At 34.9% G+C, this 72,089-nt stretch overlaps 4 protein-coding genes across 4 annotated transcripts; 1 reads left to right on the top strand and 3 right to left on the bottom strand.

Moving 5' to 3' along the window:
- Window positions 1-34,571: 34,571 nt before the first annotated feature.
- On the bottom strand, window positions 34,572-39,230 carry LOC129795351 (putative fatty acyl-CoA reductase CG8303). Its single transcript, XM_055836573.1, has 4 exons — window positions 38,428-39,230; window positions 36,720-37,167; window positions 36,392-36,649; window positions 34,572-34,862 (listed from the first exon to the last, which is right to left on the bottom strand). Exons 1-4 carry the CDS (start codon window positions 39,128-39,130, stop codon window positions 34,727-34,729), a joined length of 1,545 nt encoding a protein of 514 aa, XP_055692548.1. The 5' UTR covers window positions 39,131-39,230; the 3' UTR covers window positions 34,572-34,726.
- Window positions 39,231-41,609: 2,379 nt separating this feature from the next.
- LOC129795211 (putative fatty acyl-CoA reductase CG8303) lies at window positions 41,610-43,372 on the top strand. The gene is made up of 4 exons (XM_055836298.1): window positions 41,610-42,312; window positions 42,386-42,833; window positions 42,891-43,148; window positions 43,213-43,372. Exons 1-4 carry the CDS (start codon window positions 41,610-41,612, stop codon window positions 43,370-43,372), a joined length of 1,569 nt encoding a protein of 522 aa, XP_055692273.1.
- A 14,106-nt stretch (window positions 43,373-57,478) lies between these two features.
- On the bottom strand, window positions 57,479-58,884 carry LOC129795358 (aminoacylase-1-like). The gene has a single exon (XM_055836581.1). It carries the CDS (start codon window positions 58,822-58,824, stop codon window positions 57,616-57,618), a length of 1,209 nt encoding a protein of 402 aa, XP_055692556.1. The 5' UTR covers window positions 58,825-58,884; the 3' UTR covers window positions 57,479-57,615.
- Window positions 58,885-63,508: 4,624 nt separating this feature from the next.
- On the bottom strand, window positions 63,509-71,207 carry LOC129795357 (protein deadpan). The gene is made up of 3 exons (XM_055836580.1): window positions 70,837-71,207; window positions 69,561-69,656; window positions 63,509-64,736 (listed from the first exon to the last, which is right to left on the bottom strand). The coding sequence occupies exons 1-3, from the start codon at window positions 71,005-71,007 to the stop codon at window positions 63,780-63,782; spliced, it is 1,224 nt and encodes a 407-aa protein (XP_055692555.1). The 5' UTR covers window positions 71,008-71,207; the 3' UTR covers window positions 63,509-63,779.
- Window positions 71,208-72,089: the final 882 nt, after the last annotated feature.

Here is a 72,089-nt window from a genome sequence, read left to right as displayed (position 1 = left end):
TGGCATTTTCTTCTAATTACACGATATTTTCTCGCTAATTATATAGAAAGGTGTGCGATGGGGGTGGGGCTTTTTCGTAGAGAGAAGCAAAAGGTATTTTACCTGGCAAAATGAAATATTCAAAACTGAAAATTTAATTTTTCCATACAATTGAAGAGATATGGATTTTCATGGGATGTTTTCTTATATGAACGAGAAAAAGGAGTTTATTCATTTTCTAAGCTCTTTTTCCGAAATTGTACGGCAAACAATAGATATTGAAGAAAATTTATAAATAATTTTAATTTCTGCTCAGATAAGTTGAGGAAATTCTAGGAAGTTTTCATCGAAAATATAGAACTGATAGATTTACATTAAATGGCATAAAGCATATGCTTCAGTGCTCTATTAGAGGTGTATTTTAACTTGCATGATAAATTTATTCATGATTTATTTTTCAGTTTCACAAAGGTATAATTTCCATAATTAAATACATTTTTTAAAAATATTTATTCGTGAAGCATACGCATGAGTGATCGATTAATAGTAAATTGGAAGTTATACAAAAGACAATTTCGATGAAATTATTTTTTCATTTTTTTTTAAATTCTAAAAATTACTTAAATTATCAATTTTAACTTGAAATTGGTTTAAATTACTTTATGTTAATCACGTGCATCATATACTCTATCAGGTTTTTCTTAGGCATATTTATTAACTTCTTGTTAAGTTTAAAATTACTTTCTAACCAATAATTATTTAGTATTTTTTTTGTGCATGAAGCAAAAGCATTATTGCTTTATCAGTAATATATACTATATTTCAATGTTTCCTGAAAATATGAAAAACAATCGCAGTGCTACAATATTTGAGTATATTCATGGAAATGTTTTATACAGTATGATGCATATGATGCATTCGTTAAATTTAAGGAGAACTTCATCAGAACCTGATGTACCAATAGGGGCGTAACTAAACATTTTTATTAAGTAAGTTACTCAAGCTTCTAGTGATTTATTTTTCAATAATTTTATAACAGAATAAAAATGAATAAACTCCTCTTGAAAAAAAAGCAAATATCCGCATATTTGAATCTCTAAGTTTATCTACCTAAGTATTTAAAATTTAATTCTTATGAGGATAAAGCTGTCAACCAGAGCTCCTCTGGAAATTGTTAGATTATTCCGTAAAATAAGAAAGCTGATAAAATGCAATTTAAATCGGATTTATTACCCCATCTCATCTTATTTTTCACCCCCAACGTCCCCAACTTCTCAATGGTGTTGAAATCTCTTCCAACCCCTGAGAAAATCTTTCAGTGACGTCGTTCGGTGCAATGCGAAGGAAGGCGAAAAGACGTGAGATTGAGAAAAAACGAGCATCCAAGAAGTACGCGGGATGTGAGGGGGTGGTTGAAGCAACAGCTGGGTGCTCTATGGGGCGTGTGATGCCACGGAAGGGGGGTGGTATGTGGGGAATTCCCGTCTGCCAAGGAAAAAGTGAAACTGTGTCAGTGAAAGCTTGACGTCGACTTGGGTGGATTTTCTTTCATGGTTTGGGGGGTGAATGATTTTTTTTCTCCTGTTCACCCCAAAGCAAAGCCAAAAAGTGAGAGTTTGCACGTCCTCTGAGCATTTCTCACTTGCTCCTGGTTTTTCTTTTTTGTCAAATAAATCCCTGTGGGGGTTATTTACTGGAAATATTTCCCTGAGATTGGATCTTTAAGTCTTCTAAAGTGATTTACAAAGATTTCAATTTTTCCTCAACGGATTGTTTTCATTTAAAAATAAAAATCAAAGAAAAGGCGGGAAAATACAATTTTCAAAAGTTTGAAGGACAATTTTTCAACAAAAAAATGGCAATAAAATTTTATTTAATTTCTCTTCACACCAATTCAATGGCAATTTAATGCGAAATTGAATTCTCACTCGAAAGGTTCGAGTGTTTTGCCACCGAAATAACCCTTCTATTTACCCAAACAACCCTCCCACACACACACACACCCATTTCCACCCACACCCCATCTGTCTCATTTCGTCAATTAATGATTCATCGGCTGACGGAGGGAGTTCTTCCCTGAAAAAAAGGGTCCAAATGGAGAGAATTTCAGCTCATTTAGACCACCTACAATTTTTCCATTCCACCCACAAAAATCCAAAGAAAAATTTGTTTTGGAATTTTCATAGAGAAAGGGTTTTTTTCTCTCTGCCAAATGCGATGAGATATTAAACCAAAAGAAATGAAAGGAAAAAAAAGAACCCAAAAACACTTTAGGTGCCGAAGCCCATGTTCTCATGCTGGCGCACATAACAATAATTTGAATTTTAATTAATTTCAAATCGAACCACATCTCCCAACCCCTTTCGCTGCTCGAAATTCTGCTTAATAACTTCTCTGTCGTGCATAAATTTGAATTTTATATTAAATTATGTTATTTGTGTGGTGCCAGAGTCTCCCCATTTGGAGAAGGGAATGATGGCGGAGGTACTTTTGTATACACACAACAACCGTCCAACAAATACTCAGCAGTACAGAGTACAATTTACTTTACATTTTCCTTGTCGTCACCTTAAAATGCTCGGACTGAAGGCGATTGCAAGGTTGATAAGACGAAGAGAAGGTGCCCCAAAGGTACAGCAAGATATTTGCAAGAGCTCGAGTTCAGAGTTACAAGTATATTTGTGACGCGGTTGCTTAATTAATTACGCTTCGTGTATTTTGGCATGTAAAATAATCGAAAGATTGGAAGAATGTTTCTCGCTGGAGCAATTTAGTGGGCGAAATTGTGCTTAATCCTGCAAAAATTGTCGAAAAAAAAACTGCCTGAAAAATGGCACAGATACTACTAGGCCAGCTGAGATGTAAAATTACCTACAAATAAATCGGGACTAACCAAATTTTGCACTATTCGATTCAGAGAATTATAAGAAACCTTTTTATACTTACTGGAGTGCTCTAAATCTTATGCTCCTTTCAGAAAATACGTTTAAATATTCCCATACATTTTCCCATAGAAGCCACCAAAGCCATTGAACGAACAAGTGACGTCACTGGGGTGTTCCAAGAAATTGCTCACACAAACCACATAAAATACTATAGTTTTTAGAGTTTCCACTCTACAAATTATAACGAGGATTAAAAAAAGTACTTCCTACATGAGATAATGCAGAAATAATAAGTAAACACACATTATTTCACAAAAAAAAATCCCCACAAAAATGAAAATATTTACTCGAAAATTCTCAACTGTCAAATCAAACTTTTTCGGAACACGAAATTCAGCGACGTCGCATGTTCGTTCAATGGCTTCGATGGCTTCTATGGAAAAATGTATGAAAAATTTTTCAAACGCATTTTCTGAAATGAGCATAAGTTTTAGAGCATGCAGGTAAATATTAAAAAAATTCTTATATTTTTATGAATCAAATGGTGCAAAATTTGGCTAGGCCGAATTTATTTAAAAGTTTGGGGTCATTTTCCGCTAATTCTACTGGCCTATACGAAGAAAATGAGATGAAAACTGTTCACAAAACTGCATGAATATTGTTTAAAATTCGCTGAAAAACTTTTTGAAAAAAAAATCTTAAATTATGCATAAAAAAAACTCTAAGATTTGTCAAAGAAAACTTCATCGAATTGAAAGAAAACTGTAGTGATAGGGCATAAAAATCTGCAAGAATACTGCATGAAAATTTATTGCTACATGAGCAGGTCACTGCCTTAACACTTTGGGGGCCATTGAACACCTTAAAAAACGCCAAATTTGAAGTTCTTACATGTAATTTATACACCGAAAAAAAAATATGCTAGAGGTTTAGAGAATTGCTGTTCACTGGGGCTCGTCGCTAAACTAGTGACTTGATTCCCCAATATAGAGACACACGAGTTACTAGAACTGATTGTCAAAATGACAACAATTCTAGTAGTTTGTGTATTTGATTTTATAGCAGCTGTGACAAATTAGCAGTAAACAGATGGCGCTAGTGGTATTTTTTTTTAAATTTTTGTAAAGGGAAAATATTTTATTGGATTGATTTTAATAATATTTATGAAATAAAAAATTATGTTGGAAATAAAATGAAAAGAATGGGACCTGGAATTAATATTGCAGCGACAGACCCATATAGGGAGTCTCCTTATGCTTTTCCATAAGAAAAAACCTTTTAATTTTTTAATAAATTATTTAATTAAAAATTAATCTTTTTTTTTATTCTTTAATTTTCTTTTTTTTATCTTTAATTTTTTTTTTACATTTTCTGTCACAATCACAATGATTAGATTTTCGGATGATTAATGAAGTGCGTTACAAGAATAGGTCAAAGGAGTCTGATACAAGATCAGCTCCAATGCTCCAATAGTTCCCTTCCAGGCCACGAAAAGGCATCCACCCGTCTGTCCGTGGAGGGAGAGGATGGCTAGCCAATCAACTCAGTAGAACGAAGATTGAACCCCGGAAGCTGGCAAAACACTACAACATGACGAGACTCTCCTTGGGAGACCTCCCTTCGCTTAGAATGTGCAGGTAGTGCGAGGAGCTCCCCGTCTTACCCAAGCGGACTGCAACGAACAAAAAAACAAAATTCGAAGGTTCAGTGCGACTATGCAACAGCATGAGTTACTCACCCCAATAGGGAACAGGGGGCACGCAGGGGAGGCTCTCTAGGATGTGCCGGAGTGTCCTCTTCATACGAAAAACTGTCAAAGAACTGTGTAGTGACGGACTCCGCCGCGATGACCGTCAAATTGCGTCGTATACACGGAGATAAATTGCTCAATTTGTGTGCAACGTGATTGCTGGCTGAGAGAGACAACGCATTGTCCGGAATACGCGTAGGATACTTTTGAACAATTTCTTCTCTCTATGAGAGAAACGTAGCGCCCCCTCAATCCCCGCAGCTTCTTTTGTGTTGACCTTGAATATCTTGAGGAGGAATTAACGTAGAGGCGGCGTATACCTAAGAATTTTCCAAAGGATCCCACGAAGATGATGCAGAGGATGAGCATTAGCACGGAGGTCACCATGAGGCTGGACGTAACTCCGGCAATATCATGGAAAAATGCCTCGTACGCCTTTTGTTGAATTCACGAATTGTTCCTTGTGTGTTTGTATCCGAATCTTCAGCTTTTACAGCTTTCACGCCTTTTCACCTCAACCCACTCACGGCACCGCACAATTTTCTTCACTTTTCAGCGGACGAGAAAGAATAAAAAACCTGTCCCTTTAAGATTTTCAGGGAAACAGACACAATAAAAATAATTTATTTAATTTTTGACAAAATGTAAACATAACCAAAGCATTGAGATAAAATTATTGCAGTGATTGCAGTTATATTGCAGTTTATGATTTAGTACCGTGGTGACATCTTCACGGATATTTTTGTAACTAATTCATTGGTGACAAATTGTCTCTGATTCAGTGGCTCTATGTACCCATTCTGGAGACACACAGTCCACTGGGGCTACTCTCTGGGTGAGAGTAAAAATTTCTCTAGTTCTGGTGATTTTTTCTTTCGGTGTACTATTCTTTAAACTGCTAGAATTTTCAGGTCCTTAATGTGTTAAAAATGCCAAAAAAATTGAATAATATTTTTAAAGAAAAATAACAAAAACCATGAGAAGAATCCATTGAAATTAAAAGAAAACTACTACACGAAAACTGTTTTTTTTTAACTGCACGAAAACTATACCTGAAGACCTTAGGGTTTGGGTGGGAATAAAAAAAAAACGAAAACTATTTTTTTAACTGCACGAAATCTGCTTAAAAGAATACAAACACTGCATATAAACTTCACAAAAATCTTATAAGAAATGCAAGAAAACAAAATAAACTGCATAAAAAATACATGTAACATAAATTGAATATTACTGGAATACTACTAGAATTCAGTATATATATATGTGCTAGAAAACTGCTAGAAGACTAAAACTGTTCCTAAATAATAGAATGCTTCCAAAATTTTGAAAATTTTCGAATTCTAGCAGTTTTTCTTATAGGATTTTCCATAAGAGAACTGTCTGTTGGACCCCTTGAATCGTTTAGTGGCCTTTAAAGGGTTAAAATTAAGTATCCATATATCCTTCCAATAAAATAATTTTTTTTACACTTCCTCCCACAAAGAATTTTTTACGCGTAATTAAATCTCCTTTCTGATGCAAAAAGCTTTCCTCTTCGTTGTCGGAAGTAATCTTCGCTTGTGTTCTCGCTCCAAGTGTGTGGGCATAATCAAAAATATTATCTAAAAGAAAATTTGCACACTAAAACTTTCAATTAAAACGGCCACCAACAATTTTCTTCCATCCGCTTGCAGATTTTTGCGCTATATTTCAATATACAATTTGCGAATTAATTGAGAGGATCTAATGTACAAAAATATTCCTTTTTTCCCCTTCTTCTGGCCTTTTGAAATAAATCCTCTGTGCGAATATGAATTCCAATCAGCGTGGAAGAATTAATAACATTGAGGAGAAAAGTATTATAAATTGAAGGTGTGGGATGTAAATTTATTATTGTTTTAGGGATTGGTTGAGGGTGCTGGTCGAACAAAAAAAAACATCCTTCCAACGATGCCCTGGGATTTTTTTTCAACCCTTCCTTTAAAAAAAATTAGAATAAAATTCGCCCCCTCATTTCAACCCATTGTAGATCAATTTTGATATTTTTTTCTTTAATATTCAAAGGAGGGGATTATGCAGAGGAGAAGAACTAGACCCTCCGCGTCCAAGGAACGTCCATCAAGGACTTGAAGAAAATGGTACGTGCATGCATTGGGGTCTTGCGATGGTTATTAGAGAGAATTAATTGACTAATTGAGGCTCAAACTTCTGCCTGTGTTTTTTTTTCTCTCTCGAGAAAAAAGGGTTCTGTTTAGAAGATTTCAAATCTTAGGGGGAAAGGCCGGCATATTGCGAAAAGGATTTCGTTTAAATGCGAACAATGGGAGATGGAAAATTAAATTAATTCCCGATAGGATGAATTTTGCGATCGACTGATAAATTATAATAAATTATTTACGCTGATTTTTTCTGGTTGTTTATCAGCGTGTAATTAATTCACCAATTATTTTATTAATTGCACCATCATTACTACTTTGTCTCGCAACCCAATGTTACCGCATCAATGAGACTGATTGCAGACAATAGATTTAATTATTTTCAACCAGATAGGTTTTAAAATGTACCAAATTACACTAAAGCCAAAATTTTGTCCAATTTTAATCTACAACATTGTCGCAATCTTTTTGCCACAAAATTTTCACATCGCCATTGAGTTTTAAGGATTTATTTGGAGTGGCTTTGAGGTGATTTTCTTGGGATATTTTTTTAGAGTTCCTTTTGCTTATTTGTGAATAAAAAAAGGTTAAATGTATGAATGATAATGAAAATCCGTCTTCTTATTTTTTTTTTAATTCTATTTTTAAATTGATTTCTTTCCTTATTCTTTATTTCAGTAAAATTTCGTTAATTTAAAACGTTTTTGTTTGAGCTTCGTTTTAGTTTCAACTACAAATTAAGCTGTTGTTGGTTGTCGATGTTTTTTTTTTTTTGAGAAGAAGTGGGTGGCGTCTGGACAGCCATATGGGCACAAAATAAGCAACTACCCACGTTTTATTTTCTCATGCAAGAAAACGAACCAAAAATTGATTAGGAAGAGATCATAATGTTTGATTTACAGCGTCCATATTGTACCTACTGGCTGATCGAAATTAAATTTATTCATAGACAAAAACTTTTGCACACTGCCCATTTGCAAAAACCATCGCGTACCACCGATGAGAAACACCTCCATGTGGTTTTAAGAGGTGCAAAATGTAAAATTGGCAATCTGCAAGGAAATTGCTGCAACTTCTCTGCTGGGTGGTCATTGTTGGTTAAGAAAAATTCTTTCACACAAGAATATCTTCTTACTATACGTACAAATTCCAAAATATAAGGGATCTCCTCAGAAGGGCACTGTATGTATATAGTTAGGAATCAGTTGGGTCGTAAATGAAAATAATTTTCGCCATCATTTGTGCATATTTATAAGAAAATTATGCAAATAATGTAACTTTTGTGGAATTGCATTCCATTCCTCACGTATATGTATAAAGCTTTCAGTGAGTTTTGCCTTTTTGTGATTTTTGCCTTTTGGATTGGAATTTGCATAAATACAATAAACAGAGTTGAAAATGTATATTAAACTTCCATCCCAGATTTATTTCTCCATCTCTTTTCGTCGGCCAACAGCATAACACCCAACAACACGAATGATTTATGGGTGACTCATAAAAATTGCAATTCCTTCCCCCCGACCAAACACCACCACCACCATCTCACGAGCTAATTATACACGTTTTGCACAACCAGAAATTGTCTTGACTAATGTGCTATATATACCGACATAAGAAGAAGAAGAAGAAGGAGGAGGAGGGAAAAAAAGACAAAACGATACGAAGATGATGAAGGTGAAATGTGAGATTAGCGATTTTTTTTGTGAGTGTGTGCGGTTATGAGTGGAAGAAGCAAAAAGAGGGTAAATGAATCACAAAATTAAAAGAAAATTAAGTTCCTCTCAGGCTGTTGGGCTGCTGTGGGATGAAGTCAGGAGAAGGTATTTTATTGTGAAGATTTGAGTTGAACAACTTTTTTTTAAAGAACTGAAAAAAAAATTTTTTTTGAGGACCTGATGAACATGGAAAAAAGAAGCTCTGAAACGTCAATTTGGCAATTGAAGAAGAAATAGAAGATCACAAAAAGATTTTCTAGAGATGTTTATTAACTTTTTATTATTTGATGAAATATTTTTTGCATAGATCAAGGTGAAAATGTAATCCAATTATTGCGTCTTATTCAGCGAGCAAGAAACCCTTGAAACTTGAAATCCTTGAATATTGTAATGAAATTTCAAGATTTTAAGCGAATTTCAAGGGTTTTTTGGTTGCTGAATAAGGCCCGTTATTTAAAAAAAAAGTTAATTATTAATTAGTTATTTGTTTTTCTTAAAAATGATTTTAGTATTTTTCTTCCCTAAAAATAAATAGGTTGACTTTATTTTTTTAAATCAATATTAATTTTTATCTGCAGATTAGTTAATTTAAAACATTTTCTTAAATAATCTAATATTTCTCATTAATTTTAATGATAATACAATTTTTTTAATTGCATTTATTAAAATTATTTGATTTAATTAAGTTTTATTTAATGAGTTAAAAACTTTTTTCACTCGATCATATTTTTTATTAAAAATTGTAAAGAAAATCTCTCTGTTTTTCAATTGAAAGTTTTTAATAAAAAAATCTTAAAAAAATAAATAGGTTGGCTTTATTTTTTAAATCAATAGTAACTTTTATCTGTAGATTAATTAATTCATAGTTTTTTTTTAAATAATCTAATATTTCAAATTATTTTTAATGATAATACAATTTTTTTATTGCGTTCATTAAAATGAATTTAATGAATTAAAAACTTTTTTAACTCGATCATATTCTTCTATAAAAAATTGTAAAACTATTCTCTCTGTTTTTCAATTAAAAGTTTTTATTAACAAAATCATTTAAACCCTTTAAATCACTTTTAAAAAAATCAACCCTTAAATTTTGTCTATACATTGACTTAAACAGAGAGATTTAAAAATTAATTCCTTTTTTTTCTTAATGATCTCTCATCTAAATTCCCATCAACTCTGCGTAGAATCTTTTTTTTACCCAAAATTAGATATTAAATATTTCAAAGGGTTGGCACCGTCTACCTACTTTTTTCCCACTCTTCATTCGTTGGTAAAATAAAATTATTAAAGTTGTAACTTTATTATGAGGCTCCTTAATGAGTTTCACATCTCATCCATTGCAATATAATCCCTAAACTGGCCCCTTGAATGGTTTATTTAGTAGACACACGGAGGGATTTTTCGGGGGTTGATCCAAGCACATGCGGTGTTGTCCTTTAGAAATCCTTCGCATCAATGTGGGTGGAGAGGCGATGGCGAAGGGGAGAGGTGATGAGTCAAACGAGGGTAAAAGTGCCAGACACGTTCCAGACTCACTGGCACACTTTTTCCACTCATCTCACCCCACACACAACCTCCCCCAACCCGGGAAAAGCCAACCCTGACTTTCCACACCAGTCCGTATACTTTCTCCATGCGGGCGAGAAAGTAACGACGGGACCGAAAACCCATAAAACTACACGCCCCCATCTTCCATTCATTCTTTCATCCTTCTGTGTGTGAAAGATTTGACGCTCTCTGGTGCGAAAAGGGGATGAAATATCTGCCCCAAAGAAGGTTGATTCTTCTTCATTTTTATTTGGTTTATTTTGCAAATTCAATTGGGATGAATTTATTGAGAAAATTAATTTTTCTTGAGTTTGCTGTTAAGTTTAGGTGGGAATGACACGGCAGAGAATGAAAGAAAGTTTCCAAGAGTACCTAAAAGTAGGTTAATTTGTAGAACTACCTTTCTTTGCTTTCATTATCTTCGTAGCAGTTAAGTTTTCTTTTTAAAAGAATCTTCAATAAATTCAAGAATATTTTCATTCATTATTTTCTGGAAGGATTTTTTTATAATAAACTAAAAATATATATTTTTTTAAATTTTTTTTCTTTAAAAGCGCCTAAATGTAGACTTAAATGTAGATTTCAATGGGTGAAATTCAGTAGTCAGACACACTTAAGATTTCTTAAGTACCTATGTCTTAACTTTTCATAAAATTTCTTAAGTCTCTTTAAGAAAAAACTTAAGATTTTCTATGAAAAATTTAAGATTCTTAAGTTTTCTTAAGCGAAACTTGAGATTTCTTCAATCAGGCAGAATCAGGCCGTCAAAATAAGGATTTGCTTAAAGAAAAAACTTAAAAATCTAAAATTTTACTTAGAAATTCCCAAATTTTACCTTTAAATAATTTTAAAAAATCTTATGAAAACCTAAGACATTGGGCCTAATTCAGCGACCAAGAAACCCTTGAAATCTTTGAATTTTGTACTGAAATTTCAAGATTTCAAGCGAATTTCAAGGGTTTCTTGGTCGCTGAATAAGGCCCATTCTTAAGAAAACTTAAAGAATCTTCAGAAAATTTAAGTCTTTCTTAAGGAATCTTAAGTTTGTCGGACTATTTCACTCAATATAATTATCTATAAAAAATTTTTTTGACATCAAATCTTTTTTATCTAACACAAAAATATCCTTAAATATTTAAGAATTTTCTGTCTGTTTATTAACAAAGCATTCAAAGTATTCAAAATATTTTTTTAAAAATTAAAAAAAATATATTAGGAGAATGTGCTTAAGAAGAAGAATGTTTTTCTATTAAAATCAAATATTTTAATACAATTTCTCTTGCGATTTCTGCTTTTATAAGATGATTTTTCACTAATTCCACCCCTTTAGGCCCTTTAGGTATATGCCAAACCAACCACCCCCGTCTATTGAATTATTCTTCCGCCACTCCTTCGCTACCCCCGAAAAGACAGAATAGAAAATCTATATAGGGACGATGAGAGGATGGTGAAATAATTCAAATTGATCAAGTCCAGTCGGAAGTTCCACACACACACATATACATACGTACATTATATAGCTGTGAGGTAGCTTGGAAAATCTAACAATATATAAATTTAATTATGAAACCCATTTCAATATTCATACAATTTAGCAAACCAACCAAACCCCCCGTCTCGGGCACCTTCATCTTGTCTTTCGGCTCTTTAATAATGTTCTTTCACCCCCTCACTGCAGCCCCACCCTCTCTGTCTATTCCATCATCCATCTCTGGGTGCTTGTGATAAATATACAGAGAAGCTTTGAGCAGTAGCATAATCTCACTTCTCGAAGTTTGGTCCACACACATACACACACGGACCACCCCCACATTTGCCACCCTTCTTTACCAAGAGAGAGAGAGAGAGACCTCCTTTCGAATTTGAGAGCTGTGGTAGACGATGTTTTATACACATTTTATGTAACTTCCAGTCTTATGTAATGTGAAACACTCCCTCCCAACCCCCCTTGAGCACACAGAGAAATTCAGAGATAGGGAGAAGTGGGTGGTACTGACCACCGCCCACCTTCTTCAATTTCCTTCCTCCACCACCCATCGTATGAGTTTTGGCTGCGAGAGGACCAAGAGAGAAACTTATGGGGCATTATTAATCATACTTTGCAACTTATATAGCATACTCAATGGGGGGTTGCGGGGTGGGGGCGGGAAGGGGTTCTCTGGGTGAAAATTACGAATTTGTGTTGAGAATATTGCTGATTATATTGCATTATCCCGTATAGAGTTTTCATCGAGGGGGTGGCTTTTGGCATAGGTGGGTGGGGGGTGGGTATGCCATTAAATTAACAAAACTCCTTATGTATGTATTCCATGATAATGCAGAAGAGATAAATTAGATTACTAAATGGGGCTTCTAAGTAATAATAATTCACAATGCATTTTGGGAAATAGGAAATTGTGGAAATTTCCTAAATTATTCTGAAGCTCTCAATCAAATTATATAGATATCATTAATAGATGAAATAGAAAGAAACAGAGAAGTAGTTTTTCCCTTATTAGAAAAGCTCTTTAGTCTTTTCTGTAAAAGCGTTAAGTAGTCCGTAGGTGAAGTTAATTACTAAAACCGATTTCTTTAACCAGTTTTAAGTTTTATTAAGCTGGGCTTAGTATTTTAATTGAGTCTTAATTTGTTTAACCCATGACTACAAATAAGATATTTAAATCTGACCTAAGATTTCTCAGCTAGACCTTAAGATTTCTTAGCCAGGCCTGAGATTTAAGGACCATGCCTAGATTCTTTAAGCGATTTCTTAGTTTTCTAGCTACGCAAGTTTTTTTTCAAGCTGGTTGTATGTAGATTATTCAAGCTATTCCTAAATTGTTTAGGCTAGGCCTAATATTTTCAAGCCAGGCCTAGATTCTCTCGGTTACTTCAAGGTTTTTTAAGCTAGGCCCTAATTTTTTAGGCCTGGTCCAAGATTTTTAAGCCAGACCTAGATACTTTGGGATAGTACTAAGTTTTCTAATCTAGGCCTAAGATTTTAAAGCTAGGCTTAAGTGTTTTTTAGACTGGCCCAGATTCTTAAGGTTACATATAATATTTTTGAAGCTAGTTCTAAGTTCTGAACGCCATCATGTCATTCTTTCTTGTAAGAAATGTTAATCAAATAAAAATTTCTTCATGAACTATTTTTTTCATATTAATTCTGACCATCATCTTACTTAACTCTTTGGTAAATTTATGGTATGAGGCATTGTCTGCTAGAAGTTGTGTGAAGGAATGTTCTCTCTCTCTCTCTCTCCTGAGCTTTCTAAAACTGACTAGCATTAGTGCATGCTATATGGGTGGGTGGAGAACAGAAGGGACGGGTGGCAGAGGACGAATATGGGAGGACGTAATATAAAGAGAAAACGAGAAGAGAAACTATCCACCACCCCATGAAACATCCTCGAATAATACCCTCAACTGAGTTGGGCCTCATGCATATGAATGAGTTCATTACATTAAGGACTTGTTCCCATATTTGTTTGAATATCTACCCCGCAAAAGGAAGATATATAAGATAGATTTTGGGTGAATTTTCCACATTGTCTTGCTTATTTGCTTTATTATTTTATATTACAAATAAAATTGTTGTTTTGTTGATTCTTTATTTCTCTCATGTGAAGGAAAATTCAATGAAAACTCTTTCTGATTTCCGAGAAGTTTTAATCAAAATCTGATGGTCAGAAGTAGAAAAAAAATTAAGAAGATATTAAAAAGGAAATTCTGCAAAATAATTTCCTTAACGTCCTTTTTTTGGATGTGGAATTCGCAAAGGAGTTTTAGCAAATGAAAGAGGCATAAATCAGGGTTTCTTTTGTAATTAACATAAAGAGAGTTAGGTAGCATGCAGAATGAAGGTATTTTGGGGGCAAATCCACCTACAACCACTCACAATATGAACCCACCTGCCTCCCCTATTGGAAGGACTTACAGAGGAAGAGAACGACCGTGTCAACCCCAAGAGTGGCCGATGAATGAAAAATGTGAATTCATAATATTCCTTCTGCCCGCATCTCCTCCTTCCCACCCAGGTCTTCCCTTCGAACCTGAAGTTCCTCCATCCATTCACACACACACACACCCCATGGTGCCATGGAATCCAATGCACAAATGTAATTTAAATGTAAATCGCTTTTATGTTAATTTCAAATTCTCTCGCATATAACATTAATTTAAGTAGCATATAATTAAAGAGTCAAGCTTACCGGAATATAATGAAATGTATAGAAGAGCTTGTACCGAATATATATGTATATAGGTAGAGAGTACAGAAAGGGTTTTTCAGACACTTTACGCCCCTTTCTGCCTGCACCCTTGTGCCTCCGAGGCTTTGAAATAAAACCATCAGAGACTCGTAGAAATTCCACAGAAAATTTCCCATATACCACAGTGTGGAAAAGTTGCTAAAAAATCTCTGGAAAATCTCTTTTAATCAATAAAACTCAAGATTAAAATATTGAGGAAATAGAACAATTTGCGTTATGATCACTGAGAGAACCCACGAGGACAAGAAATCCCCCAGAGTAATTATGCACGAATGTGTTGTAGCATAAAAGACATCACATTACTATGACCACTTATTGGAGATTGCGAGGAATCTGTGATTTGTTGAAAAGAAGAAAAAAAAATCAGACGACCAGTAGTGGATTCGAACCCACATTGAAAGCATTGTGGGAGTTGTAATTAATTGCACCAAAAGTTATTCTTAAATTCTAAATATATATGTGTGTGTGTAAAGAAAAAGATTTCCATCAGATACAGTAATTCTGATACAAATTAATTTAAAGAATTATTCATGAAGTTCAATAGTGTTTGCTTCATTGTTCTTCAGCAACATCCAAGGGGTGTTTTTCTGAACGAAAGTCTTCGAATTATTCGCCAAGATTCGGTTTATTCGTTAAGATTCGGAATTTTTGTCAATAACTTTCGGATTATTTTTTAAGGAGATTCGGATTATTCGTTAAGATTCATACTATTCGTCAGATTCGTACTATTCGTCAAAGTTCGGATTATTCGACGGGATTAAAATTATTTGTCAAGATTCAGTTTTTTTTTGTTAAGAAGATTCGGATTATTCGTCAAGAAGATTCGAATATTCGTCAAGAAGATTCAAATATTCGTCAAGAAGTTTCAGACTATTCTTTAAAATTCTAATTTTTCTTCAAGAATATTGGAAGCATGTCAAGATTCGGATTATTTGTCAAAAGTCTGATTATTCGTCAAGATTCGAATTATTCGTCGAGATTGGGATTACTCGTCGAGATTCGGATTATTCGTCAAGTTTCGTACTATTGGTATTCGGCTTATACGTCGAGATCAAAATTCGTCAAAGTTCGGATTATTCGTCAGGAAGATTCGAATTATTCGTTAAGAAGTTTCAGATTATTCGTCAAAATTCTGATTTTTCTTCAAGAAGATTTGGCTTATTTGTCAAGAGTCTGATTATTCGTCAAGTTCATACGATTCGCTAAAATATTCCAAATATTCACCAGATAAATACCCCTTGGCGACCTCTTGGTAATTTTTTTTTAAATCCTTCATCAAAACCAATAAAAATGATTTTTTTTCGTTAAAATAGAATAATTTTTAATTAATTTAAAATTAAAATTCATTTGTTTAGCTCTTTTAACTGAGAGCAAGAAATTTTCACTTTTCACTCAATGTTGTTCATGTTGTTGCAATTTCGAGAAAGTTTCCTTTTTTGGTGAAACAAAAACCCTTTTTCTCGCCCGGAGAGACAACAAAGAGACTTCTGCAGTTAATTGTGAAAATAAATAAATCACAAAATTATTTCCACCAAATGATTCAATTAGAATAACAGTGTTCTTTACCCCCATTTCAGCCGTTTCTTTAACGTTTTGCCGGAAAGTTTTCTCTCGCACCCCCTCCGCGTGTTGCTCATCAACCCTCATTGACTTTTTGGGGGGGATGTCGTGGGGGTGGTGGGATAAATTTAAATAATGAGGACGAGCCATGGTGAAAGAGGATGGCGTAGAGAGAGAGCTCAATCAGAAATGTGTTTTTACTAATTAAGCTGAAAAAGTATGTATATAGCTGGTGAAGAGAGAAGGATGAATTGCGCAAACTTCCTTTTGATTCACGCCAATTTTCTCGCTTTTCTTCCACCCCCCGCCCGCCCATCCTTATGCATTCACTCCAATGGCATCCGCGCAAGAAGTGCGGTAAATGGGTTAATTAAATTTAAAATGTTCCCCTCTTAATTGTTGATTATTGACTCTTCACAACTTTGTCATTATATTCCATCCATGCCAGAGAGCTGGTACCTTTTTGCATGGGTGTTTTCCATCCTTTTCGTCTTCACTCCAACAATGTAATTGGCATGTCTTTTTACCCCGAAAGAAGCAACGAGTGCGAATAATGCGAGCCTGCTGAGAATAATTAATGACGATGTGTTTATTCAATTTTATAATTTAATGCTATTTTATGGAATTGAGAAAATAAATAGCGCGTTCTCTTTCTCCTTTTTCACGCGCAACTCATCAACTTTTGTTTGAATTTTCCGGGAAAATTATTTTTGTGCAAAAGCACAACATTTCCCTTTCTCATTCACAAAAAGAAATAATGAAGAATCTTCTAATTAAACGAGTTTTAGTGTTAAAAATTACTTTAAAAAAAATATCCTTAAAGTGAATTTTTTTTAATTGCTCTCCATGAGCTTGAATTTGTGGCCCGATGAAGGGGGATAGAGGGTGTCGATGGTCAGGGATGCAATTTATTTTCTGTTCAAAATGAGGGTTGCTTCCCTTCTTCATTACGCGCGTGTGTGTGGATTGATTGTAAATTGCATTAGAAAAGCAATTTTATTAGATGAAATTTATGTGCTCTGAATATCCAATTAGAAATTAATTTCCACCATAAATGCACAGGTCTGCTGCACACAGAAAGGGGTTAAACTTTTTTTTTAATATTTTCTTCTTCACCCCTTTTAAGGTACATACTGTGTTTAAAGTTTAATTTTTTTTCATTTAATTTGATGCTTTTTATTCAGAATTTTGGTGCCAAAAGTAAGAGAAGAAGAATTTAGAACTCATGTGAAGATGGCGCTGTTTTTTTCTGAGATGAAACTAATTTTTTAAAAGATTTTTAACGCATATTTTTTAAGAAATCTTATCAAGAATATAAAGGAATTCTTGGAAGAACTGTAAGAAAAGATTACAATATAACGGCTAATATCAACGGCTGAGGAATTTGAATTAGAAGCTTTTGACAGTTTGTCCGTTTGACGTTACTTTTCTAACGTGAAAATAATCAATTTTTGAAATCTTTAAATTTTCCGTATTTAATAGTTTCTTTATTTGTCATTTCCGTATCCCTCTACAGTCGTTAATTATTTTTTTTCTATTATTTGACGTTTCTGTTTGCTTTTACTAACTATTTCTTTGCTCAATTTTTATTGGAAATTAAGCGTTTTTATCATTAAATCATTAGCACCATCTATTGTCATTTTAAATAAAAAATATTTCCTGGGATATTGTAGATGGCGCAAATCGTAAAGAATTAGAGAAAAAGAGAGCAATAGAGCAATGAAAACTCTTCCAAAGAATAATAGAATAGAATAGAAATAGAAATAAACAGAATAATTCAAAATAAATGGCGCCATCTGTTGAAGTAAATAGCAACATACAGTTCTGAAAAGAATTAAACTACTATGCTATGAAACTATCAATGATCTTTCAATTGTGATTTTCATTTAGGATGAATAAAATAAAAGAATAAAGACATATAAAAGAACAAAAAATTCTTTTTCTTTCAAAATCTTCAAAACCTTTTTACAGAGAAAATTATCTTTCCTACCAACTGGAACAATTCAAAATAATCCAATTCTACAAAAAGATATTTTTATTATATTTATAGCTCCTCATCCTCCTAATTAAATCTCTCTGCTCTGCTCTCTTTTTCCAACCCTACAATTATTGTTGGAGGAATCACAGAAATTATTGCCCATGTTTAATTTTTATTGCCATGTCTCCATGATGAAAATGTTGTGGTTTATTTTATTTTAATTGACTCGCACCATCCCCCCATTCCTGTGCTGTGGATTTTCCACCCTCACGCGCAACATTTTCGGAATTTCCTCACCCGCAACTTTCCCTTTGGAATTTATTTTCTCTCCTCACACAACGCGATGGTTTGATGCCACCACCGTCTACAAAGGAGGGGTGTGTTGTATAGCGGTGTGTGCGGAAAAGTCTCACGCGGATGGGAATTTCGCTTTCTGCCAAATACATTTGGGGGGTGTGGGTGAATGTGGGGTGGCATACGCCCCAGCATCGTCGCCAAGAGGAACTTTCAAGTGTAAAATTTTCACCCCTTCTTGCATTCGACAACTTTCACCCTCTTTTGCGCGCTGCCGAGGCAATCTCGGGGCGATCGCTTTGCATTTTGGTTTTATTTATGGGGGTGAGAACATGATTTAAGGGTTGAAAAGTTTTCACTTTTATTCACTCACCGGAGGAACCCCTTTTTGCCCAACACTCCCCTTTCTCTCTGTGCTGCTGCATGGCTTTTGTGTGAACCCAGTGCGGATAAATAGACAAGCACGTGCGACAATGGATTGGACATTCCATGTTGGGGGTTGATGGTTGTTGGCTTTTTTTTTTTATTCTACAACCCTTTCCCCACATAGAAGATTTTCTTTCACAGTGAAACCTTAAGGGGGTTTTCCCAGCATATCAGGTGTGGCCAATTTGTGGTATGATTGGGGTCTTTTTGTCAATCAATTGAGAATGTTTTAACATCACAAAAAGGGTTCAAATTTTATCGTCATTTAACGTATTTCAACGAATAATTAATTTTTATCACTTTTCTTGGCGAGAAATTGGGGTAAAGAACAGGAATTTTCTCCATATCGTGAACTAAGAAAATTCAGAGAAAAATCATGGATTAAATAAATGTTTAAAATAAAAATTATCTCTGTGATTTTCCATCCTCACAGCCACACAATCAAAAATTATATTTATATATTAAATAAAGTTGGGAGAAATATAAATTCAAAATAGGTGTCAATATTCCAGAGGGGGGTGTGGGCGGGTGGGTGGTAGGAAATTAATGTATAAATTCTCTTTTGCTGTTATTGTTTGTGTAATAAATTCCTCGTAATAAATCCTCGCCCCGATGATGGGCTCTTTAGCATAAATTAAAATTATTTACACCATCTCCAGGAATAATGGTTCAGCGTTGATGACGTGTTTGACATAAATATATACCATCCATTTCACCTGATAAATTCAAATTGCTTTCATCGAGCATAATTTTTATTGCCCGAATATTGAGCGAAATTTATGCTAAATAGAATGGAATTTATATTAAATCCCCTTATTTTCTTCTTTTCACACAATTTTATTTATCTTTCTAATTAAATTTTAAATGAAATGAATAAATTTGTGCTGATTTATTTCTTTTATTCTTTTTTGTTTAATAATTTTTGTGATTCTTTGTGAAAAGTTTGGTAAATAAATGAAAGTTTGCTTTATATTTTGAATAATTAATTAGTTTTCAATGCAATTAAGTTGGAATAGTATTACACGGAGTTTGTTTACAAGTTCTATGCTTCATGTGCATATGCTTCATGCTTATGTATTGATGTAAATAAATATTATTTTTAATATTATAAATTTATGATAATTTATTTCTTCTATTTTTTTATTTAATAATTGTAATTCTGTGAAAAGTCTAGCTAATAAATGAAACTTTTTAATGCAATCGAGTAGGAATGGTAATACGCGTAGTAAGAGTGCTAGTTATAAGCTCCATGTGCTTATGCTTCATTGGTTATTTATTCTTTTTAAATAAAAAACTGTAATAAAAATAAAAGACTGTAAGATCACTTGAAAGCTCTCTATATAAAAGAGCTATTATTAAATAAAATAAATTCATTAAATATTGAAAAGTTTCTCAAATAATTTTTTGCATTAATTTTTTTTTCAATTAAATAAAGTTAAAATAGTATTACAAGGAGTTTGTAAAGAAGTTTTATGCTTCATGTTCATATGCTTCATGCCTATATTATAACGAGCTCTCTCTTTATATTTTTCGTTAGTAAGAAAAACATTTCAATCAACATTAAATGACTGCAATTATTCAAGAAATTTTGAAATAGTTTCTTTACTTTTTGTTGAATTTATAAAAAAAATAATTCCAGGCAGAAAAATAAAATATTCAAACTAAAAAAAAAATAGAAAAATGTCTTTCAATCCATTCAATGAGGTCCAACCAGCACATAAATCCCCCCAAAAAAAGAAACTCTTTTTGTGGTTTTATCCGTTGAAGAACACATCACGATTGCAAAGTTGAGAGGATATAGAATGTGGTGGAAAAAATAATTAAAATCTATCCGTGTAAGTTCCAAAGCGGTCACATTTCGTCAATGTCCGTGGTACAGCCGGGCTAAAGGCCATGACCTCGCCGCAGGATGCTTCCACGGGGGAGCGTTGTTACAAAAGATACGGAAGGCAGGCGGTTTTCCCGTGGGGTGGGGGGTTGGGATTGCTCTATCGTGTGTGCCTCCGTGTCCAGTCAGAGTAAAGCCACTCGATTAGCTTGACAGACGGGAGCTCATTTTATGGTAATGCATCCTCATACATCAGTCCCCGAAAACCCCGCACGAGAAACTCACACCCCCAAAGATTCGCCCCAATTTCCGTACCACCCCCGCATAACCCATTGCATTCCATGCAGGAAGAGGGAAGACACGACTGGCTGCAAAATATCCCGGAGCTCGCCACTTCATCTCATTTTCCACACGGCATAACGTTCTCGCTTGAACTTTGGTTGCCCTTCCTCCCACTCTGGTGATTCACCCCTTTGCCCTCCTTGTCAGGCTTGTCCCCACCACCATGTGCACAGCATGCAATTAGGAAATGCAAAAGTTTATGGGAGCTTCTTGTCCCATCTTTCAGTGTGCTTTTCATGAAATTTATGAAACTTTGAAAAAAAATTTGAAGGGAAATTTTCAGTCAGAAAATTCAGAGGGTACAGGACCTAGGAAAAGACTTCTAGGACTGCTAGGAAAATATCTGTTTAAGCAACTTGCATAGTGGCAGTTAATGAGTTAAAGACAGGTCAAGAATTTCAAAGGAACTTCAAGACCTAGCCTAGATTTTTAGCTAGAAATAAGTAGAATTTATTCTGGGCTGAGATTCCTTAAAATCTTAATTCTAAATTATTTTTATTTCTTAACAATTATCTAGAATTTCAATACAGGGAACTAGCTTCCTCACTAGAAATTCCTAGAACATAGTAAGATCTTTTAACGCTCCTGGAACTAACTTCAAAAACAGATTTTTGCAAAAAAAAAAAACAAAAGATAGAAATTTCAACAGTAAGAATAATTTTCTGAATAGTAAAACTTTAGAGAATTTCAAATCTTCATGCGTGAGTTTTTGGTTAGATTTTATATCTAGAAATTTAGAATGATTTACAAAATTTTTTTTGAAGTTAGTTCCAGGAGTGTTAAAAGATCTTACAACGTTCTAGGAATTTCTAGTGAGAAAGCTAGTTCCATGTATTAGAATTCTGAATTATTTTTAGGAAATTAAAACAATTTAGAATTAATATTTTAAGGAATTTCAGAGAAGAATAAATTTATTTATAGCTAAAAATCTAGACTAGGTTTTGAAGTTTTTTTTTCTGAATTCTTGACCTTTCCTTAATTCAACAACTGCCCCTACGTAAGTTGCCTTAACAGATATTTTCCTAAAAGCCCTAGAAGCCTTTTCCTGGCTCCTGTATTCTCTGAGGTTCCTAATAGGAAATTTAGAAAATCTGGAGTTCTAGTTCTAATTTATTAGACAGTCATGGATTTTTTTTTCAGAAAACTTTCTAACATTTAGACTTCAGATCTTCAAAAATACATCAAAATCTGGGAGGGAAATGCATGACTGTGTCCTTCTAGAAGCATCAATCCTTACAATTTTGAAGAAAATATGCTTTTGGTCTGATCCCCTGATCTTTGGCTGATGTACCCGGAAGGACGCAGTTCAATACTTCAGTTCTGGGCTTAAATGTCGAATTCCAGACTCTCTTGAACAGAAAATCTGATATATTTTTGAAGTTTTGAAGTCCAAAAGTTTGATATTATACCAGAATAAAATTCATGACTTTCTCTCTGTTCTCTACTTTCTAGATAACTAGAACTCAAGTTTTTTTTAACAAATCTGTTAAAAATTAAATCCAGGCACATCAGGGACTGATCTTTGGAGACTTCTGAAGAATGGACCTAGAAAAATCTTTAAGTTTAATTATTTTGAGAGCTTTCTGTACCTACCTCTGTTTGGCATTTTCTTTAGATTATTTTTCAATTTTCTGCGTAATTTTCTCCCCATGAGCATCCCTTTGTTCATACAATGAAACATTCCATCCCTTAGGGAGAGAAAGAGAATGAGAGAGTGAGCCTGAGAGTATCTGGATGTTGTGCGGTCAAATGTTGGTGGCATTATTTTGCATACATTACAGTGTGGAGATGTAATATTATAATTGTCCCATGATTTTGAGCACCTCATCCCCAAACCACCCTCAGGGGTGAAGAGAGGATCACATCCACCCAATCTCCGTATTGTTGGGAGAATGCTAATGAGGTTGACGTATTGCCCACAGTGTAAAGGGATCTTCCTCTGCCTGTGAGAAAATTTAAATTCTCCCATCCATCAGGTTGGAAAAATGGCAACATTTACACACTATAAAATATTTAATGACAAAATACTCCATTCTGTGATTCACACAGAGAATCATCCCCATCAGAGAATGGGGTGGGTGGTTTGGGTGTGTTTGTGGAAATTTTGTTATTATGTTAATTAGAAATGCCATCAGATGGTAAGAGAGCTTGGCAAGACAAAGACATTACATATGCGATTCCATTGAAATTATTCGAGATTATTCCATTTATCACCATGTCTGGGGGTGCGGAATTTCACCCCCCCCCCCCCCGCACATACACACACTCCCCTGTAAATTCTATGTATGTGTGATTCCTCCCTATTTAGTACACAAACCAGACGCATTTCGGAGGAGGGTGGAATCATCACATCGTGATCCTCAAACTCACCCAAAACTCCCCCGTGTGTAGCTTGAAATAACCCAGTTGAAATAAAATCCATCTGTGGGTGCTTTACTGCGCTCTGGATGTTGTGGAGGTAGGTTTGGGGGGGGGGGCAGCCACCCCCACAATGGTTGAAATTATTAATGATTTATGGAAATCAGGGGAAAAATACACACAAATGACGAGACAATTGATGGATTAGTGATTTCAATGAAAACCCCACACACACAGATCCTCTAAACCTGTGCGGTTGAGTGGATAAAATCCGGAAAATGTTGGAGAAAATTTTAGTGAGATTCTGAATATTCCCAACTTATTTTTCTTGCACTACATGGATTATTATAATTCAAATCCTTTCAATAAGATTTAATTTTACTTTTTTAATCAATTTGTATTGGGAAAAAGAAGAAAATTTTTCATTACAGCTCGGGATTCGAACCAATGATATTAATTTTGAAAAATAATGCTTTTTGTACTTAACCAAATATTTCTTTGTCCGAAATCTCTAAGGGTTTACTTTAATATAATAATGCGCAGCAAAATAAAAGAAACTTAGAAGAATATGAAAAAAAAGAAAATGTGATGATTAATTATAAAAAACACACGCAAAAGTAAATTAAATTAGAAAAAAAAACTTGTCGGAAAATTTTGAAAATTTCCTAAAGATTGCCCTAATAAATGAAAAATAACAATAAACATTTAAATTAGGGAAATTTATTCTATTTTTCCGTGTTTAGAAACATAATGAATTTATTTCATTATGTCAAGATCACAAGGCCGAAGAATGCCAAAGTGGCTCAATTTTCTGTGTCAATTGTGTGAGAGCTAATAAGAAATTTGGCCTAAAACTTTACACTAATCATTCAGCCGATAGCCCAGAGTGTCATGTCTTTCAGCGTGAGCTCAAGCGCTTGAGAGAAAAAATTGTATTTGTCTAATTGTATTATTTGATTTTAAGAATGCTGTAAAAAAAATATAGAAAAAATTGTGAGAACCCCAAGGAGCCAAACAGCCAATACTATGGCTAGGTACTCCTCTCTCTCTCTCAGGGGGCACCTTTCTCTCAATACTCATGTATATTTGATGTACTGGGGGGCTGGGAAATCCTTGATGAGATGAATAAACATATATCTATATCTATATCTATCTCTATTTTTTTGGCAAATATTTGAATAAAACGAATAATTAGAAAATTATAGAGCTGGTTAATTATAAGAATAAAGCACAAAGGGTGTTTATCTGAATTAAAATATTCGAAGGATTTGCCAAAGAAATCCAAATCAGCAGACGAACATTCCTTTGTTTCTAGTCTTAAATTGGTAGACTGAGGAGCAAAAGCCTAAAGAGTACTAAATTCTGGCCAAGAAAGTGAAATTCAATTTAGTACTTTTCCCATTGTATTCAGAATGCTTTTTCAGCTAGAATTTAGTATGTTTTCTGGTAGAATTTAGTTCTTTTTCAGCTTGAATTTCTCATTTCGGTCTTAGGTACAAAATTCTAGCCAAAAATATAATAAATTCTAACTGAAAGAATTCTTAATTCATTCGGAAAATAGCACCTTTAAGGCGAGTAAGTACTAAATTTAAGCCCCAAAAATTACTTAATTCAATCCTGAAAAGTATTAAAAAAAACATTTATTTCAAACCGAGAAATTAGTTAAATCAATCCGGAGAAGTACTAAATTTTAGCTGAAAATTGAGAATATTCAGATCTTTGGATATATTGTGATTATTCGCTAATCATCGGATTATTCGCCAAAACTGTCAAAATATTCAGCAAATTAATTAATTAATTTTTTTTATCAATTAGACGATTTGCAATTAAAGAGATTTTACAAAAGAATCAAATATTAGAATAACGTAATGAATTATCAAGAATTGCTACTTTAAATGCAAAAGACATTTAATTTGTTTAATTAATCAAATCTTTATAAAACTCGATTCTTAAATGAGTAAATCTTACATCTCAACAAATACTTTCTTTACTCATGAATTATAAGAAAAGAAAAAAAAATGCTCCAAATGAATTAAACCCTATATTGGAAGAACAGAACAATACTTCAATGAAAGAATGTAACCAAGACACAAACCATCAGATCAAAGATGGCGCCATAATGCAGCGTAAGAAACGCCGCGTAATGAAGCTTGAGGAATTGCATCAGAGCGGATACTAATATTTCTAAAGACTATGTTCAAGGAATTCCCTGCCTCCTTACCCATCCACCCAAAACCTCCCCCTCACTGCCCTGGAGCATTTTTGTAGAAATTGTATATTTTCAATCATCTTTCTTTTTTTCTTTTTCTGGCCCTGCACTGTGTGGTGCAAAAATAATGAAATATTCTGCATGTGCCTATTGGCAAATTTTCGGGGTTGCCCGAGAATGCGGCGATTCTGAAAGTGCAAGAGAGCGAAAGAGTAGCCACCACGACTACAGTCGTCCCCCGGATGCTGGCAAAAGCTCCTGCTGCTGCTTTTTTTCTCCATCCTGGGTTAGGTACCTCAACTCTGTATATTATTTCGTTTCCACCCCTCGCCCATCCCCCTGCGCGCGTACAAATACAACGGCGGCACACACTCATCTCTCCTCACAAACCCTCTTCCTGTGTGTATGTATGTTTGGGGTGGCCGTAGAAAAAAAGTCCGAGTGCATTTTTTTCGATGTCGATTGGTCAATATAAAATGGCATTACTTTTTTCACTGCAAAAAAACAGTGGCCGCGCGGACGTCGATTGGTTCGGTCAGATGACGAGCATTTCGGAGTGAAAAGCAAAACTGCTCCGTTGCACACTCACACACACCTCCGGAGATTCAAACCTCATCCCCCGGGAAAATTCCCCACAGTCGAGAGGGTGCGATGGTGGAAATCTGCGATGCATGCGGATGGCGGGGGAGGGGAGGTGAAACGTTTGCTTGTGAGAAAGAGATGGGGCCAGGAAGAGGAGCAAAAAAATCACAACTTTTCCGCACAAACTTTCGCGCGACTCACAACAACATCAATACACACACACCCACAAACGTTTTCCTCACATTTTCACTCACTTTTCTTCTTCCACAACCACCATCATTGGAATAACTTGCTTCTCTGTGATAGCACAAGTGGCGCCCCCATGATGAAGATTTTTTTTGCAATCACCCAAAAATAAGCAAAAACCACAGAGAATTTTATTTATGTACAATTCAATAGAAAATGTAGTTCTATTGAGGATTTAAATTGACTTTTCCTCAATTATTTTGACAGTTAAATTAATGAAAAAACGATTATTTTCAAAATTTCATACGAATTAGGTTATGTTTAGTCAAGACACAAATCTGAATTAGAAGATTTTTGATTTTTTAAAAGAAATTCTTTCAATATTGAGTATTGACTGTTTATTATTTCTACATTCCTTTCGATTTTCCTAAGTAATTTATCAAAATAAATTTAATTTAAATGTTTTATTCAGTCAGAGACACTAACCATAATTTTGGGATTTAAGGTAATTGATTGTCATTATTTTTCCACATTCTTTTCTTTTATATTACTCAAAAATAAAAAGGTTTATTTTTGTTTGATGTTTTGTTTGATGACAAATTTTTGGCAAAATCTTATTGTTTTTAAAAAAAATATTGCATTTATTATATCCATTAGTTGGCCCAGTAGAGCAGTGGCAAAGCAGACGGTCCCAGTGTCCGTTTGCAATGTCCCTGGGAGGGTCGGCGGGTTCGAGGCTCGGTGGTGTTCGATAGGCTGTAATGCAGATATGAAAAAAAGATCTCATTCGGTCAGGAATGCCCCCACTCGTTCCCACCAGTGCAATATTACAACGAGAGGCAACTCTTGAACTGATATTGACTGCTCTGCACCGTTGCTTGTGATAAAAACTTATGAATGAGGAATATTCCTAACACAAAGTCACAATGCAACAAAAATGCCTCTCTGAGGTTGACGTCAGGTCGGCAGCCGGTCATTAAAAATCAAAGCCAAAATTTGTGTGTGAGAAGCCAACCCCAGTAATGGGACAAATGGCTATGTGTGTTGTTGTTGTTGTTGTTGTTGTATTTATTATATCCATTATATCATAGTCAAGACACAAATTGTGCTATATAAATTCAGACACTTCAGTTAAGAATTTAGACAAAGTTCCTAAAGTTTTTGTCATAGATAATTTTTTTCTATGGTAAAGCGGGTAAACACCTTTTTGAAACCAAAATCTTCCACTTCCCATTCAACCATTAATTAAAAACTCAAGGGATGAACGGATTTTCAAAAATCTACCATCATTGGAAAGAGGACGAAAATAGGTTTCAGAATCTATTTCATTTTTCAAAATCAGTTTCCCACACCCAAAGTTATTCAGAATTGAAGTCAAAGGTATCGTTTAAAATAATATGAGTGGTTGTATTGTTTTTCTTGGCACTGTATGTAACCTTTCTCTCTTTTTTTTTTCCAAGATGCTAAAATTATGGTAAAATTTGGTTAATTTTTGATCCACCAGGCGCCTCCATTTCACAGAAAAATATATAAAATAAGGATTACAATGAAGGCGCATAGTGTAATCACCAGGCGTCTCCATCTTATGCAATTTTTTCCTAAAAATAAGAGTTTCTAAGTTGAAAATCTACCATTTTATTAATTATTTTGCATCAAAACTAACATTCATTAGAATTCAATTAAAATAATTTTCAATTTTGAAGAGAAATATCGAAGTAAAATTCATCAAGAAAATGCACAAAAATCAATTTTCTTTATTAGCAAGGAGAAGAGATTTAAAAAAAAGCAAAAAGAGTAAGGAAATATGAAAATTAATATTGTGAGAAAGCTATCACTGAGCTATCCACTGCAATGTTGTTTGACTTTTTTCTATAAGCAAAAGGCATCACTGAGAAGCAATTTCCCCACAATCCATCCCCCTCAGAGCTTTTCTCAATGCAGCAAAGTTGTTTGAGAAAAAAAACAACCACCTGGTCAACAATCATGGTGCATTGTGTGCTGCGGAGGTGAGTTTCTCCGCCCACAACGTTTGTGTTTAACTAAGAGAAAATTTCATTAGCTGCCTGTAAATCTCACGGTGAGGAGGATGGAAGAAAATAAGCTTTTTTTCTGGCTGGAGGATGGTTGCAACATCGCTTGGCGGAAGTTGAGAACATTTTCGTTAATTCACTCTCGCCCTTTCGAACGAGGGGGTGTGAATTGTGAGGAGAAAAAAAATACCCTCCACCCCCCTCCCCTCGTGGATGAGGAGGGTGAATTGGGGGTGAGTTTGTACCCCGCCCTGTGCAATTTATTTTGCACCAAATATGCATGTGTGGTGGTTATATATTTTTTTTTCATCAAAGCTCCGGATTGCAGAGGAGAAAATAAAAATTCCACGCGATTCTCCGCCATCCTTTTCCTCGTGCGATGTTTGTTTTTTTGTGTGTTAAACCTCCTCATACATATGATGCTGTCCTTCTCGTGACCACGGTATGTCCTTCCACGTTCTCACTCAAGAGCTTTTTGCTATGTGTAGTCCACAACTGATGCCTCTCCACATCTGCGGAAGCTTTCGGCCTCGGCAACGGAGAGAGAGTGGGTGGAGAGTGAGAATTTTGTTGTATTTTTTCAATCTTCTCCTTTTTTTTTGAAGCCATGGCGCTTTCTGTTGTCCGAATGTCCTGAAACAAAAAAAGGCGCGCATACATAAACTGACCAACACAAACACCCAAACCTCCCCCCAAGCGGGGTGGAACTTTTGCCACACACATGTGTGCAAGTGAGACGGAAGAGTCATGAGATCTCTATGCTAGTGATGCTTCGGGAGTTTTTTTCTATCCTTCCTTCTTCCCTCCCCCCGTTGCTCCCCTATATCGCACAGAGAGCAGGAAAGGCTGGACCACCCCCACACTCTCCCACTCTGAGCCAACATCGGGATGGGCTGAAAAATTGGATGGAAATATCATTAAATTGAAGTGTCCCCATGGAGTATTCTCTCGCAATCCATCGCCCCAATATGTTTCATTTTCTTCCGAGATATTTTTCCATGGTTCCACCCCACCGTCCATGGGGAATCGCGAATTTTGCAATTAGAGGCTGCAAATACTAAAGCTACAAAAAAAAACCTTTTAATGGACTTTGTATTTAAAATATGCTTTTAGGAGGATTTTTTGTAGGAAGGAATTAAGGGAAAATCAATAAAATTAACTGAAAATGTTTAAACTGAATTTAAATTTATTATTTTTTGGTTTTACAGTAATATACTAAAGAACGTTCCATAAAAGATAATGATCTTAATAAGTCTTTTAAATCTATATTTGACTGGAAGATTCAAACAATAAAGATAAAACGTATAAATATAAAGAAAAGTGTTAAGAATTTTTTTTTCTTATTCAAAGAAAAATTCTTCTCACTTTTTCTTTTTATATTTTTCATGAAAAGATTAGGGCTTTCGCTCTTTATTTTAAAGATATTTTTGTATATGGGAAAAATAAATTATTATTTAAGATTTTTTCTTAATATTTATGCCCAAACTGCCCAAATATTAAGAATTCTTCTAATTATGAAGTGATTTAATTCAATATTTATTTTATAGCTAATGGGTGGTATTCTTCGACCAAAAAAACCTTGAAATCTTTGAATTTTGTACTGAAATTTCAAGATTTTAAGCAAATTTCAAGGGTTTGTTGGTTGCTGAATAGGGCCCAATATTTAAATATTTAATTTAATTTTTTAGATCTTACATCAAGGTAATTATCGTTAAAAATTTATTTTAGTCCTTATTTCCATTAGAGAATATTGCAATTTTTATTACAGAAAAAAACCATTAATTCGTTAAGAAAAATCTAACGAAAACTAACCAATAAAAAAACGGCCAAAAACGCTTTGAAAAATTGCTTAAGAAAAGCTCTTCAGGATAAAGTTTATCATCAAAGACTCTTATAAGGAGTTTATTCACGGTTAGACATTAACCTCATGACGTAATTTCATTTTAAAAATCAGACGAAAAAAATATAGTAGAGAACATCTGATTATTTAAATTTTAATAAAAAATGCGTTTTAAGTAAATAAAAAAGCTTTATAGAAAAGATTAATCAATTAATAAAATTAAAACTTATTTTATGTAAAGTCTGTTTAACGACTTGATAAAGTGAGAGCCTCAAAATGAAGAAACTCCTTCATCCAATCAATTTCAAAATTTCTTTCCGTTGATTTTAGTACAGCATTCATCAATCCTTTTCATAAATTCTCCGAATTTGTCTCTTAACTCTCCCTGACGCTTCGGTCAATTCCTTCGCGCAACGAGATAGCAAATCTCTTTGCTCAGCCCAAAATGCCAGACAATTTGTCCCAATCTCCGTTTCAATTAATTCGCGATTTTTTTTTGCAGCAGCAGCCAGAAAAGGGCTTTTTTGTGAATGAAATTTTAAATGCCTATTCCCAGCCACTTCCTTCGCACTCTGCGGTTCATTTTTCGCATTTGAACCAGAAAAATCGGACACAATTCACTTTACTGCAGTGGGCTGAGGGAGGGGAGGGGGTGCGGTTCATCGTGGGGGTGATGGTTGCATTTTTCGAACGAATGAAAATTTATTTGGCATTGATTTCCGTCGCAAACGAGAACCGCGTGCACCAATGTTTCCTGCCTAGATAATTTTGCATATGTCATCATTTTGTTAATTACAATTTTACACTCCCCAAAGCACCCCCCACCCCCTCAATCCTCCTGCCCCGTGATCGTGCCTACATGGCCCCGGTCCATGACTCATTCGTGCACTTTTATCAAACGACTGAGGGACTCTCGTATACATGCAATGCGGAGTCATGCGGGGGTGGAGGTGATGCTCTATGCTGCCCCCTCCCCGACCCTACTTCTCCCACCAACATCATTCACTCACCTCAAAAAATATGTAGTGTTAACATGCTGGGTGGGAAGGGTGGGAATGGGGGTGGTGTGAAAAATGAATAAAAAAAAGTATGAGCATAGATATACGGGGGTGCGCTCAAAAATATATAACACGCGAGATAATTCAGCCCAATTGTGCTGCAATATACCTACCTATCTGCCTACCTACATATATATTTCATAAACCAGGCGGAGAGACGGAAAAATTCATTTTAGAAGCCCTTTTTTATGCTTCATGGGGGTGGTTTTTGAGCAAAAGTGCGGTTATCGGGCGTTCGAGGGGGGGGGGGGGCAGCAGCGGAGGGAACGATGTGTGGGCAAATAGGAGGAGGGATGAATTGAATAAAAAGTCACCCACAGAAATGAATTTCCAATCTGCAAGGGACTTCCTGAATTTGCAAAAAGCCTCCCCGAGCACACCGCGCGCTCTTCTATGCCACGTCCTACCCCAGCCGGAGAGTCAAAAATGACATGAACCACGAAATTTGAATCAATCAACCTCCACTCACCAATTGCCAGCCATCACGATGCTCTTGATGCACTTCTTCGATGCACTTTTCCCTTCTTTTTGTAAACAACTTTTTTTATTTTGAGTTCTCCATAGAAATGAGTTTTTTGGGAGCTTTTGACAGTATTTGAAAGTTTAGCAAAGAATGAAGTGTTTTAGGGAAGAATCTCTATTATTATGTTATTATGTGTTAGCTGGGTATACTACATTGCTATAAATTAGATGGAAAATACAGTAAAATTGTTTATTTATCCACAAGAAGACAAATAGATTTTTTTCTACTGAAATCTGTTTTAAAAATCTATGAAATTTTTTTAGGGAAAAATAAATAAACCACGCCCCTAATTTAACTGATTTTTCACTTTCGAGCATAAAGTATAAAACAAGGGGTGTTTATCTGGCGAATATTTTGATTTTTAAAGGAATTATCCGAATATTTCTGAAGATCTTAATATTTGACTTAACCCTTTAACGTCCAACGTGAAACATAAAAACATTGAAACATGCGCTCTTTTATCGCGATTTTTATTCTATGAATTTTTTTAGAGGACTTTTCTCACTCAGAACGTCTTCTTTGACCGCTTATGCGTGAATTTGATGCATTTGTAACATGGAAAAACAATTACAATTATAAATAATTGAAAAAATAAAATGTTTCACGTTCGGGTCAGCGTATGACCCAAAAAACCTTAAAGGGTTAACATAAAAATCTTTTACTAAAAACCGAACAACCCTAAACCGAAAAAAAAATCCAAAAACGTATTTAGGACTTTTTGGTTTGAATTTAGGCCTTTTTTTGGGTTCAATTTACTACTTTTTCTATTTATCATTAATTTACTATTTTTCAGTTTGAATTTTATCCTTCTTTAGGCCTTAATGATTTTATTTTTAATGTTCCTCAATCTGTGTTGTTTTGGAAATGAAAACTAATATTTATTGGATTGAATTTAGTCTTTTTTTTCTGGGTTTTTACTTTTGTTTAATTTGAGTGTTTTTATGTTTGAATTTAGCATTTTTAGGCATAGATATTTAATTTCCTTGGCGAATCATCCGAATATTTTCGAAGATCTGAATAATTTCGTTTAGATAAATCGTCCTTAAAGCAATAGCATCAATGTTTTATTTAAAATATTTTACCATTATTAGAATATTTTCTGGCTTGCACCTTCTAAGGATACGATGGCGCATTAAAATGAATAAATTCCTTCCTAAACATGATTAATTTATTGAATCTTTTCACCATTTATTTCTTATAATCTTGTAACTTTTCTTTAATTGAAAAAAAAACTAGAAAAGCTCTTTCTTTGGAGCTTTTAAGCTTTTACCAACATCACAGAATTTCCAATGAATATTCTTCAATTGAACGTTCGAGAATTTACAATTCACACTGTTTACGTATCCAATATGAGGGATGTTTTGTGTACAACACATAATATTATGTGAAATATGAGATTTTTTGGCGATTTCCCCACCCAAACGGTTTCCCATTACTTTCAGCACACCAATAAAAAACTCGCGCGCGAAAAAAAAGAGCACAGAAGAGAATAAATGAATGTTTAACAGCGAAAATGTGTGTTATTTATTTTTAACCTGCAATCGCAATGAGGGTGGCCAATATATGGGGGTTGTGTTTTGCCAAAGGATTGGGGATGAAGGGTAAAAGAAGAGTGAGTGAGAGAGAATTATTTTGCTTGTGAAAAATAAAAAAAATTCAATTTTTTTTTATTTGAATTGAAAATTCTTTTCCTCGCGATGTGCCCCCGGGCAAACGAATGAAGTTGAACTGTCCCAAAATTCATGCCACCCACGTGAATGAAAAAGTGAAATGCTCATCATTACGGAATCGTTTCCAAATTTTTGTGTGTTGTTTTACATATATTTACACATTTATTGCGATAATCAACAGTGACGGACAAATGAAGGGGTTCGTAATTAAATTTGGCACTGTGATCAACAACCCGCTGTACCCCCCCCCCCATCCACCCTCTTGGTCCATCGTTCAGGCGACAGAATATAATATATGGGATATACGTGGGGGTGGGTGGCGCGAATATAAATGAACAGTTCATGAGTGATTGTTATAATGAAACACAAGTATAGATATGATGCTACATTATAACTACATATCTATGCTATGTATAGGGGTGGCATTATATGCATTTTTGCCAATCACCCATCCATCCACAAATGCGCCAATTCGTGTTCGACTCGGATAAATTTTGACATTTTTTTTGCACCCCGCGCGCGTTCTGTTGTATTCATCAACACTCACTGTCATTGATCTGATATGGGATGAACAGATAAATTTGCACGTTGAACTCACGAGGATTCCAATTAACCCCCCTCACACACAACACAACTAATTTAAATATGTCCAACGGTGGAAGTTTATTTTCAATCATTTCCGCACTGCTGTTCATAATAAATTTTATACAATCAACGTTAAAAGCCCCAAATGATGATCAGGGCTTTTACAAGAAACATTGAGGAGCTTTTTTTTTTAATTTTTTTAAAATAATTTATAGTAGAAGACAAAAAATAAAGTTTACTAGACACGATAGGAGACCAATGTCGAATATTTTGACTATTTTGGCCAATAATTCGAGGAATATGTCCGAAGATTTAAGTATGTATTATCATTCTCAGTTAGAATTTAGTACTTTTTCAGCTTAAATTTACTACTTTCTCGGTTAGAATTTACTATATTTTTGGTTAGAATTTAGTACTTTTAATTATTGAATTTACTTCTTAATATTTAATTTTCAAAAAATACTAAAATCTAGCCGAAGGAATAAATTCAAGCTGATAAAGAACTAAATTCAATAGTTAAAAGTACTAAATTCTAGCAGAAAACATAGTCAATTCTAACCAAAAACAGTAAATTGAATTTTACTTCTTCGACTAGAATTTAGTACTTTTTAGGCTTTTTGCTCCTCAGTCTCTACCAATTTAAGACTAAAAAGAAAGAAATGTTCGTCTCTGAATTTTTTGATTTCTTTGGTGAATCATCCGAATATTTTCAGTCAGATAAACACCCTTTGTAGAAGACAGAAAAACTAAGAAATAGGGGAGCAGGTTACCCAATTTCTCTCTATATTCCATCATAATCCAACAGACAATTGAGCTGAATAATTAAAACACTTTTTAAAAAAAATTAATGAACATTTATTCTTTGAATTAATTAATCTATGTAAAAAAAACGTATTTTTTGCGAGTAAACAAAAACGCTTCTAGAATATTTTTATGTTCACAAAACATAAAAGATAGTGATGTTTATTTACACAGATATATTTGCCATTAACACATTAAACCCATACAGCAAAGATCGTCAACAATAAACCCACACACGCTCCAATTAACCAAGATGAAGACATGAAGAAGACGGCAACCGTGCTGACGACGAAGACGCCGGTGTAGGAGAAGAATTCAAGAAGAAGGAAACTGGAAAATCCAAACAAAAAATTTTAATTTTCAACGAAAAAATGATTTTTTTTTATCAGTAATTTTTTTCTCAGTCAGGAGAACGTTTCATTTTGGTCAGAAAAATGTTTTGCTTGTTTTTTGTCAGAGAATCGTTCTTTTTGATCAGTGAAATTCCTTTTTAATCAGAATACGAAAAACCAAGGGAATGTTACGTCCTTTTGACAGTTTGACACACAAAATGTATGGAAAATTTTTCGATAGTATCGATATTTTACCGACTCGCGAGATTTTTTTTTACTTTTCGTACATTAATAGGTCGATCCGGATGATGAAATGGATTAATCGAAAGCTAATTAAAAAAAAACTTTCGAATAGGGGTGGAACTTTGTAGAATAATCCCTTTTTCTGACCGGTATTGATCGTTTCTTCAAAAATATCGGAGTCGGGCAGGCCCCTGCGAAAAACGTTCATTTTGCACCAAAAATTTTTTTCATAATTTTAAAAAAATCGTTTCATTTTGCAATAAAACGGGATTTTGGCATTATTAAAACGTTTTTCCCTCTTATTTTTAAATTTTTTAGACTTGACGTCAATAAATTTGTTAAATTTGATTAAATACTTGATTTTTGATTAGAATAAAATACAATTGGTTCGCATTTCTGATAATAAAGAACATTTTTGTAAGAAAAAAATTATATTCCTGTTTTATAAAACAAAATAAAATGTTTTATTATAATGAAAAATTTTCTTGATTTAACCCATTCGCGTCCACTTGAAACATTGAAACACGAGCTCTTTTTATCGCGATATTTATTGTCCAGATGCTTTCAGAAGACTTTTCTCAGTCAGAACGTCTTTTTTGGCCTCTTTTGCTAGAATTTAATGCATTTATAACATTGAAAAATAATTGAATTCATAACAAATTGAAAAAAAAAATGTTTCACGTTTGGGTCAGCGTATGACCCACATAAAACGCAAAAAGGTTAAAAAAAATTCTCTGGGCAAAGAGAATATTTATAAAATCAAAATGAACGTTGTTTTTATGATTGTGATCAAAACAGAATTTAACTGATGAAAAGGATTTGTTTTCTGAAAAAAAAATGAATTTTTCTGAGGCCAAAGATAACGTCATTCTGATCAAAAGAATGATGTTCTCTGATGAATGTTTCGTACCTATTTGAAGCCTGATTTTCTGATAAAATAAATCATTTCCTAATCACAAGAATATTTTCTTTTAATTATAAAACTATTTTTAAATCAACTGAAGAGTTTTTTGATTATTTTTGGCGCTCAGAAAAACCAAATGGAGATTCTTCTGATCAAAAACTAAGACACTTCTTTGACAAAAATAAAATTTTTCTAGTCAAAAGAATAATTTTCAAAGAAATCGTGTTTTAAAATTGTTTAAAACTAATCAGTTAGAATAACATTCTAATTTGATCTGAAAAATGTGAAAATCAACTTTCTTCTGGTCAAAGTAAAACCTTCTCATGACGAAAAATATGAATTTTCTGACCAATAAAAATTGTTCGTTATTAGAATCTCACCCTATTTGGACAACTCTGTGCATCCACGTGACGTAGTTGGAATCCTTGTAGTAGTACTTCCGTACCCAACTAATGCTACTCGCTATGAGCTTCCGGTAGTCTACATCGGAGGGATCAAAGGAGTACTTCTGGGCGTCTTCTGGATGAAGATTCTTTGTATATTTGATGGCATTCTCCAATGATAGATCGGTTATGCATGAACTGATCTCTGTAAAGTATATTCTGGCCTTTCGTTGCAACTCCACCAAATGGAAACTCCTAAAAAAAGCAGAAAGAATTCCTCAAATTCATTTTTTTTTCTTTTTTGGAGAAGAATCTTCAAACTAACCTCATCCAGGGTGGAGAAATGGGAAAAATCCTTTCGGGAATGAAGAAGAAAAGAGCCATAACGTACATGGCCAGGAAGTAAAAGTCCGCCCTTAGGCCATTCCTTATTTTGCACCGTGGCAGGAAGGCGTAGGAATCACACGGATTCTTCCAGGCTTCCTCATTGAGGTACCTCACCATGTCCTTCGTCCTGACGGGATTAACTTCCACATTGTTGGACACATGAACGATTTCAGGAGCTTTCGCAGATGGTGGATGCGTTCCAACGGCCACAGCCAAGACGAGGATTGCATTAACAACGTGATCGCATGGGCAGGAGAAGTAAACACTTTTGGGGTCTCCATACATGGACCTTCCTGCTCCTTTCACCATGATCCTGATTAAGCCACAATGACCACTCTGGGAGCTGCCCATCCATCCGGGAATTTCGTGTTTGTAGAATCCATAAACTGGGAAGAAAATTAAGAAGATTCTTAAATTTAAAAAGAAAGGAGCCGGTTATTTGAATTAAAAATAATTTTTATGATTTGCTTTAAGCTCAAATAAAACATTTTTAGCAAAAAATCCCAAATAAAAAATTTTGAATTTTTCGTCCTTCCTGATCCTGTGAGTCCTTGAGGATGTCCTTTTGTGATCATAAAATGATCAGGGATTGTAAAGACAAAGTCTTGTACTAATTTGAAATCAATATTCAATAAATAACTGTATAAAACGAAACATTTTAAGAATCGAGCCTTTGGGCAGCGTATGACTCAATGGACCTGAAAGGGTTAAAGAATATTATATAATTGTTATCTAAGAGGAATGACCTCATCTATGAATTACATTTATTTTTTTTATTTCATGCCTTGAAAGCTTCAAAATGAATAAACTCCTTTTGGGCTATGAAATCGTTTTTCACGGATAACATAATCAAGGCAAAAAGTTTGTCCCAATTAATGTAAATTTCCAAGTATTTTTCTTTCTATGCTTTCGTTTAACTACTATGTAGTTAGTAGTAGTTGAACAAAATATTAGTTTTCTTTTAAAATGTTTTTATCAGTAAATCTGCTTTAAATCAGCTGCTAAAAAATTAATGACAGAAACCTTAAAAAAAAACCTTAATGTGGTTTTAAAATGTTAAAAATTATTTTAAATTAAAAAGAAAACTAAAAAAAATGACCTTCAAACTAACAAAAATTATTGAAAAAACAGATTGAAGTAATTTTGCAAAAGGATTTTATTCACTTTGAATGTGATTGAATCATGAGACATTCTAACTAGGCAAATTGTTACAAGTAAAACGAGTAAAACAATCTAGAGGAGATCTCATTCCGGATAATAACGAATTATTCATAGAAAATCTTACTAAACCTATCTCGGATCACTTAAAAATCATTTTGTATAAATTAAGATATTCTGAAATTGAAAAATAATTCAAAAACGAAATTCTGACACACTAAAAGACTTAATGAAGAGAGAATAAAGCTTTCGAAAGGTTCTTTCTCTACTTGATCGACTTCTAAAGCTCCGAATATTTAAATTCTATTAAATCATTTAATAAAAAAAGCTTTCGTATTTCGTAACACTACTAAAGGCATCAAAAGCCATTACACCACGGAACGAATGGGAATAAACTCCAATCACTTTCAGTTTTAACAATATTTGAGGCATTTGAGCGACGCACTTTTCTAGCACCCTTGACCCACTTTGAACACTCTGAACTTTACCAAGAGATGGTCGAACAATCCCAGCTGGTAGACCGGCCATCTCCTCAAGAATAAGATTCTCAGCCAATTGCTTTGAGTAGCAATAAGTATTCTGTTGACCTTCAATGAGATCTGAACGAATTTTCACTTCTTTATCAATCGTCGATGGTGTCTCAAGGGCCAGCTTGATCATCTCTCGTGGGGATTTCTTTGTTTTGTAAATTTCCTCTTTGATCCGTCCGGAAATGTTGGAGTTCGCCAAGGCTGTGGAGGAGAAGATGAAGGCTGAGAGATTCCTCAGACTCTTGGCGAGTTCAATGCAACGCAGCGTTGTGAGAACATTCATCGTAACGGCTTCACGGAGGCTCCTGTTGAACTTTATGAGTCCTGCATTGTGAATGACTACGCTTACATTTTCCCGAATTTCCCGCAGAATTTCCTCACTGAGACCGAGATTTTCTGCTGTGAGCTCCCCCACAACAGCCACAACTTTTGCCTTAACATCCGCAGCGTGATGATTGAAGATTTCACTCGAGAGGAGCCGTACGAGGCGTTCCTGCGGTGCGAGTCCTTTCTTCTCGCGCACAACAACGTAGATCCTCTGGAGGTCAGGGCTGGCACTCAGAAGACCCTCAATGAGACCCATCCCAATGAATCCTGTCCCACCTGTCAGCAGGACACTCCTCTGCGCAAAATAATCCCTTATTCGTGGTAATTTATCCATTTTTTTCCTTTTAAATATTTTATTATTTAATTTATTAATTAAAACACAGCACAAGATCACACCGAGTTTGCTTGAAAGAATTATGAGCACCAACTAAAACTTCCGCAGCCACTTGAGGCTCTATTTATACGATCACATGCTTGTCTATGTACCCAAAAAAAATTCATAACTTGTTTTTGGTGAATTTGGTAGACGCAAAAAAAGAGTTTAAATAGTAAAGTGTTTTCTACATATAACATGAGAAGCTAGTGAAGAAAAAAAAAGAAACATGCTATAAGGTCAATACTTAGGGCAATAAACTATTTGGCAGCTTCTTATGATGATTAAGCAGCATAGCTCCATAAAATCATAATAACCTGTCTGGGCCATAATTATTAATCTTCACGTGCGCAGCATAAAAGTTCTTTCCAACATTCAGATTCTTTTCTCAAAGGAAAGACTTCTTTTTATTGGAAAATTCACAAGAAAATTCATTAATAAGAAAAATGATTTAATAAGAAAATTCTCAAATTTCATATAAATTGCATTTCATTGGCTCTTTTTTCTTAACTCAAAGCAAAGTCTTGCGAGGAATGATCATTGTAAAAACAAAAAAAAAAAACAGAGAGTGGTCCAAACAGCACCAAGAAAAAAATTATATGAGCAAGATGTTAGACAGTCCAAGGCCACAAAGTCCAGTGAAATCGTTCCAATGTGAAAACTCCCGCCAAGAAATGATTCAAAAATATTCTCATGTCTCACATTTTGTGAATTAAATACAATTTTATTATATTTTTATTTTGTTCTCAACGTACAAATTAGCCGCCAAATTAACTTTCCCCACTCACACAGGAAGTTGCATGACGTCAAAATTAACTCAAGCATGGAAAACTCTTCAAACTCTTAAGTCTTTTGCTCCAGATTTGCTGCAGCAAAAGACTCAAATGCAAGAGAAGGGCCCTAAAGAAAAGAAGAAGAAGAAAAGGGATTTTAGAGTAATTTTTTGTGCTTCTTTCAAGGCCACAAACGGCGGTAATTTGTACCTCAATCAATGTAATCAATTAGCACGATCAGCATCATAAATTACATGCTTACGAAACGAATATTGGATCCGTCAAAATTCAACACACAGACCCCAATTAAAGTCTTTGAGATGCCAAGTAATTGCGTAAAGAGCAAAATACTTCAATCAAAATGCGTAAGAATGATTTTTTTTGTAAAGAAAGAACAAACAGGAATTTCCAAAAAGTTTTTGGTGTAAACACTCGCGTGAAGAAGTTGTAGAAGAAGAATTGAACAAAAAGCGCCAGAAGAGAGACTTTTTTTGACCAAAAATTATCAAGGTGAGGGAGCTGAATGCGTCAAGAAGTCTAAATTTAATTGCTATAAATTCTAAGAATAGATCATTGTATAATAAATGAGAAGAATAGGAAAAAATGATGAGTTTTATTTTAATATTTTTCACGCTCATTGATTAAAACCTGATGTAGCTGAGGGCAAGAAAAAAAGCAAGATCTTAAATAACTAACAGTTCTTTATGCAGAAGTTAAACACATTGATGAAATATGAAAATATTCTCTAAATAACAGGAATATTTCTTTTTTATATAAAAGATTCTTTGATTTTCAAAAGAATATTCGTAGAATGAGAATTTTCTTAAAGTAAAATAAATACTCTCCAAATTGAGAGAAATTCTCGAAATTAAAAGAATACTTTTGTTTTAAATTAAGAGAATTCTCTTGAAATTAAATAAATATTCTGATAATTGACAGAATTCTCTTGAAATTAAAAGAATATTTTAAAATCGAAAAGAATTCTCTTAGTAATAAAAGGAATACTTGTGAAACTTATGAAATGAACTTAAAAACTTTGAAAACACCACTTTTATAATAAGAGAATTCATTTCATTTTTAGGTATTAGATAGATTTTTAGAATATTTTTTTTAGTTTCGAGAGAATTTTCTTAACTTTTAGAAGAAAGATTGCTTCAACTCAAGATATTTTTCAATTTTTTAGAAGATTTTTCACTTTGAGGAAATTCTCTTAATTCTAAGAATAATCTCTTATTTTTAATATTTCAATTTTACATTTTACAATTATTCTAATATTCAAGGAATATTCTTCAAAAGTTATAAGATAAGAATACTCTCAATATTAAAGAAAAAATATAATATGAATTTTCCGAATTCAAGCTCTTGTTCAAATAAGCACAAAATTCTCATAATGATAAGCCTCTCCAATAAACTTATTCTAATTCTATTAATTTATTCAATTTTTAATAATAGAATTTACGTCAAAATACGTTTCCACAGCAAAAATTAATTTGCATTTCTGCACGTAATCAAACGCAAAAGAATTCCTCCATCGAATATAAAGCAGAGAAAGCCAAAAAAGCCTTTCAGTTGCTCTGTAAAAATTCTCACCTTTTAACATTCTGGATTATCAGTGGAAATTCTTTCTCAGTTCTGTGATACTAAAAGAAATATTTAAAAGGAAAAAAATGGATAAATTACCACGAATAAGGGATTATTTTGCGCAGAGGAGTGTCCTGCTGACAGGTGGGACAGGATTCATTGGGATGGGTCTCATTGAGGGTCTCCTGAGTGCCAGCCCTGACCTCCAGAGGATCTACGTTGTTGTGCGCGAGAAGAAAGGACTCGCACCGCAGGAACGCCTCGTACGGCTCCTCTCGAGTGAAATCTTCAATCATCACACTGCGGATGTTAAGGCAAAAGTTGTGGCTGTTGTGGGGGAGCTCACAGCTGAAAATCTCGGTCTCGGTGAGGAAATTCTGCGGGAAATTCGGGAAAATGTGAGCGTAGTCATTCACAATGCAGGACTCATAAAGTTCAACAGGAGCCTCCGTGAAGCCGTTACGATGAATGTTCTCACAACGCTGCGTTGCATTGAACTCGCCAAGAGTCTGAGGAATCTCTCAGCCTTCATCTTCTCCTCCACAGCCTTGGCGAACTCCAACATTTCCGGACGGATCAAGGAGGAAATTTACAAAACAAAGAGATCCCCACAAGAGATGATCAGGCTGGCCCTTGAGACACCATCGACGATTGATTATGAAGCTGAAATTAAGTCAATCCTTATTGAAGGGCACGTCAACACTTACTCCTACTCCAAACAATTGGCTGAGAATCTTATTCTTGAGGAGATGAGTGGATTACCAGCTGGTATTGTTAGATCTGCTCTTGGTAAGAAGTCTGATCTTCAATCTTAAAAAAAACCATTTAAAATAATAGTTTAGAAACTCTTACTGCCCTACAGTTCTAGGCTTCTATGAACATCAAATCCCCGGATGGATGGGCAATTCCCAGAGTGGACAGTGTGGCCTTGTAAAAGGCTACGTTAAGGGAGCTGTTCGATCTGTACTTGGTGAACCAAATAGTGTTTCATTTACAATTCCCTGCGACTACGTTGTCAAAGGAACTCTGGCTTTAATTACTTCAATAGGAGCACGGACAACACATCAAAATATTCCCAGCATAATCCACCTTTCTGGTACGAGAAGTACAAATCCGTTAACAATTCAAGGCTTTACGGATATACTCAATGAAGAATCCTGGAAGAATCCTTGCGATTCATACGTTTTTCTGCCACGTTGCAAAGTAAGGAATGGTTGGAGATCTGACCTATACATGCTACTATGCTACTTTATAGCATTGATGTTCTACATTCCTGACTACCTTCTTAAACTAACGCCAGAATGGATGAGGTGAGAACTGTAACAGTTTCGTTTCAAAGCTTCTAACTCTCTTCTTCCCTTCTGCAGTACCACCAATTTAGTTTTAATCCAATACAAAGCCAGTAAACACTTTGCACAACTTCCGATGATTCTTACGGATCTTGATATCAAAAATGCCCAAAATCTCGCTCAGAGACTTCATCCTGATGATCAGAAGAAGTATAGTTTTGACACAAGTAAAATCAACTGGAATAAGCTTATTGGGAACTGCATTGCCTGGCTAAGGAAGTACTACTACAAGGATTCCTGCAGTGTTACGTGGATGCATAGGGCTGTTCAAATAGGGTAGGTTCTGCTTGTTTTATTGCAGTTAAAAGACGTTCTTCGTCTGATCAGAGGTTCATTGCAGATGCCTATTCATTGAAGGCGCCTGGTATTTGTGGATCTTCTTCACGACAACACTGGCATTCCTCGTTGCTGGTTTCCTCCTGGAATATACCATGGTTTACGTCCTTCTTGTAGGTCTAGCGGTGGGACTAGGACTAGCAGGATTTGTTTTGTGGCTCTAATCATTTTTTTTTTAATAAATTGTCATTGTTTTGTGTGAAAATCGGTCTACGTTTGAAAAGAATTTGTTGCTACTTCCTTCAACAGGTGTGGTTTTGCTAAGTCAGCCGTGGACGCATGTTTTTTTTTTTAGTGTAGTGCAAATTTTCATTCATTTAGGTTGAATTTAGATTGAAAATTATGAAATTTAAATTCCCAATTCAACGAATTTTTTTTATATATTGTTACAATCGGGAATTTATTCACCAACGCACCATGGGAAACTTTATTGCTACACATGGGAATTTACCCACCAGCGCGGCATTCGGGAGTCTTTCGGCGAACATCGCGGCCCGGTGGCACGAATGTTGCCGATAGTGACGCGAACGTGGCCGACAGTGTGGCATTCGGGAATGATTCGGCTGACGTCGCCGGCGAGCGACACGAAGAACACCGAGCGACAGCCGAACCGTCACCCGGGGCTATAAATACCGCTGCGTTGCAGCGGTGTGGCCATTCTGGTGTGAGCATTGCAGCGGAGAACATCTGCATAAGTCAGGCCGAGATCACCGAATTTCCTCTAGCATAGCAACGCTAGATCGGCCCACGGAGCCGTACATTCCGAGCCCTCAGAGTGGGCACCCCTATCTACAAAAAACCCCAAATAGGGCGGAAGCCCCAGTTTTTAGGCGGAGCCGAGCCGGAACCGAGCGGAGGCCGAGCGAAAGCCCTTGTCGGGCGGAGCCGAGCCGGAGCCGAGTGGAGGCCGAGTGAAAGCCTGTGAGCCATTGCATAAACGGTGGCCGAGCGAGTCTTCGTGCCCTCGGTCCCGAGACACCAGCCGCCCACGAACGGGCGTGAATTGCACACCGCACGGGGCGGAGCCGAGCGGAGGCCGAGCGAAAGCCCTGTTGGGCGGAGCCGTGCCGGAGCCGAGCGGAGGTCGAGCGAAAGCCCCTCGCCAAGAGGACGAAGTCAGCCGAGACGCCGAATCGAGCGGCAGGCTCGCTACGAGGGAGAAGGCGCCCCATTAGAAGAAAAACTGTGTAGGAGTAGGAAAGAAAAGAAGAAAAGAAAATAAACGCTACAAGAGGACAATCTTGAGTTATCTTTTCTGTGGTTCGGGTCGCCAGGGGAAATTTGCGTAACAATATATTACTAAAACTAGAATTAAAAATAAGTCTTTTTTCCAATACCCAGCGCAATTTTGAAATTTTCAATATCTCAGTTAGTTACCTATTGTAACAAATAGATCTTTAATTTGGTGCCATTTTGAAAATTCTAACTTGGTAACTTTAAATTATTTTAATTAATTTTTTTTTAGCAAAATTGAATTGCATAACTTTTGGCGCAAATTTGAAATTTTATTATGCCAAATCCTTGAAATCGTTAAAATTTCATTAGAAATACTTGATCCCTTCAAAATTTGTTCTGTTTCAACGATCTCAATTATTTCTTGATCGCAGAATACGACCCAATGGGCCTTATTCAGCGACCAAGACATTGTTAAAATCTTTTAAATTTTTATTGTAATTTGAAGTTAAAATGCAAGGGTTTCTTAGTCGCTGATTAAGGCCCAATATCTCAGTTTCTCTAAAAGATAAATAGGATAAATAGATAAAATTCAAAATAGAAAATTAATAAATATTTTCATTTAAACAAAGCACATTAATGATTAATTCAGAGAATAAATTTCCAATAATTTTCCTCAATAAAATTCAGGTTAAATTTAAACACCCAAAACACCGTCTATTAATGGAGCATTCATAAAATAGCGCAGCAACTTCGCACACCGCATAAATGTTTGTCAAATGTTGGAAGTGGCGGCATTTTATTTGCGCGGGAGACTTTTGATTGTCGCTCCGGCATTCTATTTATGTTTTATAATCCCCCAAATGAGGCAAAAGGGGGTGAGGGGTGTGGGGAGGAAGGGTGTGTGACCAGCAGCAAATTATTCACGTCATCATCATCATACGCGACTCATTAATTGCTGTGTACAGCACTAAATGACGGATATAATCAGCTCCGAGGGCAGGGGGAAGCCACTGCGCGATGTTAATTGCCCCACACGGCTGCCCCGCCAGCCCCGCGAAGTCCAGCAGAGCCTTTTTGGGGAAGGCGGGAAAAGAGGTGAACAGGGCAGGACCTTAAGTATGCAATTAAATGGTCATTAAGGTGGCTTGGACGCTCTCACATATCGCGCACACACCAACCGGCAATAATAACATCATTTAGCATCACCATTATGTGGCATGTAAATAAGCATCTTTAATAATTTAAAACCAGAGTAATAGAGTGCGCCAAACACGGAGGGAATCAATCACCCACTTTTGCTTCTTTTCTTACCTTCCTTCCTTCTAAGATTGAGTCAATTTCCCATCAACTTCTTTGGCGCAGTAGCAGCTTCGCGTCAGTTGCAGCATTCAAGTCTCTCTAATAATAAAAATGTTGCTAAAAAAGATTTTTTATTCTCTTTCTTTCCCCTCAATTTCTCTTCAAGAACTATCAGCAGAAAAATCTTTCTGAACAAATAGAGAGCTTCTTCAGAGGTAGAAGCACCAACAAAGCCCATTAGTTGAGTCAAGAAAATTGAGTGTTGAGCTCCACATTTGAAGGGATGACTACCAAGTTGTTTTTTTGATAGAGAATCATTTCCATTTCACGTCCAATTAGATGTTTGTTGCAAACAAAAATTTCTCCTGCAAAAATATCACGCGGGAAGGGAAAAGGAAGTTTTATTTTTTATTTTCAAAAACAGCACCAAGAAGTTCCACAAAATGTGCCTCATTAAAATATGTAAAATAGTGCGCGATGTAAAAGCCATTGGATGAGGTTTTCCATGCAGTCTGTTATGTTGCGCACCGAACGACGATTTTGTATAACAAGTCAAATGCAAATTTTATATCACCCAAAGAATATTTTCTTATGCCATTCGTCTCAATATCGACAACCATATTCCCCTTCACACAAATTGCTGAATTGAACAAAAATTCAACTCAACGAATAAAACAATCACCACACGAGGAGCAATTTAGTGGGTACGACAGACATCAAATTGGTAGAATAATTTGTGAGAATGTGCAACCAATTTAATCAATATACAAACTAAATGTAAGCAAGTAGTAAGGAGTGATGGAGAAGTCTCTCATTTTTATAAAAAAAAAAAATTGAGAGCATTCCTTGAAGATTTTTGTTTTAAAGAACTAATTAAGAAGAATTTAAAATATTAATAGTATTGAAAATATTTAATTAATATTTTAATGAGTTTTCTTCTGTTTATTAGTAAATTACAATATTTAAATAATTTGCTGACAGAATTTAATCGTTTGCTGACAAAATTTAATCATTTCTTACAAAATAAAAAATTTGCTGACAGAATTAAATTATTTGCTGACAGAATCTAATCATTTGCTTACAGAACAAAAAGTTTGCCGATAGAATTAAATTATTTGATGAGAGAATTTAATCGTTTGCTGACAGAATAAATAGCCTTTACTAACAGAATAAAAAAAATTGGTTACAAACTTAAGCAATTTCCTGACAAAATTGGTTTATTGAAGTCAGAATAAATCTTTTTCTTATAAGAATGAAACTTCTTTATTACAATTAAAAATGTACTGGTAAGCTGACCAAGCTTACGAGAGCTGTGTTTCTTTCAGTGTACCAATTTTGTGAGAGCAAACTAGAACGCAAATTAATTTAAATACGCGCAAAGTCGGGAAAAGTTGAAAAGTCATACCCTAAGAAATCTTTGAAACGCCATATCTCAGGAACGGCTCCATAGATTTTCGAGTTTGAGCTATCGTTGGAAAGGTCTTAACCTCAACTATAACATATTAAAATATGAAGTAAATCTATAATGGCATTTTCGAAATATTCGAGTTCGAAATTTTCGAAAATTTTGATTTTGACTTTAGCGCCTCTCGCGGTCATTTCTCGAACTTGCAATGTTCTAGACATTTGTAGGGCTTCACGAAACCTTTCATTTGCACTTGAGTTGATCAAAATCGGACTTGTAGAACCCGAGATATGACATGCCAACTTTGGAAGGCTATATCTCGAGAACGGAGACATAGATTTTCTTCATTTTTGGCATGGAGCTAGATAATATGGTCAGCTATAACATATCAAAAAATGAAGCAAATCGATAATGGCGTTTTCGAGATATTTATCGAAAACTCATCGAAAATTTTGTTTTTGATTTTTGGCCCTCTAGCGGCCACTTTTGAAACTTCGTATGTTTTAGAGAGTTGTAGGATTTGTTGAGAGCTTTCATTTGAGCCCGGGTTGATCAAAATCGGTCAAGCCGTTTTCGAGTTATGGTCAATTTTCGATGAAATATTGTGGCGGCCATATTGACTAAACGGCTTGACCGATTTTCGAAAATGAGGTATCGTTGGAAAGCTCTTGATGGCCCCTACAACATATCAAAATTTCAGATTTTTAGCTATTACAGGGGCTGAGATATAGCGAAAACAAAATTTTGAGGTTATCCAAAATGGCGGACACGGGGGTGGGGGGTAAAATTTGACATCATAATCGGATGTCTTCCAGTCGATATTTAAACTTTGCCGTTTACCGCAAGTCTCTATCTATTACCGTTCTCTTGCAATTTAGGTTTATGGTCCGGCCGGCCGGACGGACGGACGGCCGGACGGCCGGCCGGAAAAAAAAATTTTTTTGGTGCATACGTTTTTTGGAATGTGGGGACTCTAATTCGTGCTCATCCCAAGTTTGAGCCCGATCTGACGACTTTCGATTTTGCTCGGTACACAAAAGCTGTGTCTGAAAGAAACACAGCTAAATTTGCTGAGAGAATTTAATCATTTGCTGACAAAATAAAATGCATTTACTTTAGAAAAGAATTCTGCTAAAAAAATTAAAATTATTTGCTTAAAAACTTTAATAATTTGCTGACAAAATTGTTTTATTTTTTGAATCAGAATAAATCTTTTTCTTGTAAGAATGAAACTTAATTTATTTGCTTATAGAATAAACTAGTTTGCTGACAAAATTGATGTATTTTTAACCATTTCTTTTATTAATTATAAAATATCCAACAAAAAAAAAATGCTTAAAATCTTCTCTGGCAAGAGTCAGGGCAAAAGTCAAAGATTTTTTGCTGAAGGTTATCTCTTGTTATTTGGAAAGAATCATTCGAAGGTCAGAGGCAGCAAGCAGATGGAGGGTAAAACATACATCATTCATTATTCAAAATGCAAAAGGTATCAGCGACAGTGACGTGGGACAATAAATCTGTCACAGAGTGTAAAATGAAGTTCCAGATATATCATTTAATTTATACTCAAAGGTACTGAATTCAGTGTCCTTCCCTCACAACGTGGCATCTTCTATGTGTACTAAATTATGCATTTTCAATGTGAATTAAATAAATAAAATGCGGTGTGTACAGAAATATCATCGAATGAACTTTAATTGGGAAAATTGAGGCATTTTCTTCATCCCACGTCCTTCGTATTTTGCATGAATATATTGATGAGCTCTTCTCTGACGCTCTTCTGTGTCTTCTCGTACCTAACCTAAAGGTTCGGGAAGAAAAGGGTTGAGGGGAATTTATTTTATTTTATTTTTTGATGGACCCATCAATTGGATTCCATTCAAATTTAGCGCGTCAAAATGTATTTTGGCGGGTTATCAAAATCCATGATGTAGTCAAAATTGCCACGCAAGAGGAGGGTTTTTGGTGAGAATAATTTATTCATTCGCTTGAAATAAAATTAACAGTTTTCATGCTGTTAAACAGCATAGAAGGAGAGGGATGATGAGGGGTTGAAAATGCAGCCGAATCATCCCTCAATTGGACTGAATTTTCATTCATTACTGAATGCGATTTTTTCAGTTTGTCACGAAGAGAGGGTGTGTTGGCGGGGGTATATAGGTATCAACCCCACGTGGGTTTTGTATTTTTTGGGGGTTGAGAGAGAGAGAGACAATATACATATTACGAGGGAAAAAATGGTCCCCAAAATCGCATCCAATTAAATGAGTAGCGCTTCAATTCTCAATTTTGGGGCAATAAATTCGTCAAAATTGCAATTTGTCCTACAACATTTATTGCTTGTCATTATTTGTGGCGGGGCAGAGCACACGAAGGCGGGTTGAGGTAATCGCTTTAAGCAGCCACCCCCACGGTGCGGGGACTTGCAGCAATGTCATCTAGATAAAAACTCAATTAATATCACTATTACACATTTAATTACTTGCACCATCCCACAGAAAGCTCCCAAAAAGCACCCCCAAAGCCCAATTCACGGGTGCAATGAATTCACACAAAGTTTCCTTCACAAAGGGTGCGAATTTTAATGAATTTAGAGAGAATAGAAAAATTGCAAATTGTTCAAATGAACATGGTACTGAACATTGTAATTTATTTTGCCCCGAAGAGTTCATTAACTGATTGTTATTTTAAATGCATCAAAACATTGTTGAAGAATTTATTTACCTAATAAACTCTATAGAGGTGAGAAGGAGTTTATTCATTTTAAGGTCCTCAAAGTATTGAAATACTTATATTAAGCGAAATATTGAAAAAAAAACATTAAAATCAACCAAAATTTTCTAATAATCCATTAAGATTTGTTGAGAATAAAAAGAAAATAAGATTCGTAAAAAAATTCCATAAGCCACGCCCCCATCGCATCAATCTTGCTTCCTTTTTTGCATAAAACATTCCCAAGCTTTTTTTCGAATGTTGATAACAGAACTTTTCATATTTTTTGAAAAATTAAAATGCTCCACAACTAAATAAAAATATCCATTAAAGGTTTGTTGAGAATTAAAAAAAAAGATCCGCAAAAAATTGCATAAGCCACGCCCCTATTGCATCAATCTTGTTTCCTTGAATGCATAGAACAAGCCCATCATTGCTTCATTGAAGTTGTATTCAAATAAAAACCGTTAAAAAATTGAAGCATATGCTTGACTACTTTCGCATTATCCCTATGAGCATATGCTGCGTGCACTGCAAAAAAATCCTTTAAAAATGCCTCTACTCTGTTTCTGCAATGTCTTTTTGCATTCTTTAACCGGTTTTAATATACCTAGCGGCTAATGAACCCATTGGGGGAATTAATTGTGTTGAATAGTTCAATTTCCGCGCGCGGAGTTTATATCAAAAGTCAAGTGATTTGCTGCATCATCGCACCTCTTCTCTGCCACCTTCAATGCCGACCAACCTCTTGCTAAGGTGCTTGCGCATTGATCGTTAACACCGCGTGGTGATCTTCCGCCCCCTTTACGGTGCACATCTTCACACCACACCGTGATCCCCCCTCCTTGACCTTTTGCCCCCCGTGCGCGCCCACCACCTTTTGATTTATCGTATTTGTTCTTTATAGTTTTTAATGAAGCAAGACAAATTTATTCGACGATAACTTACCTGGAAGCCCGTTGGCGCGCAATGTTTGCCCAGAGAGAGATTTTGAATTGAAATTACTTTTGCCGGAGTCTCGTTGCGCGCATGGGTCGTTGGTTTTGAAGAAAACAGAAAAGAAATGCAAAGAGATTGGAACACACAACTTGCAAAGATCCCGTAAATACATCACAATTGATTACACATAATCAGAAAGTAACATATTCAATTATTTCAATTGAAGCGACGTGAAAAAAAATTTGATTGACTTGAGTGAATTAATTGGTGAATATTGAATTATGTATAAGACATTTTTTTTTGGAGGTAAATAAATTTTATCACCTTTAAATCGATAAATCATTTTAAAATAAAGATTTTGTGGACTTGAAGATCTTACTGAATGTACTGAATGATCATAAAGTTGAGGAAGTTCTTCAGAATTTATTATTTTTTATCATTTCTTTGCGTGTTAACCCTTTCGCATCTTTTGGGTCATACGCTGACCTAAATGTGAAACATTATATTTTCTCAATTTTGAAGCAATTTAATTATTTTTCCAAGTTGAAAATACGTTAAATTCGCGAAGAAGAGGTCAAAGAATAACGTTTTGACTTCAAAATATCCATTGAGAGCATACCGAGCATACATAGGATCGTGATAAAAAGACAGCATGTTTCTTCTATGTTTCATGTGAATGTGGAAGGGTTACAGGTAAAACTCGAACCTTCAGCAATTTATATGGAAAAAAATCTATCACAGAATTATACTGAAAAATATAAGAAATTTCTTTTTATTTCTATGCACAAAACATATGCTTCAGTGCTTCACTATACAAGAAACTCTACAAGATTTTGCTTCTTAGAGAGTGAATAGACTCCTTTTTTTTACCAAATTAGAACAACTTCAATATTCTTTGCATAAATCTTTGTTAAATCATCGCAATTAATGCAAAAAATATATGTGTATGAAACATAAGAAAGGCAAGGAAATGGGTGTTCTTTTCACGTTTCAATTCTCACACGTTTTCAGTGAAAATTAAAATTCGCGACGAATGGCAAAAGTTCGCGGGCATTAATTGGTGCCCAAGATGGAGAATTTGATAGGAAAGGTGAGAATTTTATATTGAAAATGCAACAAATGATTTAATAATAAATTCATAATGAGAATGGAATGCAAAAAGAAACATTCTGCTTGATGTTTCATGAAATTTTGACAAGTTGCGCGCGAGATTTGAATTCAATTGCATTATTTTGTGGATTAAAAGCTATGAGATTGAGGAATTTCACACGAAGAGGAGGATTTAGAGATGAAATGGTGGGGAGGAAAGTGAGGCCAAGAAGAAGAATCAGGATGATGGTGAAAATTGCAAATGCATTCAATTGAACATGGCAGTTGATGCTTCGGACGTTATGGAAGATTCTTATCGATGGACACAAAGTGACTCATCCATTTTGGACTCGATGGAATCTCTCTTCGCAGTGTTTTGTGGGTGAAAGAAGAAATTTTCTTGTGCAAATGATGTTTTGCGGGGTGGAGGAATAAATTGGATTGACCAAAGTGTGTGGTGGTGTGCAAATGAAAGAGATTTATGCTCAACTCCGGAAAAGTTGTTGCTACACTCAATGATACACATTTTGCTGCACTAAAGAGATCTCCATGGTTGAGATTATTCTTTGCCCGAATCAACACGAAGAAGTGTTTGAATTCAAATTTGCAACGAGAAAAAAAATCAGTTGCCCTTCCAATTAATTTGCCCATCCAAAATAAGAGGAAAGATTCCTCATCATCGTGACCATGCGGATACTTTTCTCTCAATTACTCAGTTTCATCACTTATTTTCTTTTTCATTTCTGCAGAGGATTGAATAAGCAAAAGGTAACTTCCATTTGGGCAGGCTGAAGAGCCTGCAAAACAAGGGAAAAAAAAATACATTTTCGTCCAGCTTTGCTGTCGAAATATTTGACTCTTGCGGTGAAACCTTAAAAATTCATCAACGACCATTTCTCAATTTCCTGCAAAATATCCCATCAGTCGCATACAAAATAAAAATGGAAAATATAAACGTCATCATCATCATTCGGCGGGAAATTCACCCTCATCCATGTCTGGGTGTGTGCTCGGTGAAGATGAGAAAAAATTGCCACGGGGAGATGCGAGAATCATTTTGAGGTAAAATTGATACACAAACAGAAATAAAATCAAGGTCTGTGCAGTTGTTCTCTGCTCATGTACACCACGGGGATTTTTCCGAGGATAATTTGATCTTTATTTGTGTAATGGATTGGGGCCTTCAGCAGGACAGTTATTAAGGATCTAATCAGAAAATTTAGGAACTAAAAATCTGAAGATTCTACACTGAAAAATAAGAAAAAATTGAAAAGGGAAATAAAGCGCAGAAAACATTCAAATTAAACGCTGAAAATTTGAAAAGAAAATAAGCTGTGAATAAAGAGCTGAAATCATTAAAAGAAGAACATTGAACCTTAAATTAAATTATGCTGAAAATTAGATACGCAAAACACAAGAATAAATCAATTGCTGAGAACGCTGACAAGTTATTCAGTAAAACTGAAATCTGTATAAAGAGAACTCCAAGCTGAAAATCGGGGGATAAAATTTTTACGATTTAATTCCAATTAGAAAATCTGACTATGAATTAAAGCAAAACAAACGTTAAAAACTATTATGAAAAAGAATGCTGAAAATGGAAAAAAGTTTATGCTGAAAACCGGATGTTGAAAACTTGTATTACAAATATTAAGACTGAAAAACTGACATAATTGAGAAGTATTTCAGAAAATTAAGCTGAAAATTCAAATAAGAAAGCTTGAAGCTGAAAACTCAAATAAGAAAACTTTGCGCTGAAAACTTGAATTATAAATAATAGAACTGAAAACTCTATATTAAGCACTTTTCCAGAAAATAAGGCTGAACGCTTGAAGCTGAAAAATTAAATAAGAAAGCTTGAAGCTGAAAAAAAAACAAATAGAAATATTCAGCAAAAAATATTTTCTCAAAAATGAGCTGAAAAGGGACATATTCAGCGACCAAGAAATCTTTGAAATTACAACAAATTCTTTTGTAATTAAACTTCGAGGATTTCAAGGATATATTGGTCGCTGTTTTAAATGTTTTAAAAGTAAAACAAAAAATAAATAAATTATATCTTGAATAAAGAGAAGTATTAAAAAAATAACTTTTAGTTTTAATTTTTTCAGATTAATTTTCACCTTGATTTTTCAGCTTCTGAGCTTTACTTTCAAACCAATTATTGCGCCTATTCCAACTAAAATTTGTTTAACCCTTTAACGTGTTTAAAAACATTGAAACATGCGCTCTTTTATTGCGATTTTTATTCTATGACTTTTTTAGAGGACTTTTCTCACTCAGAACGTCTTCTTTGACCCCTTATGCGTGAATTTGATGCATTTGTAACATGGAAAAACAATTACATTTATAAATAATTGAAAAAATAAAATGTTTCACGTTTGGGTCAGCGTATGACCCAAAAAAACCTTAAAGAGTTAAATAATAATTCCTTGAAATTTTCATATTTTTCACTTATGTTTTTCCATAAATTTTCATTCCTTTCTACCCTTACAATTTTTTCTTATTTAGAATCCTGATATTTCCTTCAAGATCTTTCTTCCTCATTTTCTATAAAAAAAAATAAGTAAACCTATTCAAAAATATATGCAGGTACACCACAAACGCTGAATTGTCTCCCCCTTGTTGGACGTTATTTTCATCCAAAACAAAACGACCCAAAAAAGAAAGATTCAGAGAAGGAGTTGCACATGCAAAAAAAATCATCCAAACATGACGAGACTCATACGGGGAGGGCACTCAATGGGGTTAGGGGGTGGGTCAATGTGCAAAAAAATTGATAATAAAACTGCAGCGAAAATTGAAGTTGAAACAAACTGCGAGGAGGGATTGGTTTGGTCACACAAAACCCAACCACAATCGAATGTTGTGGTTTGTCCTTAACAAATTTTGTCCTCCCCCCCCCAAAAAAAAACATTCAGTTTATTTTCATTTCTCGTGAATTTTTTAAGGATACGGCATTAAGCGGAAAAGTGAAAAAAGGATGATCAACGATTTTTTTTTAAATTTATTTCTTTACAAGATGGAAATGAGTGCATGTTTGGCGGGTAGTTTGTCTTCAGGCGCCAAAGCTTCTTACCAACAAGCTCAAAAGCTCGCAGAATTTAAATCCTTCAACGATGTAGTAATTCAATGAGGTGTGAGGGGTACAATGGGGATGATTTTTTTGCTCTGTAAATTATTAAATACTTCCTCATCAACATCATTCACAAATAAAAACTGTTGACAACCACAAAAATAGCAAAACAATGATTCATTCTAAAATATTCACCACTTTTTCATATTTTCTATTTATTTATTCACAACAAAATAAATTTTGGCTCACCATATTGAGGCGAAAAAAATTGCATACACACATGTATATAGCACGGGGTGATTTTTTTTTTCAACCCAATACTGGAGCTCTCAGTAGGTTAAAAAATACCCCATTATTGTTAAAAATTCGCATTTCAAATGTAATATGAGCCCACAATGGGGTGGGGTGTGAGTTGTGAGGGGGTTAACGGCGGCAGGATGTCCATTAGGGGGGAGATTGGGGGATGACACTGAATAACTCAAAAAACCAAACTGAAAAATTTAATAAATGTGGTTATCTTGTGACTTTTATTTCATTCGACAGAACGGAGATTGAAATTGTGGTTGTTGTCTGTTTTTTAAATATTGAAAAATTGCAAATATATATGAGTCTGTAATAGACAAAATGACCAAAATTCCCATCTTATGCATAAAATAATTTGAAAAAAAAATGATTTGGTTTGATTATTCTGTGGGTGAAAATGTAGAAAATCTATTTAAAAAAAAAACAATTTCTTTGCTGGAAAAAACATTGTTGAATTGAATGAAGATTTTATGAATGAAGGTAAATAGTGAGTAAAAAGAGAAGGAGTTTATTCATTTTAAGTGTTTTATACCTTGCTTCGAAGACAAACACTAAACAGATGGAAAATATTGTGGAAAATCATAAAACATTTATGAAAATTCAAAACAGAAAAATTTTCACAAGATGCATAGTCACGCTCTTATTCTGAAGTATTTTAACTTCTTCTTGTGCATTAAGTATATGCACTTTGCTTTATGCTTCAATAGATGGTCTCTGTTAATTTTCAGTTTATGGGCTTCATAGTAAATGATCATGCACTTTAAAGAAATCAATTTTCAAACATAAATGTACTGGTAAGCTGACCAAGCTTACGGGAGCTGTGTTTCTTTCAGTGTACCAATTTTGTGAGAGCAAACTAGAACGCGAATTAATTTAAATACGCGCAAAGTCGGGAAAAGTTGAAAAGTCATACCCTAAGGAATGTTTGGAAGGCCATATCTCGAGAACGGATCCATAGATTTTCATAAATTTTTTTTTTGTTTGAAAGGTCTTGAAGTCAGCTATAACATATCGAAAAATGAAAAAAATTTATGTCGCCGTTTTCGAGATATTCATCGAAAACTCATCGAAAATTTTGTTTTCGATTTTTGGCCCCCTAGCGGTCACTTTTGAAACTTCGGATGTTCTAGAGAGTTGTAGGGTTTGTTAAGATCTTTCATTTGACCCCGGGTTGATCAAAATCGGTCAAGCCATTTTCGAGTTATGGTCGATTTTCGATGAAAAACTGTGGCGGCCATATTGACTAAACGGCTTGACCGATTTTCAAAAATGAGGTATCGTTGGAAAGCTCTTGATGGCCCCTATAACATATCAAAATTTCAGCCCTCTAGCTATAATAGCGGCTGAGGTATAGCGAAAACAAAATTTTGAGGTTATTCAAAATGGCGGACGGGGGGGTGGGGGGGTGGATTTGACATCATAATCGGACGTCTTCCAGCCGATATTTAAACTTTGCCGTTTACCGCAAGTCTCTATCTATTACCGTTCTCTCGCAATTTCGTGTTGAACTACGGAAGGACGGCCGGCCGGACGACCGGAAAATTTTTTTTTTGGCGCATACGTTTTTTGGAATGTGGGGACCCTAATTCGTGCTCATCCCAAGTTTGAGCCCGATCTGACGACTTTCGATTTTGCTCGGTACACAAAAGCTGTGTCTGAAAGAAACACAGCTAAAATGACTACAAATTATCTACATTCTTTAATTAGCAGAATAGTTAATTGTTTTATCATTAAATTGTTCAAAATTTCATCCAAATGAAGCATATGCATCTGGACACATTCAATGAACGTATACTATACATTTTAAGCTCATTGACAGAAAATTAGAGTTAATCATTGTAGAAACATTTGACAATTTACAAAAAAAAACTTTTAGCCGGAGTACCAAATACTTTTTTTCTAAATAAGTGCAAAATGTGTCTCGAATACCTAATCTAAAAAAGTACTAATTTTTAGACCTGTTAAATTTTACAGCATTCATTTTACTAGAATACCATAAAAATCTTAAAACTCACAAATTGTAAGAAAAGAAAAGGGACAATTTCTGTCAGAAACAACTACATTGTTTAATTCTTGGTTTTTGAACATTAAAGCATATGCTTGATGCATAAAACTTTTCTTTAACTTTTCGAAGTTTCGTGCTAAATTCTCTTAAATTCTAGTGGAAATGAAAAATCCCTTTGGCTTTTTTCAAATATTTTATGATCTTAAGAATATTTTTCTTATCAGATTGAAATATTGCAATAGAGAGTCTCAAACTGAGTAAACTCCTTTCCCCTCTGGTAAATTTAATTTATTTACTTGTGTAATTTTGAACAGATCATTTTATTTATTTTTCTTATTTCTTATGAATTTTCTTTATTTTTTTTAACAAATATTTCTTGCTGCAATTCCAATGAAATTTTTGATCAGCAATTTGCAACTTTTGGGAGGATTTTCTTGTAGATTTCAATGCCTCGCAGGTACCCATCGGCATATATAAATTCATCGTGGGAATGTGGAAGTGCGGGGGTGTTATTCATGGGTGAGAATCCAATGGCAGCCACCCCAACGTCCCTCAGGAAGCAACTATCCGTTGCTCCGGGGCAGACAATTGGCTGAATTTGGAGCCCCATCTCATCCGTGGCCTCTTTGAAGGCCACCCAGAAGGGATTCTCCTCATTGAGCTTCGTGGCTGGACTTTTGTGGTCTTTCCTCTCGAATTCCATCTCAATCCCACCACCAGCTTCAGTGCACCACTGCTGAAGCTCCGCGAAGAAAGCATCGTGATCCATGTCAATGCTGAGGCGCATGTCGTAGGAGATGGACAACATGGCGGGTACAACATTTATCTGGACACCTCCTGAGAGCTTTGTGAGATTAACTGTGGTTGCACTGGACCACATTGTGATGGGTGATGCATGTTCTTGCATCCGTTGGAGTTCTCTGCGGCGGAATGCCATCATCTTCTCCATAATGGCAAAGACTTTATCCCCAGCGGAATTCTCCACAACTGCTGCTCCATGAGCTGGTGTTCCGGTGCACTTGAACGTCACCTGCCACGTACTCTTCTCCGCGAAGAAAAGGATAAATTCCTCCGTGGCACTGGCTACACCCTCATCGAGGGAAAAGGCAACATTGAGCTGCCTGAAGGCGTCTGTTTTGACGAATTCCCTCATCCCCAGATGCCCTCCGACCTCTTCATCGGGCACAAAGCACACATGGATGGTTCTCCGGAAGATCTGCCCGGAGCGCTTGAGTGCCCGAATGGCGCCCAAGTACTGCATCCCAACACTCTTCATATCTTGCGTACCACGTGCAAAAATCCTCCCTTCTGCATCAATTTCAGCCCCAAATGGGGGATGCGTCCACTCAGCCTCATACACTGGCACCACGTCCATATGACTGTTCAGGAGAATTGACTCCAATGCGGCATCCTGGCCCTGCAGTGTGAGCACCACGACGGGATTCTTCTCATTAACCGGATAAAAGATCCTGAATTCCAAACCAATTTCATCCGCCTGCCTTCGCAGAAATTCCACGCAGGGCTCGTAGTTGGGATCAGGATGAACACTGGCTATGCGGAGGTATTCCCGGAAGATCTCAATTTCCGGATTTCCCACCCACTTTTCAGTCATCTTCAAAATTTTTCTTTTTTTTTCTAAAAACACTCAACTTGACTGTTCAACAACCACCGAATGACTTAAAGAGACTCGGCAGCAGCAGATAAATGAGAGCTACCTGACTCTGAACAATTTCTTACAATCTTATCATGTTCATTACCTACAATAAAGAATGCTCTAAGCTAGAAGAAAAAACCCAAGACAATAGTGGAAGCAATGTGAGGGACAAGATAAGCTGCTCAGGGGGCAACATTGAAAACTGCAAGAGCAAAATTCTCTGAAGATTTCTCGAAAAAAAAAATTAACCCATTAATATCAAAGCTATGAGTTTTTTAAGGAAAAATTTTATTAATTTTTAATGAATTTTTAGAGGCCCTTTTCCGGTTTATTTCCTTCCTGGATGTAGCTTTGTGGACTCGCTATATTTATTTTAAAGATTATATAAAGATTGTAAAGAGAAGAAAATCTTTTAAAAATAAATTTGATTTAATATCTGATTGCTCTTTCTAAAGGTTTTTTTTTGAGTCCAGAAATTAAATTGCTAGTAAGTAAAAAAAAAAATTAGGGGAACGTGGCCCAATTGCGACCCCCTAAATTCTGTTTCAGAAGGATTGAAAAAAGTCATATTAAAATGAATTAAATCTTTCCAAGTTTGGTACCATTGGAAAGGTCATTTAATAGGCTAACTTTGTTCTATAGATGCAAACCTTCTAACTCTTACTTGTTCTGTGTAATAGTCGAATTAAAAAAAGGTGCTAAAATTGCACTTTTTCACCACGGTGTTCTAATTGCGACCCCCTTTTTTTGCCGTAATTTGTTGGTTTTTCACTAGTAGGTCACTTTTATCACTACTATAAATAGGAAAACTGCCATGAATTACACGGAAAAGCCGGAAAATCAAGAATTTATTTTCAATTTTCCCCACATTTGTTTTGACATATCGCCCTTGAGGTGACTACACGAAATTTTACACACACCGACAATTGCGCACTCACTGACGTAATTCGCAGAAAATCCACGAAAATTCTTTTGAGGAATGCGTAAATTACACTAACTGCATTCCCCTTTGGCTTTTGGAACATTTTCACTACGAAAAAACTTACAAGAAACTTAAAAAAATATTGATTTTCCTGAAATCAAAACACAGGCCGATCTGTGTGAGGAAGACACTCCCACACCACTACACGCATGCGCGACTGCTTTACCGTGGTAAGTGGTGGAAATAGACGGTCCGAATTGGAACATTTTGGGGGTCGCAATTAGACCATTCTGCATGTATTACATTTTCACTTAATTATTTAAAATATCTAAAATCCTTCAAAAAATTGTAAATCAAGTAATAAACTAGACCCTCTAAGCTACAGAAACGCGGCATAATATGAGACATAATAGTGGGAAAAAAACTCATATCAACTTAGTTTCTAAAATCAGAAAATGTCGGCCAAGTGCTGAAAATGAATTTTGATTTTTAATTCGTCCTGTTGTGTACCAAATTAATTTATTTTAGGCGCTAACATTACCTTACTATAATATCTTCATTATGTAGTGAAACTAATTTTATAATATTTCGTCATTTACGAGAAAAAGGGGAGGTCGCAATTGGGCGGTGGTCCGAATTGGGCCACGTTCCCCTATGTATTTTTCTTTAATAAAATTTATTTTAGCATTACATCAATATTCGGAATGTGCAAAAGATTAGACAAAATTCTTGAGGCATGCACAAATTAATCAAAATTGCGTTTTTTTCCGGAAGTTGAATAGGTATCTTAATAGTTATCGGAATCGCCAAATATTTAAAAATAATTTTAAAATAAAATATAGTTTTTTCAAAAATCTCTGTTTCTTCTTTAGCTTTTAATTTCAAAATTTTCAATGATTTTAGGTTCGGGAACAAAAATGGGTTAATTTTAAATGGTGATAAGGTGACACTACGGAAGCAAATAGTCTCATTTTTCTACAACAAGTTCCTAGGATTTACCTTGATCTATGTTCCGAGAGTAATTCATGGGCAATCGTAAAACGAGATTATGTACTTAAATTGCAATGAATTGTGTACGTATTTTTGTACATAAAAACACAACAAAAATAGAATAGAAAGTTATATGATTTCGCCACGTTTTAACTAATCTATATACAATCTTGCTATAGTCATTCAAATACTCATTAATTGTCAAAGAATATGATTTTGTTATCTTGCAAAGAAGATTCTCTTCTACGGGGAATTTATTTGCTAATTTTAAAAAACCTAGAATTTAATATAATAATATTTTAAAGGAGTTTATTCATTTCAAGGCGCCCTTAGAATGATCTCTCAATTATATGAAAAAAAATCTCAATATTTTTTTACAAACATGCTTTTTTAAAATGAAAGCTCAAGCCTATCAAGCCCAGTTTTTTACAGCCTTTTAATTAACAAAAAAACGTAATACAATATGCTTTTTAATTATGCTGAACGTTACAAAAAATATGTATTTTTACAGCTTTTACATCGTTTTAATTATTAATTTTTAAATGCTTTTATAAAGTAAATTTATAATTACCTTGAGCTCATAATACATCATTTAAGTAACCTTTTATGACGCCGAATCGTTAATAAAAAAGTAATTTTAGGAGCTTTTCAAAAACAAAGCTTATTCCAAAAAATCCACCAGGCGCCTCCACTCTTCCTTGCTAATTTTCTCATTCTCTGCTTATTGTTTCCTATTGACCAGAACTTTCTCTTTTCTGTAAATAAAATTCCTCCGCAATTTTTTTTAAACTTTTAAATGAAAAAAAATTCTCTCTGCAAACAAATTCAGAGCAATTTTTTTTTCATTTCGCTTAAATTGGCCGTGATATGGTCCTACTTTGGCCGCAGGTTGGGTTGCCTTATTAATAATTCGCATCGCCCAAATCGAGTCATTCATAATTGAATTTTTCACCACATATAGTAGATGTTTAATAAAAAATTGCACATCATGCAAAGATGGGGGGAGGGAGGCTGCATTGGGCAGTGGGTGGATGTAAATAGTGGCAGCATAAATTGGTCAAATATTTATTTAATTAACACTTTGTCCTATTGATGGCTGTTGCTCGCTTTCCACTCAAATGCGCGTTTCCCGCGGATGGGGAGGGGCGGGAGGGTGTTGCTGGCAGAGCCCCTTTGAGCCATCTCCACCCACATGTTGGGAATGCTGCTGTGAAAGCCACCCCCACTCCCACAAAGTGAGAGTTATTGAGCACGAGGGTGCGGAGTATTTTGACGCCATGTCGCAATTGAAACCCATATTTTCGACTACAGCACACTGCAAGAGAGGTGCAGATTTGTGGCACACGGTCAGACTATTTTCCATGCGGCCACTGATTGTCCAAATTGTCCGGAAAAGCATGAGGAGTAAGCCGGATTTATTTATTCGTCCAAAATTTGTACCACAGCCAGCAAAATGAAAGTGAAAGTAATTTTTTTCAAATTGGAAAAAAAGGGAGAAAATATTTAGAGAGAGAGAGTAAACTTCTGTGGGAAATTCTCGAAAATCTAGAAGAAAACTTCAAGGAAAGTTAAGAAAATTCTACTTTGAGAAAATTCCTTAAAGGATTCTTTCTCAAGAGACAGATGAAATAGAAGCAAAAATATTTTTTAAAAAAAATGAGAAGAGAATTTCCGTTAAATCCATTGATGTTCAAATGAGAAACTTTATCCAAGTAGCGTGTCTTCAACGAAGGTGTCTTCGCTACTTTATCCAATTTTATCCATACAGTCAGGTTCGAAAGTGTTTCAACCGATACAACAAAACATTTTGAAGAATAAAGAACAAATTAAAACTAAAAGAAAATTATCGAAAAAAAAAATTTTAGATAATATTTTTATCAAGAAATTATCTGGATAATCTGAATTATTATTGAATTACTTTTTTCTTAGTTTTAAACAACTTATTAACCAAGAAATCTTTAGAAATTTTAATTAACATTAAATTTTCTTCATAAATTTTAGAAAACTTAATGAGATTAAAATGGATTAATTTTAAATGAATGTAGCTCCAAATATTTTTATAATTTTACTAAATTAAATAATAAAGTTAATTTCTTCTTGAGAAATTAAATATCAACAAGCAAATTGTGAAACTAGCATTAAATTGTTTTCTTAATTTTTTTTTAATCTTTACTAAAGTAAAGTGAAGCTGTTAATTTGTTTTAAAAAAAATAAAACTTCAGAGAAATATCTTAGCAGCGTGCCCTTAAGTGACTGCAGCGCCACAGAAGGTTGTTACTAAAATTGTACCTAAAATCTGACTTATCCGCTTTTCAAGAGCTATTTTTTTTTAAATTTCTTTAACAGAAATATGAAGAAATAAAAAGGAAAATCTTTAATAAGAATATTTGAAGTTTTAATGGAATAAATTAAGAATACTGAAGAGTTCTCTTATGCGACTGTAGCGCCACTGAATGTTGCTACTAAAACTATACACAAAAAGGTATCTCAGAAACTTTTTAAGCTGGAATTGATTCTTTTATTTTTGAAATTCATATTCAAAAGCACAAAGAAAATAAGAAAGAAAAACTTTAAAAATAATTAAAGGTTTGAGAAAATAATTTGAGCTTCCTCAAGCGTCCCCTTTAACTCCTACAGCGCCACCTGAAAACCTACCTTTTACCCATAAGCCAATGAAAGACATCATTCAAGACTTTCTCCTCTCAATATTCTTTAATAAAAAAAAAAGTATTTTCTCCTTCCATTCAATTGCAAAAGTTTTATTAAAGTTTAACACTCATCTTAGAAGCTAAAAAAAATCCTTTTACGCCCTTAAGACACTACAAACGAGATCAATATATTTCTTACAAAGTTAACACACAATGCGCAACAAACTCTTTTATTTAATGTAAAAAAATCTCTTACACTGGAATCATACGATTGGGATTTAATTCTTTTTTTTTTAAATCTATAAGACATTAAGGGCAATCACAGTGTTTAATGTATAAAGCTGACTCCTGAATCACCATGGCCGCCACATGTCGGCTGAGGTGTTGCCATTTTGATTGTGATCAACAGGACTTTGTTCGCGTTTTGCTTCCAACTTTATGGCTTTCGGACTTACATCGTACTTCACGTCGGAGGCTTCAAAGGGGTACGGTCGCTTCTTGTTGACGTAGTGAACATCGGGACGACCGTCGAGTCGCGCCTTTGATGTTTCCGTCGTTGAGGAGACTTGTGGTTGCTGCAGATGCGGCAGGATACCTGTTCCTGAGCAACTGGCAGCCGGAGGGGAAGCTGATGAGTTGTGGTAGTCGGAGGAATGTTGGGATTCTTCGCCACAGCTTGAAATTGACGAAACTGGACTTATTGGTGGACTGGAGCGCATTGGAAGGGGTCTGACGCTACTGAAGGCACTACTGCGTGCATAGGCAGACCCACCGAGGTCCAGATTTGTCGGAGCTGGCGGGGGTGGTGATGTAAAGGGACTGGCATTGGGGAAGAAGGATAGATTGCTACTGTTTGGCATCACGAGTGCCAATTCACCCGTTGGGAGACGCGATGGGATCAACTGCACCCCACCCATCTGAATGCGTCCGTTGTTGTTGACATCCTGCGGCAGGGAGAGTACGGATGAACTGGCCGGACCGGCTGTGTTGTGCAGTGGAAGCCCTGGGAAGGAAGATAGGCCAACAGATCCCGCGGGAAAGTTCATTGGTGGTGCCACTTGTTGGATGTTACTGACGCAGTTGTTGAGGTGATTAGCTAGACGCTGCTTGACGCCTGAATCCAAACCATCCATCTGGTTCACGTACCGCGTGACCTCTTCGGCGCAATCTGAGAACCCAGATTTGAATTTGTGAATAACCGTTGGATCCGTATTAACGGCCATTGTGAATTGTTGACGCTGGATTGTTTGCAGATGCTTAACCGTCATCTCCAAGATGTCTGCCTTCTCTAACTTCGTATGACGTGCAGGCTGTTGATAGAAGGGAGAGAGAGAGAAAGAATTAGTTACCTTACAATTCACTTTAAAAACCGGCTGTTCTTTTTAACCTCACTTTAATTTAATAAAATTTTAAAAGAAAAAAGTTCTTTGTTCTTTTTCTGAATTTTCTTTTAAAAATTAGGACAAAAATTCATGGATTTCTCCTATCTCATTACTTAATTTCACCTGAGGCCTCTTAAATCTCTTCTCGCTGCATTTAATCACATGTCTTTAATGCAAAAAGACCGAATTTACATAAGCAGATTAAGAGAAAGGACGCGGGATTCATTGTGGAATAAAATTGAAGCTGATTTCTTTTTCTGCCTCATCAATTACCATAAGCAGAAAACCACAAGTTTTGATGGTTAAAACCCCCCAATTTGATTGATCCGCAATTTGCCTGCAAAGAAAATGGCCAAGAGAGCGCCAAAAGCTGATATTTCTGCCATCATTTCGGTAGCCACTGTGCGCCACAGCTCCGGAGGAAATGTGCTGATGATATATTTGGCAATCAGTGTCAATTTTTGCCGTGAAAGTCGCACGCCCTTTAATCAATTTTTACTTTAAGAAAAAAAAAAGAAGAGAGAAATGCAATCTCGCGCGGATTTTCCTTGAAATCTGCGATGCAAAAAGGTAATTTGCATCATTTTCAATGCGATTCCGCCGCGATTTCTTATGCAATTCAATTCAATGTTTTGCAAAGTTGGACCATGAAATGATTCGCCAAAATACAAAAGGGCTGATAACTAATGGAATTCTGTGCATTTTATTAGTTTACTTATTTCTTTATCAAGATTTTTTTAAATGTTTTTTTTTTTTAGGAATTTTCAGGATTTTTTAAATCTCATTACCAAATTTAGTTTTTAATCCAAATTATAGTTAAGATCTCCTTGAAGATTCCAGGCAAAAATGGGATGGAGTTTCACTGAAAAAATTCATAATAGATTTCCATGGAAATTTAATTTAAAATTTGCAACAAATCTTAGACCAATTTCTTTTAATTCTTAGGATTTCTGTTAAATTAGGATAGAGCTTTTAATATGAAGTTTCTTTATTTTCCATAGACATTTCCACGGAAATTATTCTTCTAGCTCAATAATTCAAGATAAGTTTCTTATGGTCTTGTTCACGAGATTTAATTTAAAAAAAATATATTGAAAATTAACTTGTTAAACAATATCATTGATGTAGAGAATTAACGACTATCATTCTTTCCAAATGTCTTATGATTATCTTCACTATAATCCATGGAGTATTTCCTATTTCCCATTTAAAAATTATTTTTTAAAGAGATTTTATTTTGTAACATTTATTTCCAACAAATTTTCTCATCGAACTATAACTTTAGATAAGTCACAGAAAATATTTCCAAACATCCCCCTACCTCCTCCCAATTAAGCACTGCGGGATGGATTTTAAGGGAGTTGTCAGCCCTCCGGGCATTCGCGAATAAATAAAAAAAGATCATTGAAGACGCGCCGGGGCAAAAATCGTCGGCTCATCATTTCAAATTCCCACGCTTCCGCACGGAGGCCCCATCGCCGTTGTGTGGCGGACAACGTTTTGCTCGTGGAATTGGGAATGAAGTTTTGCAAAACTCCGATAGGGACAGGCTGATAGGCGATCGTGCAGACTTGAATGAATTTCCAAGCTTCTCTCAATGAAAGTTCCCGCGCGTGTGTGTGTGGGAATAAATCATTTTTTCTTCTTAGAGGGTGGATCATTTTCGTGCATCTTCTTGAGTTCTTCTTCAGGTACTTTTTGTTTCTTTGGGAATTAAAATTTTGCACGTCGGCTTCTTCAGCAATCAGTCAATAATAATTTTTTTTTTCGTTGTGCTCTCTCAAGTGGAGAAGCTTAACATTTCACTCGAGTTTCTTCTGTTGCACCTCCTCACAAAATTGGGAGATTTCTTCACTCTTTCGCACCAACAAAAGGAAAATTAATGGGCGCAAAAAAATGGTGGAAGGTGAAGAAGAAAAAAAAAGAGAAAATAAAAGAAGAACCCACCTCGGTCAAGGATGCGTGGGAACCAACAAATATTTGCTGGAGTTTTGGTCCCTTCTTGTTGCTGGAGATGGTATATTCTCTCCTCCACCAGCTTCTCAGGCCATTCAGTGGCCCACATCAAAATGTGAATTTGTGAATCGGCAGAGACGTGCGCACCAAAAAAACGCGTCTCAGTATACAAAAAGACTCAAAGAAGAAGAAAAAAAATGAAGCATTTAAAGCCAAAAAGAGAAGAAGCAGCAAAAGAGAGAGAGAGATGCCATGGGAATGGAGAAGGAGGAACAAGTGGATGACTGAAGACTATTTACAATTGTCCACGGATGATTATTTAGGAGGATGCGGCGTGGTCCAAAGTTATTGTGTCGCCATGCCATTCAAATACCATCCCATTCTCCTCTTAGTCAATTTTATGCCAATTTCCTTCGCATCTTCACTCCACACAAGAATTTCTCTCTCCTCCTCCTCCTCTCCTTTTAATGCTTTCTTAATGAATTCAGGTGGACGCAATTGCGCTCAAAAATGACTATCTTGTGGTGGAAAAAAGAAATTCATAGGATGCGCGTCAGAATCTCCCTGCAGGTCAATCGCGCAAAAAGAGGGATGAAGAAGGACCACCCAGGAAGGCAATTTTTTCCTCCATGGTCAATTCTTTCAAATTAATAAACTATTTCTCTCCATGCCCGCCTCACTCTTACTTTCCATCCACACCACTGTCGCTGCTATAGAAGAGGCGCAAAATTGTACCTCGAGGGCATTTGATCGGAATTATGGCTATTACAACATCTTATACCTGAATGTTGACACAGCACAATCTCACGTGCCAACAGGTGGAATGGATCTTTTTGGTGGTCTTCTGTTCATTAGAAAAATTTATAATTTTCTCAGAGGATTGAGTGATTTTTGATTCATTCTTATGGCCCTAATTTTGTAGAGAAAAAGATTTTTTTCTTTTAAAAAAAAAAGATTTTTTTTTATCTGAGACACTTTTGCTATAAAAATCCTGAAGTTTTAATAAATATTTTAAAGGAAAATACTTGAATTAAAAAAAAAAACAATTTTATCAGAGAGATTCATTGCGATTTTTAATTTATTTTCTGACCGCAATTGTTCAGTAAAAAAGATATTTTTTAGCTGAGACACTGGTGCTATAAAAATCGTGAAATTTGATAGATATTTGGAAGGAAAATACTTGAATAATTTACAGCTATATGGAGTCAATTCACTTGAAAGGACTTTCTTTTTATAATTTATCGATTAAAAAGAATTTTTACAAAATATTGTGAAAAAAATTGTATCCAAGACACACTGTGTACTATAAAAGACTAATATGTTTTGATAAAAAAAAAACAAAAGATACGAATGACCAGCAAATTGTGAACAATATTCTATATCAGAAAATATCATTTCTTACAATAACATGATTTTTACCAAATACTACAAAAGTCACCATAAAAAATTTCTATCAGGCACACCTTTTGCTATAAAACGTTTGATATCTTTGTTATAAATTTAAAAGAAAAAAAACAGAAATAATTCTGAAAAATGTCTTTTTCTTTGAAAGAAAAAAAGATACAATTTAATGGTTGGAAGAGTTTTAGAAATAAAAACACTGAGAAGTTTTTCTATCCAAAACACATTTTTGCTATAAAAGATTTAATGTTTTTTTTTTATTTGGAGCAAAGTGCGTAAGAGAAACTACTAGATAATTACACTTATATATCTTAATTAAATGTTCTTTTATTACGATTCTTGTGTTGTAGTATTTTTTGGCGAAATTATTAAATAAAAAAAAGTTTTCATAGCCCAGACACATTATGTGCTATAAAAGTTATGGTACCTACTGTTGCAAATTTTATAGTAAAAAAAAACTTCTCCCATTTAAACTAGTTTAAAAAAAGAAATTAAAAAGAAATATCTCATTCAGAATAAAGGCTGTCCTACATAACCCTCAATGTATTTTACGTTCAATTCCAAATCTTTCGATCAAAGACTTTATTTTTAAAAGAATTATCTGACCATTCTTTCACCTTCGAAATATTGATTATTTTCTTCAATTGAAAACCTCCATGGAGGAAGGCAAAAAACGCAAAGTGCAGCAAAATGATTTAAAATGCATTCATTCACGAATCGGGCACAACTTGGCATCTTTGCCAAAATAAAACTGCATATCCGTTCTTTCTGGGAGAGAATAAAAATTGAAGAAGCTGCATAAATTTATTCCAATTGGGGCTCTTTTGTTGTTTCTTCCACGACGGACAATGGCAAATAAAACTGCCGCGAATCACGTCAATGCCGCAGAGAGAGAGACTTTTGCCCCAAAGTGCACAAGAATCAATGACTTACGCGCTTTTCGTCTGCATAATTGCGTCATGATTTATGAATACATACACGATGAGATGCCGAAGAAGCACCTTTAACGAGGTATTGTTGCCACCAGAGCATCTTTCCGCGGCGCTTTTAGGTGGAAAACGAGAAGCTCTTATTTGGCTTTTGGACTTGGACTTGATGGGACAATTTGACTGTGAAATTCGCGAAATTCCCGATTTGTTTTTTGGGCAAAATTCGCGAATGACGTCAGGGATGGTTTTTAATTTTTAGCATTTCACGTCAAGATCACCAATTAATTATTATATAAATTGTGGAATCGCTTTATGCAAATACCACAGAGTCACCGTGAGACACACGCGAGTTAGAGAGACGTGGTAGGAAATACCACACTTTAGGAAAATGAACGCGGGGACTGTAAATATTATTCTTCGCGATCGCACATGATCGTCTTTCTCACTAAAGAAAAAAAAAACTTACGTCTTTCTTCATCGCCTCCAAAATCAGCGTCTTCAGCTCATTGAGGCAATGATTGATCCTCGCACGTCTCTTCTTCTCCATGATCGGTTTGTTGCTCTGAAAAATGAATGAAAAAAATTATTTAGGATGTGATCGTTAAGACAAGATCGATAGGATGCGATCGTTAACACGCGATCGCTAGAATAGCTAAGTAAATCCCATTAACGATCAAATTATGAATTTAAAAAAATAAAAAAAAAATTCTAAATAAATTTTAAAAATGTTTTTATACGTGATCGTTCAAATATTTTCGATCACTCAAAAATGTAATTTTAAATCATTTTATAAAATAGAAATGATTAGAAAAACGCGATCATTCGGAGAAGCTTTTTTACAGATCAACAAAATATATTAAAAATGATCATTTAAAATTAAAAATTAGAACGATATGGTTAGAAAAATACGATCATTCAGAAAAGCTTTTTTTAGAGAACAAAAAAATAGTTGTAAATAAATAAAAAAAAAAGATTTTATATTTTATGATCATTTAAAAAAACAGCGCGATCGTTAGAAAATTTTTTAAGCAAACTTTTTTTTTAATTATTATTGCTTAACTTTTTTTTGCTAAAAAAAAGTTATAAAATGATATAGTTAAAAATTCGCAATGTCAAAATAAAAAAAAAATGAGTGATCATTAAAGCGATGTTTATGGCGATCGTTTGATTCAGGTGTTAAAAATTCTAACCACGATCGTTAAAGACGTTTTGCTCGATCGTTTAGAGACTTTTTTAAGCACAATTTAGAAATTGTTTAGAAGAAGCCTTAGGAAGCAATCAGTGCGAAAGTTAGAAAAAGACTTAATTAGTAATAAAATAATTTAGAGAGATCATTTTAAGATTTTATGTGTAAAGAATAGTACCTAATCAAATGAAACCGATGCGATCACTTTGAATAAATCATCACGATCGTTAGAAAAAGATTCAAAATGATCAAGAATATCAAAGTGATCAGTTTAAAAAAAAAACAGCAAGATCATAAATCGTTAGAAATCTCCAATTTTTATTCTTTAAAATTGGAAAAAAAAATTCTTTTAAAATATTTAAAAATAATTACTGTGATCGACAAAAAACCAAAACGATCGTAAGAAAACCTCTCTACGATTTCACAGCGATCACCAAATATTCTTGATCGTCATAGACCTAAAATGATAGCAAAAATTTCAAAGTACGATCACCCAAAAAATCACGATCATTGATCAATCTTTGCCCATTCACTTAAATCCAAATTTTGTCCTCACTTTTCTCAATTCTGCCTTCGTCATGGTGGGTGTAGGGGTGCCGAGTGATCCTCCCTGACTGTGACCCCCATCCGTTTGCACATTGCCACTGAAACTCCCACTATGTCCACTCCCAACACTATTGCCACCATTGTTATTGCATTTATCCAAATCATCCTGTATTGGCATCATTTTATTTTGCGTTTATTTATCCTCTTTTGCCTTTCACTTCACTTTAATTTAAAAGATCAACAAATATTCTTTGAAAAAAAAAACTTCAGCGGAATTCCGCGGAATGATCCTCAAAATCCATTTACTTCTTAAAAGAAGAAATCAACCAAAAAATTCTTTTCCCACGCAATGCTTCTGCGCTGGATGACGACTCGAAATAAACTGAACTCTCTGAAATCCTTTTTGCCCACGTTCCCATACACACGGCACTCGGGGTATGTTGATGTTCAGCAGAGACCCACAATAAACATTCCTCGCTCCATTGCATTCGCACACACATTGCCCTCTCACTCGCACAAACCACTCACTCATGGGAAGATCGCGTCGAGCTTACTGTGAGCTGGGAAGAGGTGCCAACATTGATGCTAAACATTCAGCTAAAATTCAATTCTTTGGAAGAACATAATATTACATAAATTAGGGTTATTGGGGCACACTTATTTGCAAATGGAAGGACCTTTCTTGACCCCTTTTTGCCTAAAATGTTTGCAGATAAAAGGTAACTTTAGGTAAAGTTTATGGCTTAAAGAGTTACAAATAGCTCATAAAAGTCCTCTGCAAAAATGACTTTATTGGAACCTCTAAGGATGGTTGAAAATATTAAAATAAAAACAAATATTCTGTCTCAAGAAGAGAACAAAATGGAACGGATTTGTGGACTTGTCTTAGAACTTACCGAATTTATAGCAATAAAATGATTGATCTTTAATGAATTATTTTAAAAAAATCGTTTGGAAAAGAGTTAATTTGAAATTAATAAATCAGAAGATAGCAGTGGAGGCGCCTGGTATTTCACAGACTTATTAAGTTTTTTTTAATAAAATTTAGCTACAATTAATATTCGTTTCCGTAGTTTGAACACCATTTTTTAAATTCTATTTCATAAGCTTTTTATCTTTATTTTATTCAAATATTTAGCATTTAATTTTAGACAATTTTTCAATTTATAATCTTCAACTTGATCTTCAATGTTTCTCCAGTTTGGGTTAAACGGTTTTTCCATTTAATTCCTTTCTTAGTGCCCTTGCATATTAATTTCAGAA

Source organism: Lutzomyia longipalpis, chromosome 4 (assembly GCF_024334085.1).
Source record: "Lutzomyia longipalpis isolate SR_M1_2022 chromosome 4, ASM2433408v1".
In the NCBI taxonomy this organism is placed as follows: domain Eukaryota; kingdom Metazoa; phylum Arthropoda; class Insecta; order Diptera; family Psychodidae; genus Lutzomyia; species Lutzomyia longipalpis.
The sequence above is the reverse complement of the archived record's forward strand: the minus strand, read 5'-3'. Positions and strand labels throughout refer to the sequence as shown.

Bases quoted from the DNA above. Each gene is read 5' to 3' on its own strand.
- LOC129795351 (XM_055836573.1), bottom strand. From the start codon at position 39,130: ATGGATAAATTACCACGAATAAGGGATTATTTTGCGCAGAGGAGTGTC. The intron at 36,650-36,719 runs GTTAGTTTGAAG...TGCTTTTTTTAG, and splicing joins ATTTCTCCACCCTGGATGAG to GAGTTTCCATTTGGTGGAGT. The intron at 34,863-36,391 runs GTGAGATTCTAA...TGGATTTTCCAG, and splicing joins CACAGAGTTGTCCAAATAGG to TTTCCTTCTTCTTGAATTCT.
- LOC129795358 (XM_055836581.1), bottom strand. From the start codon at position 58,824: ATGACTGAAAAGTGGGTGGGAAATCCGGAAATTGAGATCTTCCGGGAA.
- LOC129795357 (XM_055836580.1), bottom strand. From the start codon at position 71,007: ATGATGCCAATACAGGATGATTTGGATAAATGCAATAACAATGGTGGC. The intron at 69,657-70,836 runs GTGAGGACAAAA...TTCATTTTTCAG, and splicing joins CGAAGGCAGAATTGAGAAAA to AGCAACAAACCGATCATGGA. The intron at 64,737-69,560 runs GTAAGTTTTTTT...TTCTATCAACAG, and splicing joins TGGAGGCGATGAAGAAAGAC to CCTGCACGTCATACGAAGTT.
- LOC129795211 (XM_055836298.1), top strand. From the start codon at position 41,610: ATGGATAAATTACCACGAATAAGGGATTATTTTGCGCAGAGGAGTGTC. The intron at 42,313-42,385 runs GTAAGAAGTCTG...ACTGCCCTACAG, and splicing joins TATTGTTAGATCTGCTCTTG to TTCTAGGCTTCTATGAACAT. The intron at 42,834-42,890 runs GTGAGAACTGTA...TCCCTTCTGCAG, and splicing joins CTAACGCCAGAATGGATGAG to TACCACCAATTTAGTTTTAA.